The 72,089-nt window shown below is 38.1% G+C and overlaps 1 protein-coding gene across 1 annotated transcript; it reads left to right on the top strand.

The window, feature by feature from the left end:
* The first annotated feature begins 37,594 nt into the window (after positions 1–37,594).
* On the top strand, positions 37,595–65,523 carry CYTIP (cytohesin 1 interacting protein). The gene is made up of 8 exons (XM_065880854.1): positions 37,595–37,806; positions 44,934–44,983; positions 45,198–45,252; positions 50,327–50,429; positions 50,643–50,736; positions 53,509–53,578; positions 61,561–61,627; positions 64,067–65,523. The coding sequence occupies exons 1-8, from the start codon at positions 37,633–37,635 to the stop codon at positions 64,525–64,527; spliced, it is 1,074 nt and encodes a 357-aa protein (XP_065736926.1). The 5' UTR covers positions 37,595–37,632; the 3' UTR covers positions 64,528–65,523.
* The last annotated feature ends 6,566 nt before the right edge of the window (positions 65,524–72,089 follow it).

Genomic DNA, 72,089 nt, shown 5'->3' with positions numbered 1-72,089 from the left:
GTTTCCTTATTTATTTTCATTTGGATGATCTGTCCATTGGTGAAAGTGGGGTGTTAAAGTCCCCTACTATGAATGTGTTACTGTCGATTTCCCCTTTTACGGCTGTTAGTATTTGCCTTATGTATTGAGGTGCTCCTATGTTGGGTGCATAAATATTTACAATTGTTTTAACTTCTTCTTGGATCGATCCCTTGTTCATTATGTAGTGTCCTTCTTTGTCTCTTCTAATAGTCTTTATTTTAAAGTCTATTTTGTCTGATATGAGAATTGCTACTCCAGCTTCCTTTTGGTTTCCATTTGCATGAAATATCTTTTTCCATCCCCTTACTTTCATTCTGTATGTGTTTCTAGGTCTGAAGTGGGTCTCTTGTAGACAGCAAATATATGGGTCTTGTTTTTGTATCCATTCAGCCAATCTGTGTCTTTTGGTGGGAGCATTTAGTCCATTTACATTTAAGGTAATTATCGATATGTATGTTCCTATTCCCATTTTCTGAATTGTTTTGGGTTCGATATTGTAGGTCTTTTCCTTCTCTTGTGTTTCTTGCCTAGAGAAGTTCCTTTAGCAGTTGTTGTAAAGCTGGTTTGGTGGTGCTGAACTCTCTCAGCTTTTGCTTGTCTGTAAAGGTTTTAATTTCTCCATCAAATCTGAATGAGATCCTTGCTGTGTAGAGTAATCTTTGTTGCAGGTTTTTCTCCTTCATCACTTTAAGTATGTCCTGCCAGTCCTTTCTGGCTTGCAGAGTTTCTGCTGAAAGATCAGCTGTTAACCTTATGGGGATTTCCTTGTGTGTTAGTTGTTGTTTTTCCCTTGCTGCTTTTAATATGTTTTCTTTGTATTTAATTTTTGACAGTTTGATTAATATGTGTCTTGGCGTATTTATCCTTGGATTTATCCTGTATGGGACTCTCTGTGCTTCCTGGACTTGATTAACTATTTCCTTTCCCATATTAGGGAAGTTTTCAACTATAATCTCTTCAAATATTTTCTCAGTCCCTTTCTTTTTCTCTTCTTCTTCTGGAAACCCTATAATTCGAATGTTGGTGCATTTAATGTTGTCCCAGAGGTCTCTGAGACTGTCTCTGAGACTGTTCTCGGTTCTTTTCATTCTTTTTTCTTTATTCTGCTCTGCAGTAGTTATTTCCACTATTTTATCTTCCAGGTCACTTATCCGTTCTTCTGCCTCAGTTATTCTGCTATTGAGCCCATCTAGAGTATTTTTAATTTCATTTATTGTGTTGTTCATCATTGTTTGTTTCATCTTTAGTTCTTCTAGGACCTTGTTAAATGTTTCTTGCATTTTGTCTATTCTATTCCCAAGATTTTGGATCATCGTTACTATCATTATTCTGAATTCTTTTTCAGGTAGACTCCCTATTTCCTCTTCATTTGTTAGGTCCAGTGGGTTCTTACCTTGCTCCTTCATCTGCTGTGTGTTTTTCTGTCTTCTCATTTTGCTTATCTTACTGTGTTTGGGGTCTCCTTTTTGCAGGCTGCAGGTTCATAGTTCCCATTGTGTTTGGTGTCTGTCCCCAGTGGCTAAGGTTGGTTCAGTGGGTTGTGTAGGCTTCCTGGTGGAGGGGACTAGTGCCTGTGTTCTGGTGGATGAGGCTGGATCTTGTCTTTCTGGTGGGCAAGTCCATGTCTGGTGGTGTGTTTTGGGGTGTCTGTGGACTTACTATGATTTTAGGCAGCCTGTCTGCTAATGGGTGGTGTCGTGTTCCTGTCTTGCTAGTTGTTTGGCCTAGGGTGTCCAGCACTGTAGCTTGCTGGTCGTTGAATGAAGCTGGGTGCTGGTGTGGAGATGGAGATCTCTGGGAGATTTTCACCGTTTGATATTATGTGGAGCTGAGAGGTCTCTTGTAGACCAGTGTCCTGAAGTTGGCTCTCCCACCTCAGAGGCACAGCACTGACTCCTGGCTGCAGCACCAAGAGCCTTTCATCCACACAGCTCAGAATAAAAGGGAGAAAAAGTAGAAAGAAAGAATTAGTAGAAGTATAAAGAAAGAAAGAAAGAAAGAAAGAAAGAAAGAAAGAAAGAAAGAAAGAAAGAAAGGAGGGAGGGAGGAAGGAGGGAAGGAAGAAAAAAGAAAGAAGATAAAGTAAAATAAAATAAAGATAAAATATAATAAAGTTATTAAAATAAAAAAGTAATTATTTAGAAAAAAATTTAAAAAAAAAACTAAAAACGGACGGATAGAACCCTAGGACAAATGGTGGTAGCCAAGCTATACAGACAAAATCTCACACAGAAGCATACACATACACACTCACAAAAAGAGGAAAAGGGGAAAGAAATCATAAATCTTGCTCTCAAAGTCCACCTCCTCAATTTGGGATGACTCGTTGTCTATTCATGTATTCCACAGATGCAGGGTACATTAAGTTGGTTGTGGAGCTTTAATCCGCTGCTTCTGAGGCTGCTGGGAGAGATTTCCCTTTCTCTTCTTTGTTCGCACGGTTCCCAGGGGCTCAGCTTTGGATTTGGCCCCGCCTCTGCGTGTAGGTCACCGGAGGGCGTGTGTTCTTCGCTCAGACAGGACGGGGTTAAAGGAGCCGCTGATTCGGGGGCTGTGGCTCACTCAGGCCGCGGGGAGGGAGGGGCACGGAGTGCGGGGCAGGCCTGCGTCGGCAGAGGCCTGTGACGTTGCAGCAGCCTGAGGCCCGCCGTGCGTTCTCCCGGGGAAGTTGTTCCTGGATCCCGGGACCCTGGCAGTGTCGGGCTGCACAGGCTCCCCGGAAGGGGTATGTGGATAGTGATCTGTGCTCGCACACAGGCTTCTTGGGGGCGGTAGTAGCTGCCTTAGCATCTCATTCCCGTTTCTGGGGTCCACGCTTTTAGCCGCGGCTCGCGCCCGTCTCTGGAGCTCCTTTAAGCAGCGCTCTTAATCCCCTCTCCTCGCGCACCAGGAAACAAAGAGGGAAGAAAAAGTCTCTTGCCCCTTCGGCAAGTCCAGACTTTTCCCCGGACTCCCTTCCGGCTAGCCGTGGCGAACTAACCCCCTGCAGGCTGTGTTCACACCGCCAACCCCAGTCCTCTCCCTGCGCTCCAACCGAATCCCAAGCCTTAACTCCCAGCCCCGCCCGCCCCGGCGGGTGAGCAGACAAGCCTCTCGGGCTGCTGAGTGCCGGTCGGCCCTGATCCTCTGTGCGGGAATCTCCCTGCTTTGCTCTCTGCACCCCCGTTGCTGTGCTGTCCTCCGTGGCTCCGAAGCTTTCCGCCTCCGCCACCCGCAGTCTCCGCCCGCGAAGGGGCTTCCTACCTTTCCTCCTTCACAGCTCCCTCCCACTGGTGCAGGTCACGTCCCTATCCTTTTGTCTCTGTTTATTCTTTTTTCTTTTGGTCTACCCACGTACGTGGGGGGTTTCTTGCCTTTTGGGAGGCCTGAGGTCTTCTGCCAGCGTTCAGTAGGTGTTCTGTAGGAGTTGTTCCACGTGTAGATGTATTTCTGGTGTATCTGTGGGGAGGAAGGTGATCTCCGCGTCTTACTCTTCTGCCATCTTCCCGGAACGCTCCCTCTGTCTTTGTAAGGTATTTGATACTAAGCAGTTTGTCCATGTCCTGGAAAAAATAGATGGGAACCCCCTTCAGGAAAGATGAGGAGGTTAGCATGAGTTAGGGTGAGATCAAATTTCCTTTTCAGAATGTCAGTGTCTTGTTGCATTGCAGGGGGCTGTAAATTCATCTGCAGCCGACTAGAGGACACCTCATATGCTCTGGTGTTGAGACCAGGAGGGATCTCTGACTGAGATTTGCCAACTCAACTTCTATGGTAAGTTTGACTTTGAAATATGCAGTTGATTCTCATTATGTTCTTGTCTTTGATATGGGGAAGGGGAGGAAGCAAACGAGTTTTAATGAAGTGTTTTTTAATAAGATAAATAAAATATTGACGGAATTATTATTGGGAATTCCTTATTCAAGTGTTTAATGAGTAAGCTGGTTGGCTCTTTCTGGTTTATTTCCTAAATATTTTGGACTTCTTGTTTTTACTAGATCTCTCGTTTTTGTTGATATTCTCGTTACTATGTCTCTGCTACTTTTTCTGATAGCATATGGTCAGCAGATTTGATGACAGGGATGTCTTCTATCAAGGCAAAGGTTGAATTTGTAATATCCAGACAACTTTTGGTAATAGTTAGAAAGGTCCAATAAAAACAGGAGTGTGACGTTACTGCAAGAAGGGAAAAATAGAAGAGGCTCATTTAGAAAGTTGAAGGTTCTTATTAAGAGAAAAGAAAAGAGGGAATTGGTAAGAAGCCAGGTTTAAATTGGCTGAGTGCTAGAGCTCAAACACAATATTCTAATGATGAAGACAGGGTAAGGCAGCTAATGGAAATTTACGGTGTGTGTGTGTGTGTGTGTGTGTGTGTGTGTAAGAGACAGAGAGAGAAGACTTGCTTATTTTCTTATCTATATCCACACTAGCCTTTCTGAGGAGAGGGACTCTGTTCTTAGCTCTGTACAATCTGCAAAGAATGACAATTAAAAAACATTTATTGATCACAAAAGGTATTTCTTTTTGTAGCTGCTACAAAAAAAAGGTCCACAAACTAGTTGCTTTTATGTGCTTTCTGTGAGACAGGGCTGAAGAAGGTAATCAGAGCTCACGCAGAGGAAGCTGGAACTTAATCAAATAAGTTGCAGCCAAAAGGCAAGCTGTGAGCAGCAGATCACACAGTATTCCCTCAAATCCCCGTCAGGGTGGTCACGCTTTTAGGTTAGACCACCACAGGTCAGGACATTGTCTCCAAGAAAGCTTTGTTAAAGGACACTTTTGGTGTCAAAGAAGAAAGACACAGGGCAGTGGATCTCAAACTTTTAAAAATGAAAAGTGTTCAAGGACTAGTTCCGGGTTGTCACTTCTAGTGATTCAGATTCAGGAAGTCATCAGTTGGAGTGGGACAGATATCCCTGAGAATCTTTACTTTGTAAAAGATGTAGGTGTTGGAGGACGTCACTTTTGAGAAAAAAGTGTCAGGCTTCTCTAGCTTGTTGATCTCATCGCAGGACTGTTGGTTCAGAACGCACCAGCTGCCCGGCTCTGAGCGGGACTGAGCAGCTTGGATGAAGGAGTAATTCATGCCTGTGCCCCGCAGACCAGGGTTTGAATCCCCTGTGGCTTTGCGCAAAGTGTTTTCCTTCTCTGAAATTCAGGTTCCTCCTTTTAGAAAGACGAGAACCCTATTGTCTACCTCATGGATTTAAAGAAATAATGCAAAAAAGCACTTAGCAGAGGGACTGGCACATAACAAGGCAATCAGTAAACGTTACTTCTTGTGGTGGGGAGAGAAGGAGATGTCAATAAGTCCTCTGAGGCCAGGAAAATGATGTGCAGCAGACAGAGCAAGGCAGGACCAACCAGGAGGCTAGTTCTAAAGATAGATGAGATCCTAGACCGGAAGATGAATAAACATGAGCTTGGGAGACAAAATTTCTCACCATTACAAATGTTTCCCAAGAATGGTAATGAACAACCCAGATGGCACAGTTAATTGGAATTATAATTGATCCCCCAAAAGTATTTAAGTCAATAGTTTAATTGATTGTCCTCGGGAGAACCATTGTAAGAACGTCTAAAAGGGAACAGAATGAAATGCATCAAATTCAGTGATTTGTTCATCTCTGCCGCCCACCCTACATAGAAGAATTAATGAATGAAGAGAAAAATGGTCAAAGGGAGGAAGGGAACGGGGACCGCAAATCAAATAGACTGTCATTAAATGAAATCCTTTTCTGGTGATTCATTGGTATGTCAGGTGGTACTGAACCGGCTGGCTTGCTTGCATGTGGCTGCTGCCAGGTACTCTCCCAAGATGACGCATGAAGAATAGAGGAAATGGGACTGATACCTTTCTTAAAAGACAAAGGTGAAATTTATCAGCACTTGAATGTATGCTATGGCTGAACCAGCCAACAAGTTAGTAGATGAGGGATATGGACAGGTGGGGGTGAGGTAGGATCAGACTGTCTGTAGGCAAATATTTTAGCTCTTTGGGCCTTACTTTCCTCTCTAAATGCCCTTCTAGGCCTGACACACTGTGATAAGGCATAGATGGTGGGTCAGATCCCAACACTTTAAACATTTTATTTTACGTTTTTCACACCTGGAAAGTAGTCCCTAACTAAGGTACCTAAGTTATCACCAAATGCTAGCTATTTTGAGGAATTTTGTTTACCCTGAACTATGAATTTTTTAGTGTTTTTTCCCCCATAAATCCAAATTTCACCTTATATGTTTTTACCAATGCTGTTAGTTCTCTGGATAAATAACTATGATAATACAGAGTAATGATAAATAGTGAAGAAAAAAATAACAGAAGCCACTATATTTTGAACACGTATCATCTGCTGGTTATTGTGCTCATCACATTTCATCTTTCGTCCTTATACTAACCTTGTTAAGTTGGCGTTATTGTGGCCATCTTCCATGAGAATTCTGAGAGGTCATAGAGACAGCAAATAGCAGAGTCCGGATTTGAATCTAGGTCTTTCTAATTCCAAAACCCATGTTTCTACTCCTTTAATATACCATAAATCTGCTGTACTGAGTGCATTCATAATAATCCTGTATAGTTTCTCCTTGATTCAGAGTTTCCTAATTTTTATTCAGAAAGATGCAGACATAGAGAATGGACTTGAGGACACGGGGAGAGGGAAGGTTAAGCTGGGACGAAGTGAGAGAGTGGCATGGACATACATACACTACCAAATGTAAAATAGACAACTAGTGGGAAGCAGCGGCATAGCACAGGGAGATCAGTTCAGTGCTTCGTAACCACATAGAGGGGTGGGATAGGGAGGGTGGGAGGGAGACGCAAGAGGGAAGAGATATGGAGATTTATGTATATGTATAGCTGATTCACTTTGTTATAAAGCAGAAACTAACAAAACAAATATTTGGAGGCTTGGAAAAATTATATATGTATTTGAAATTAAAAAAAAAAGAAATACAATGCAAAGTGTGTTAGTGTCCTACTCCTTCACTTTTCACTTATGATCACTTTAGTGGAGCATTTCTGTTCTTAACGGCAATATTATATTATTTTGTTTACTTTGAATAAAGAGTTTACTGATGAATCTGAACTTGCCTGAGGAGTCTGAACTTGAAGGAGATAGTGGCTCCAGTCATTAGTTATCCAACGTCTTTATCCCAATATTGGGGCCTTACAGGCCATGTCTAGGGTAAGAGGAAGACTTGCCCTCAATAGCCTGTTACATTTGTGCAATCTTGGGGGCAAAAATTAATTGATATAAAATATAAGACTTCTTATCTGTGAAAGACATTGTCAGTAGAATGAAGAGGCAAGACACAGACTGGGAGAAAATACTTATAAAAGACATATCTGGTAAAAGACTGTTATCCAAAATATACAAAGAACACTTAAAACTCAACAATAAGAAAATGATCAGTCTGATTAGTAAATGTGCAAAAGATCCGAAACAGACACCTCATCAAAGAAGGTATACAGATGGCAAATAAACATTTGTAAAGATGCCCAACATCATCTCATTAGGGAATTACAAATTGAAACAACAGTGAGATACCACTACATGCCTATTTGAATGGTGAAAATACAAAACACTGACAACAGTAAGTGCTGGCCAGGATGTGGAGCAACAGGAACTCTTATTCATTGCTAATGGGAATACAAAATGATACAGTCACTCTGGAAGACAGTTTGACAGTTTCTTACAAAACTGAATATATTCTTACCATAGGATCCAATTGCACTCCTTGGTATTTACCCAAATGAGTTGAAAAATTGTATCCACATTATAACCTACACATGAATGTTTAAGCAGCTTTATTCATAATCACCAAAACTTGAAAGCAACCAAGATGTCCTTCAGTAGGTAAATAGATAAACTGTGGTATGTCCAGACAATGGAATATTATTCAGTACTAAAAAAATGAGCTAGCTATCAAGCTATGAAAAGACACAGAAGAATCGTTAACTATATATTACTAAGTGAAAGAAAGCAATCTGAAAAGGCTACAAAATGTATGATTCCAAATTTCAACTATATGATATCCTGGAAAAGGCAAAACTTTGGAGACATTAAAAAGATCAGTGGTTGCCAAGGACTGGAGGGACAGACATGAACCAGTGGAGAACAGAGGATTTTAGAGCAGTGAAATTTGTCTGTGTGATATTACAATGGTAAATACATGTCATTGTATACTTACCAAAACCCATAGAATGTACAACACCCAAAGTGAACCCTAATGTGAACTCTGGACTTTGGGTGATAATGAGGTGTTAGTGGAGGTTCATCAGTGGTAATAAATACGCTGGTATGGAGTGTTGATGGGGGAGGAGGCTGTGTGTGTATGAGGACAAGGGGTACATGAGAACTCTCTGCACTTTCTGTTCCATTTTGCTGTGAGCCTAACACTACTATAAAAGATAGTCTACTTAAGCATTAATTTATATTGAAATATTATTATAAAAAGTCATAGGTAGCCGAAGTAGAGAAGTCTGCTTTCTAAATGGATAACAGATTTCCCACTTTTGTGTGGGACTGAGTGATGTTTTGTTATATGACTCCTTCCCTTGGACAGTGAATGTCTAGCAAATGATAGATGCATTAACTCTTCTGCCTCCTCTGTATTTTATGGTCATCGATACTGATCCTGAAATGACTAGGCAGCAGCACAGGTGGGTGAGTAGAGACGCCTCTTCCTGGAAGCCTTCTCTTTGATAGCGCAGCTACTTTCAAGGCCACAGAAAACTGTACGACACTTACTGTTCTGAATGATGTAACTCTACAGTGACTCATTATTACCTAAAAAAACCAGCAGTCCCTCAAATTTGGGATTCTGTTTTCCTAGAACATTCATTTCTGTGTTCACAATTTCAGTTGATCTTTGAACCAGGTTAAAAGAAGCAGAGAAAGACAAAGTTGAAGCTGGCAAACTTGACATAGTATAGCAGCTCTGAGAAATGTAGCCCCTTGGGCAAACCTCGCATTTGCCTATTATGTTACTTTTTCACATTTAGCTATAGACACCCATTCTGTGCCTCAGTATCTCAGACTACCTTCTATCAAAATAAGAGGTCATGCCCAACTAATAAAGAGTTAATATTTGGAAATCTTCTAGCTAGGTGTTAAGAGCGTGTATTTCTTGGTGGTGGTATGAAAGGTGATTTAAAATTATATTTATGCATTTTCTGAAAAGTGTTCTTATAATAGACATGCATTTTTTATTATCAGAAAAAATCTATTTTCATTTGAAAATAAAGGTTATCTAAAAGAAAAACAGATAAAGGAGGTACGACAATTTTGAAAGATGAGGGTTACAAGAAGGACTTGCACTGCTAACACAGAACACTGACAACAATAATAGCCAATACTTCTGTGGACTTTCTACGTGCCAAGCACTGTTCTAAGTTCTTTATTAATCAATTTACTCTTCATGACAGTCTCATGATGGAAGTAATATTGGTATGCCTATTTTACGGATAAGGAAACTGAGTCACAGAGAGGCCATAACTAGTCTATTGTTAGATAGCTAGTAAGGGGTAGAGCTGAAATCTGAGAACAAGCACCAGTACCAGCTAAAGATCTGAGCTACTAATGTAATAAAGATAAATAAGATAGAATAAAAGAAAAGCTTAACAGGATGAATGAAGCACCATATATCAGTGAGACAGGGGATGGGTAATTTAAAATGCTATTTTGGGGAAATGATTATTTAGATTAAATAAATTCAGTTTAGCAAATCCCCCTAAAAATAATAACCCATTTTATTCTAAATAGTTTAAAAAGTTAAGTCTAAATAGCTAAACCAAAATAACTTAGAAGAAATATACTTTAATATTTACCTGATCTTTAGATGGAAAAGGATTTTCTAAACTTAAAAGCAATTAAGGAAATCACAGAGGAAAAGATTGATGGATAAAATAAAAAAGTTTCTGTATGTTATAAACCAAATGAAAAGATAAACAACAACTAACGCATTAAAGAAATTGTGGTTTTTCATACACATCTATAAGAAAATCACAAAAGAGGAAACAGAAATTGTTAACAAAATATGAAAAATACCTTCTTTTGTACTATAAGAAAGGCAAATTTTTCAGAAATTCAAATTAAAACAAAAATTAGGTAGCAGTTTTCACAGAGCACATTTTACCAAAGATTTTTAACCGATAATAATCAGGTTGTCAGGAGTTCTACAGGATGGATGGACGATTTCATGTTGAAGCTTTCTGACAATAATTTAGCAACTTCTGGCAAGAGCCTTAAAGGCAGCCATATTTTTCAAACTAATATTTTTTCATATAAGGATTTGTCCTAAGAAAATGGTTATGTGGACAAAGATTTATGTTCAAATTTTTATAACATCATTAATTTCTAATAGTGCAATATTAGAAACAATGTTTAATAAAATTGAATTTGTTGGTAATAAGTGGAAACTGTGGTGCAGCTATAGGATGGACCATCACACCACAAATAAAATCATGTTGTGAGCAGTTCTTAGTGAGAAAAGAAAACAGTTATTAGATAATGCTTTGTGTAATAAAAGAGGATATGTAATTATTTATGCATAATTGTCTCATCTAGTTAAAATTAATAACAATAAAAAAAAGGAATAGAAAAGTCATGATAAATGTCCATGATGATAATTGGTGACAGAAAGGATTTTTTTTTAAATTTATTTTATTTTACTTTTTGGCTGTGTTGGGTCTTCGTTGCTGCGCGTGTGCTTTCTCTAGTGGTGGCGAACGGGGGCTACTCTTCCTTGCGGTGCGCAGGCTTCTCATTGCGGTGGCTTCTCTTGTTGCGGAGCACGGGCTCTAGGTGCACGGGCTTCAGTAGTTGTGGCTTGCGGACTGTAGAGCACAGGCTTACTAGTTGTGGCACAAGGGCTTAGTTGCTCTGTGGCATGTGGGATCTTCCCAGACCAGGGCTCGAACCCGTGTCCCCTGCATTGGCAGGCGGATTCTTAACCGCTGAGCCACCAGGGAAGCCCCAGAAAGGATTTTTATATTTTACAAGCTGCCTAAAACAAACAGACATAATAATGGGGAAAATTATTTTAAGAAAGGAAAAAGAAATACAGGGTGCAATACAGAGACAAAGGAAAAAAGGGCAGATCGTTGAAAATGGTGAAAGGCACATGGATATTATCTCAGATCTGATATCCTGGCAGAGCTGGAATGGAGCAGAGAGCAAATAAATATATTGGAACAATTAATGCTTTTGGCCAGCTCCTTCAGAGTGCCAGAGTCAATATAACAACTGCAAGGACAGACATCTGCTTCTCGCTCAACCATTGGAAAGCCAATCCATCCTCCGGGATATGTCGATGAAAGTGTTTTCTTAAAACAAACTAGTTTTCTGCCCAAGCTCATGTTTTTACAGATGTCATGTAGGTTTTCAAATTTACCTCTAAAATGTCTGGTTAAGATGTTTTCAAAGAAATGAGTCTTGGAATTCAGTCTCTAGCATTTTCTCTATATTTTGTTTAAGTCCAAGAACATGCTTTCCAATTCATGCTATATTATAAATTTTGAGGGGTTCAGGAAGCAGCAGCAAATGTAGATATAATTTGTCTATTAACTGTTGCTTTTATTTCTCTATAGTCTAAAAATACAGAAGTTTCCAGCTTTTCCTTTGCTCACATCAATTGGCCTCCTCTGTCTTGGAGGCGTTTGAAAGTCTAAGTATTTTCTTAAATGCTTTTCTCTTCTGAAGTTGGATGTGTTTATATCTTGGCTGTAGGCTCTGCACCATGGCCAAGGGAATCTACTTCCCTGCATTCTCAGTTCTCAACTGGACCTCTTGGTTCTAATCAAACCCTTCCAGAGTCAGGCTCTTATGTGCTTGCTGTCAGCATATTGGATCCCCGATCCACACACTCAAGTTTGTAAGTTCAGCTTCTGTCTCCTCAGATTACTCTGGGATCTCATCCTGTCCTCTCTTGCACTAAGTAGCCTGCCCACCACCACCTAACCCCATATTCCAACAGTGAGTGACCATTTAGGTAGGCATGATAGAAAGGAATGTGTTTTTTTTTTTAATTCCTTTTTAAAGGTATCAATGTTTCTTTGGTTAAAGCATGAACATAATTATTTATGTCTAAAGAACTTGACTAGAAACAAAGTGTATTTAGAGTTGTGTTTTCCATTGAGTCATCGTTGAACTATATTATGTAGAGAGGAGAATTTTCTTTCCCCTCAGACTCAGTAAGATTCCACGGGGCTCTCCATCAACCCAGGATGTGACATTCTGGTTGGTGGATCTCCAAAGAGTGATGTCACCGAGTCCCAGGGCATTAATCATCAGAGCATATGTAATGTTTTGCTGCTTTGCTCTGCTGAGCCAAGGAGATGATGCCTGTGAATTCATACTCCTCCACCCTCACTTTCTTTCATCTCCTATCTCCTCTTTCTCTCTGTAGGCAGTTTTGCCTGCCTCCAAATACTGTACCCCAACTGCCAAATTTTTAAACGCAAGTGGTGGTGTGCCTATTTACAGGAACATCTCATCGCTTGAGCCAGTTCATCTTTCAGTGGGTACACACCTACTGGTAGTTCAGCTATGATTTTGGCTGCTGCTTTGTAAATATAAAAGTTGCAAACAATTGTAAAATGCTAATTTAAAGTCGGAATGTCTATAGGTAAGCTCAGATGCCTCTCGAGTCACTAAGTCTCTAGAAGCGTGGAGCTGCATTAGCCTGCGGTTTTACTCCATATCACGTAAGTCCCTCTGTTCCCTCTTGGAATTCTTGTTGCTATTAACCTCTGATGTAAACCCTTCCACCATTGCTTCTACCTCTAGCATTCAATCATTCTTTTAGCAAATATAGAGAGAGCACCTACCATTGCCTAATTACCTCATCTTCAGATAACATCTCATTGGGTATTAGGGTTTCAATATGTGAATTTGGAGGGGACACAAACATACAGTCCATAACACAAGGCAAGCAAAGGGTCTTCTTGAGGCCAAGTGGGCCCCATTGGTGGAGAAACAATGTCAGACTCCAGAATCAGCAATCAGTGGGGAGGCCTGAATACTCCATCCTGGGGCAGAGGTGTCATTAGGCATTACTTTTCTGTTTTGTTTTGTTTTATTTTTTGTTTTCGTTTGTACTGTTTACTGAGTGTTGGTTGTTATGGGCTTAGAGTTGTTAATTCTTGGCCAGAAAAAATGATCTGAAGTATTGTAGTTGAAACCACCCTGGTTGGGGACAGGGAGACAGGTGCTTTGATTATCAGATCAACACCATTTACATCAGCAGTTCCTATGTAACTCTGCAAATATACTGATGCTTTGGCGCTGCTATAAAAGTTTTATTAGTAAAAAAAACCACGTTTTTATGAAAATAATTTTCTACTTATTGTAAGGATACATAAAATAAGAAAGAACACAAAAACAAATTTTAATTTTTACTCTCTGTGCTATGTGGATAGATAAAAAAGATTATAGAGATTCCTTACTTCAAGGGGATGAAGTTAGAGCAAGTGTCAAATTGGTTCTAACCAGGTCGCTGAAGAGGCACTTTCAGTGATGGAGGAAGAGGTATGGCCTGGGAAGCTAAGAATAGAAGGTGTATTTAGCTATAGGCCATGGATTAATGGGGCTCTATTTCTTGTTTTGAAGTACTGTCAACCTCAATAGACTTCTTTTTTTTCCTCCAGCTTTACTGAAGTATAATTGACAAAGCTGTAAGATATTGAAATTGTAAAATGTGATGATTTGTTATATGTATACATCATGAAAGGATTCCCCACATTGAGTTAATTAACACATCCATCACCCCACAAGTTTACCCTTTTTGTGTGTGTGTGAGAACATTTAAGTTCTACACTCTTGCAAATTTCAATTGTACAATACAGTGTTATCAACTATAGTCTCAATGTTATACATTAGATACTCAGACCTTATTCATCTTATACTGAGTTGAAGAACCACTAGTGCTAAAGGCTTGTGATAAAAGGGTACTTAGAAGATATCAAAGAGAATCACTTCTGCTTCTTTTTGCAGAATGTTGCCATAGACAGAGACATGAAATGGAAGGGGAAATTGCCTAGAAAAGGGCTGTGGCTGACTGTTGTATCACATAAATCTTGTTTACATTTTTTTTTGTTCTTGGCTTGGACCAGCTTTCAGAAGTCCCAGCTAAGTGTCGTCACAAAATCTTTATAGGTAAATTTTCCCCCTTCAAGAACTTCACATAGAGCTAATTAGGGATGCTTCATGCCCCTATACAATTCTACCCAATGTATCAGCAAGAGTTTTGAGTATTCAAAACTACACTCCGGTCTACACTCCATATTCATTACAATTCACATACACACATTTGTTCATATGCACTACACAGTGATGGAATCAGCCAGATTTTGTTTGTTATTTAGCCAATCTCGTGGTTTATTTAATCTCATCCCTGTTTATATCAAAAGGGATTTAAATGGTTAAATTTTAGTAAAATGCAACCAGTTGGCTCTTGACATTTAGCATGGTTTCTCTTTTCTTTGGAAAGTTTTACTTTTTTGGGGAGAGGGTTACTTCATTGTGAGTATAGAGGATTTTCTTGCAGTTGAGAAGCTGGAATCATCTTTAAGTTAACGAAAGGAAAATTGAGATAAAAAAATTTTTCTGAAATGCCAGAAATTTGAATGAGGTAAAGCACCTAGTTCATAAGAAAAAACATTAAGTCCAGCCATCTTTAAGGAGCTGAAATAATATTTTATCTGTTTCTAAGATACTTAGATAAGTTAAACCAAACAGGAAGCAACAGAAGTCCTTGAGTCAGAGAGGAACTGCTCATTACTCATGTGACTTAGCAAGCAGAGAGATGATGCCACTACCCTGAAATCTACAAAACTTAAGACAACTCATTGTCGATTATGAAATACTATGGTTATGCTCTCACACCATGTAATCTCATGGAAAACTTCACCTTCTCCATTTCCTTTAGACAACTCCAGCCCTTCAGAACTAGATCATATTTTCACAAACTTTTTAGAACATGGGACATTTTGGGGAGGAAGAAGATGACTTACAACACTCCGTCTTTTGGGTGACCTACTCCATACTATGTATTGGTAATTTGAATGGGAAAACTATATATGAGAACAAATGGAAAGATTGGTGTTCCTTTGACATAGTTGAGATAATAACTGGTTTCTCAAAAATCCAGGGAGAAGCTAAACGTTAGATGCAAAATTGTTGTAAACACCTCATCTCCTTGGCCTCCTATGGAAGGCAGTCATCTGTAATATACAGACAGCTTGTCACACCCAATGAAAACCATGAAGGGGAAGCAGAATGGGGAAGTGGGATGGAAAGTTTTAATTTAGTGGTCTTTTAACATGTTGGAAAATGTAAGTCAATGTGGCATTTGCAGAAGTTCTAACATTGTCATCTTTTATTCTCTTTTGTAATTGCACCTAAGAATGCTGGTCCCTTTTTATCCTTTACGGAGGAGAGAGAATGTCTTTCTTCCTAAAGCAACTGTCTGATTTTGCCACTTGGGACCCTGTGTCCACATGCCGTGCCAGTGCTCAGCCACTCAGGATATCTTATTTTTATTAATATTTATTGAGTGATTGCTACTGTGTCAGGTACTTCTGCAGCACTTTAACTTTCACAAAAACCATATGAGGTTGGTACTGTTTTCATATAGATGTGAAAACTGGGACACAGAGAGAAAATGCAGTGATTCCCAGCAGCTTGGTTGCCTCCTGTCCTCATGGGGTCCCTAGTACAGTCCTCATGGGGTACCAGCAGCACTTGTTTAGCTCTTTTCCTCTTTATTTCATCTTTATTTTACAAATTAAACTGTTTTTGAAGCTACAAAAGTAAGTGCGTGTATAAGGTAAGGACTAAAACATACAAAGAGATAGGGAAACAAAAGGAAGACTTCCACCCTTACACCTAAGGACTACTCCGTAGAGGTAAATATTATTAATTTTTTATGTATTTCAAAATTGTCTATGCATAAATCAAGATATACACACATATGCATACATATTCATTTTAGTTTTTGGATCTCTTAAGGTACTTGTGTCATACCTTGACATATTATAGTTATCTGTGAACATATTTACTTCCCTGAATTGACTGTAAGCTCTCTGAGGTCATGCTGTGTGTGCTGTCCTGGTTATCTATTGTTAAGTAACAAATAATCCGAAGATTTAGTGGCTTAAACTAAAGACAACATTTATTTTGCTCACAGATCTGCCGTTTGGGCAGGGCTCACTGGGAAAATCTCACCTTTGCTGCTCTCAGCATCAGCTGGGGGGCTGAGGCTGGAGGCCTGAATTACCTGAAGTCTCAGTTGTTCACATGTGTGGTGTTTGATGCTGGCTGTCAGTGAGACCTCAGATGAGGTGGCGGCTGGGACACCTACATATGGCTTTTCCATGTAGCTGCTTGGCTTCCCCGAGTGTGGTGGTTGGGTTCCAAGCATCCCAAGAGAACTATGAAGAAGCTGTATTTTCTTTTATAACTTAGCCTTGGATGCCACATAACATCACTGTTGCAGTAGCCTTGGACTTACCCAGATTCAAGGGGAAAGAATGTATACCCTGCCTCTCAAAAATCACATTGTAAGTAGATTGTGTGGGATAAGCTATATGGATGAGGCCATCTTTGGAAAATACAACTTGTTACAAGTATCTTTTTATTTTAGATCCATCACTATTGTACAGACATTTATTTCCTATATTTGTATACAGTAGATGCTCAATTAACATCTAGGAGATAGAATTGTTGACTCCAGATTGGGAGGAGGCAGCTCTTTGCACTGCTCTGGGCTAACAAGGGAGGGGAGATGGTGGCTCATGCTTGTGACTATGCTGTCCATTATCTCAAAAGGGTATAAAATCTCACAAGGGACAATTGCTAGGGGTTAGTAGAAAAGGTGCTTATGAAATGATTCCCTTGAGGTAACTAGTAGATGCCTTTGAGCTGTCTTCTTTGTCCAGGAGGTTTCTGAGAAGTGCCCTTTTGATTGTGAAGGGGAAAGAGGGGCCAGTGCTAGGCTCAGTTTCATGTGAGCAGGTGCACTGAAAGTGTGCATCCTCTAGGAACCACGGTCAGCGCATAAAGCCCTGCCCCTTTCTAGTGAAGCTCACCTGCACTGCTCAAAAGTTTTGCATGTTTGGCAGTGGTTAAATTAGTATGAAGGTGAAACTCTGGGTAGGAAAGATGAGAGCCAAGTGTGAAGGCTGTGTCTTATTTAGTCTTAGCCTTGGCGGGGATAAATATTATAGGTGCCCATCAGAGCACTGGCAGTATCTATGTTGGCCTTCTGGTACTGAAACTAGTCTGTAACACCAGCTGAGGTCTGGTTTTGAAGAACACGTTTCTTGACCAAGCCAAGCAAAGTAAGCTGTGCAAAAGAGAGAGGTGGAGATAGGATGGATGCCCTTGTTCACAGAATTTGTTTCAGAACCCATTCCTGTTACGTGTCATTTTGTCTTCTTTGTTTCTCCGTCATCTCCTCTGAACTACCCTTCATCGCCTCACACTTGGTTTCCTCACTCAGCTCTCAGCCTCCCCTGCTCACTGGAAATTGACATATTAGTTCTCTCTACCTATCACTGACCAAGTTCTTCCCCTACTGATAAAATTCTTTGGTAGAGTATAACCTCTTAGTAACCATTGGGGGTTGCCTGATATAGGAAGAGAAAGCAACTGAAACATGAATTTCATGACAGCCTCTTGATACTCAAGTCAGATTCTCTGATTGGACATCGGTCTAAAGGGATGGTCAGACACAATTATTTCGTCGAGTTCAAGGTGTACATTTAGTGTGGCTTTCAGAATTACTGTTTTTGGAAAGCTACAGAATCTTGACACTTGTTGACTTGCCATTGAAAATGGCTTCTGTAGTGCGGGATAAAGAGAGAATTAGATTTCCCAGGGTGATTTTAATTTTCGGACCTCAGAGTTTGAGCGCAGTTTGCTGGATCTTGACCGGAGTGGTGGCAGTGAAATTCGGATCGAAAGATGGAGCAAAATCATTAGGCTCCGTGTCATCACGGTCCATCATCCTTCCTGTTCTCCAGGGTGGTTCAGTCATCATCTCCCTCTATTGCTCCTCATATCCAGGAGGCACAAAATCCTATTGCTTGTTCCTCTCCAGTGCTTCTGGCTTCTACTCTTTCCCGTTTCCCCCCACTGGCACTGATCTAGTTCAAGCCTTTATTGCCTGTTTCTAAGATTATGGCATTACCTGAACTGGTCTTTAGCTTTCTCCCTTCAATTCTCTTATAATCCAATGCCAAGTCAATTTTCCTAAAATTCCTATTTAGTTCACTTACGCCTCTCCTCAAAAAATGAGTGATTCCCTTCGGCGTTCCCTGGCGGTCCAGTGGTTAAGACTCGGCGCTTTCATTGCTGTGGCCCAGGGTTCAATCCCTGGTCGGAGAACTGAGATCCCACAAGCCATGTGGAGAGGCCAAAAAAAAAAAGTGATTCCCCTTTGATTTTTTAAAAAAATTTTTATTTGAGTATAGTTGGTTTATAATGTTGTGTTAGTTTCAGGTGTACAGCAAAGTGAATCATTTATGCATATACATATATCTACTCTTTTTTAGATTATTTTCCCATATAGGCCATTACAGAGTATTGAGTAGAGTTCCCTGTGCTCTACAGTAGGTCCTTATTAGTTATCTATTTTATATATAGCAGTGTGTATATGTCAATCCCAATTTCCCAATTTGTCCTTCCCCCCGCCCCATCCCCTGGTAACCATAAGTTTGTTTTCTACATCTATAACTCTATTTCTTCCCCTTTGATTGTTGAATCAAGTTCAAATTATTTGATATAATAGACAAGGGGCCTTACCCATCCAGCCCTAATAAAGTGCATGGTAGTTATCCCTTACTAAGCATCCCACAGTCCTGAAACACCAGTCTCATTAACAATCTCTGATCAGTTCTCTCTCTGTGTTCTCTCTTAATGGCTCTCCTTAATAAGCTCATTTCACATGGGAAATATTGATTCTTTCCTGGCCACCACATCTTACTATTGGAATTACACTGATTCTTTAAATTTCTCTTTGTCCTTCAATGGCAACTCCTACGCCACCTCAGGAAGAAATTACTCTTTCTCTTCTGTCTTCTTGAAGTGCTTTGTATCGTTTTCTGTCTTGTAAGCTATGGAAGTGGGCGTGTTGATTTCTTACCAGACTGTAGGCTCATGCAGGACTGAGATGAGGTTTTAGTAACTTCAGCATCGCTTTCCCTTAGCTTAGAGCCAGGTAGGTAGTAGACCTTTGCTAAAATTTGTTGTTTTGAATCGAATTTTCACAGATTCTCTCTGGGTAAAAGTTACATCTAATTCAGACCATTAACTCCAGTTTTTCTGTATGTAAAGAGTGTAAAGCAAGGGGGTATGTAAAGAAATTGTATGATTGGTTTTGGTGCCTAATTACCATGATTATATTTGCTAAGCCAAAAATTTTAAGTGTGATTTATTAAAGGATATCACAGAGATCTAATTGCCCAAGGACAATAGGATTGTTTCCTCAAAAATTGGATGTACAGTGGTCATTCTTATGTGTTAAAGCTTATCAACTCTAACAACTCTCGTAGACAGTAACTCCAATTATAAGTAACCCAATATGCTGACACGGGAAGTCTTTAAATACTTTGCTATATATGCCTTATGCCTTTGTTTTCTTCATCTGTTTTTAGAGGTGAGCTCTGTCATGTGGTAGGTTTATGAGAAGAGAGAACCTCCAACGTGTCTTTCCATCTTCAGCTATACTAACAAGAGCCAACTGATGTGTAGGCTAGTATGAGAATTAGGGTCACAGAAAATTGCATATTAAAGTCTTAAAACTGCCATTTTTAAAGAAATGCTCTTTCTTGTGATTTTTTGTTTCAAATCTTTTTTCTATTATATTAAATGTTATAATGTTCAGAATCGATTCTCTTTGCACCTCAGCAATATTTAGTTATCCTGTTTTCAGTTTTGAAGTGTGTCATTTTTCCATCATACCTTCAGGTAATACATACCTATATATTTTGGTAATGTTATTCATAATGGATCTGATTTTCAGTCCCCTACATATTCAACTATCTCTTTTGGGCACAGAGCTTCCTTTGAGGCCAGTCAGAGCTTTGTTCATAGATGAAATGTGTGGAGGATGGGGGACGTTTCCCAACTTCCTTTCTCTCTGACTCTTTCATCATGTGTAACAAAGTTTTCCATTCTTCTGTAGATAAGAATCTTTTTGTGAATTTTCTATATTTAACACCAAGTGCTGTTAAGGAGCATCAGCCGTTCTCACCACACCCACTCAGATGAAAAGTGAGTTAAAGACAATGAGGTTAGTCTGGCAGGAAATGTGACCCCATAAACTGATAATTTTTGATAGTATCTTTCAGTCCTTGTAGCTGCAAACAGCGTGTTCTCTTCTGCAAATGCTAGGAGACAGACTCAGGCAATTTCCTTTTTACCTCGTGTTTTTGTTTGCTTTTTGTTGTCGTTTTATGGTTTTTTGTTTTTGTTTTAGAGCATAGGATATATTTTCTTTTCTCCACATTCTTGGTCATTTGCTTGATTTCTTAGGGCTAGATGGGTGCTTGATGATACTCACTCCTTACACGCTCAGTTCTGTTTTTTTTACAGCTGTGCCACACAGCATGCAGGATCTTAGTTTCCCGACCAGGGACTGAACCTGGGCCACGGCAGTGAAAGCACCGAATCATAACCGCTGGACCACGAGGGAAGTCCCACATGCTCAGTTGTTCTTATATGTAGTCACTGGGTTTCATCCAACCTTCTTCCCCAGATGTCTTGCTTAACTTTGTAGCACTTAGGAAAAAGATACTTCACAAATTCCCTTGACAATACATGCTAATGTCAAATGGTTTTCTTTTCTGGAAAGTACCACCTCAAGTAATCATCTGAAGAGTAATAACCAGGTTGTTCTTATCGGGATATCTGAGGACATCAGTCATGTCCTCTTTTAGATAATCGGAAGACTGATACCAAGTTATCTATCTATCGTTGCTTTATCCAAACCCTGTCATTAGGGTCTTAGCTTCTTCCTGATTTCTTCTCTGAATCACCTCCCAGATATCCACAACCTATGAAAGACTAAAATTGGGGCTTTCTTCATTCTAAAGTTATTTTCCATATTGAAGTTTCTTCTACATGAAATAAACTCAGTGAAAGAAGTTTGCTTTTTCACCAACTAGTTCAGCTCCAACTCTTCTGGTTAAGAACCTCAAGGACCAGGAAGATATACTCCTGTGAAAACTTTTAGTAAAAGGTCATTCTGAGTCCTTCAACTTAGTGTCTTTATATACATGGCATTGAACACTTGAGGACAGACAATATATCTTTTCTAAATATTCAGTTATAAGTTTTTGGTAAACTGATCTAAAGGACCATCCCACCACCTCCTGCCCAGAGTAGTTCTGTTTTGGAATTAATTTATTTCTTCTAACTTATTTAGAATAAGTTTCTATGTGTTCTTGGGCAAACTGAATACCCTGTTTCTACCTAAGTTTCTTTGTCTATAAATGAAGCAGAGGAACGGGATTATGCCAAGGATGTTTCATACTCCAGTCATACTTGTTGATTTTGAGATTGTAGGTGAACTTCATTGTAGATAGAAAGGTGATGTGAAGGGACAGTTGGACAAAAAGACATGAATTTTGAAGTTACAAAAGAGTTTGGGAGTCAAATAGGATCATCTTTCTCCTGCTGAGAGAGTCTTCACCGTAACTCAGGAAGAGTCTTCAACCTTCTACTTCCCCTGCTGATTTTCTTTCTTCTTCTCCTTTTTTTTCCTCCTCCTTCCCCTATGCTCTTCTTTCTTCTTCTTTCTTCCCATTTTATTCTTCCAGAGGAAAACAGGCATACTTTTTCTAGGCAGCACACTCAGGATGCTTTTGCAATGACTACCCCAAATTCTTATTCTTACGTAGACTGATATTGAACAAAAAGTCTGTGACAATGTCCACGTGTGTTTTAAGAACTTTATTATGTGTATATTAAATTAACTTTGCATCTCCTTAGCTTTCCACCTGAGACAGAAAGGGCTCAGTGGATAGAATATTTATTAGAGAGTGAGATTCCTTATATCCATGATATTTTCCCTTCCCATGAAAAAAGGTCATGCTAATTCAGGGTGCATATTTTAGTACAACGGAGTTTTTTGCTTTAACATATTAATTTTATTTTCTAATGAAATTCCAGTTACCATGATTGAATCTGTATTCTACCTCCTTTCCTTTCTACCTTAAATAATCAAGGACAAAAAAAAGTCTTAGATTTATTTAATTTAGAAGAATAAGTAATAAGAAAAGCAGTTTCATTTAGAGTTGTTTTATCTCAGACTTTTTTCCAGGTTTTTTTTTTTTTTTTTTGCTTTCCTATAATTATGTTTTAGTATTGAGAGTTATTTTTTGTCAGAGTATATTTCTAGCAATTTAGTATAATGTTGTAAATCAGTAAGAGTCTTTAAAAAATTTGTCCTGCCAAGACTGTGAAATACATTCCTACATATTCATTTTTGAATTGATGGATGGATGACAGGCAGTAGGCAGCAGGATTGAGTACTAAACGATTCTTGTGTCAGGCTTCAGAAATCTTAGCAATCTGATCTGGAGCACATGAAAAAGAGTAGGAAAAGAGCAAAAACAGAAATATGTATGAGAATTTGGTCTAAAGTCAGAAAATAGCAGCAAAGAATTATTTTTACTAGGAGGAATAGAAACATAGTAAGTTTAGAGAGCTGGAACTTTTGATACCATTACAACAAAATGAACTGATTATTTTGTATTTTATTGAAAGATTACTTGTGCCATGTTGAAATTTTACAGATTAGTTGAAAGACCATAAAAAATGATTGAAAATTTGGATTTATGAAGAAAGGTGAGAAAACGGCAAAGTGGGTTCTCATGATGATCTTCCAGTAAAAGGTAGTATGGTTTGGCAGGAAGAGCATTGCTCTGTGAGGTAGGAGACCCTTGCCTTGTTCTACAGCTGCTGCCAATGACCCAAGTCGGTTTACCTCTTTGTATCGAATTGTCCATATTAGTCAGTGAGAGCATTGGTTAATTTTTAAGGTCTCTCCAGCTCAAACTTTATAATGGCTTCTCATCTACCAGAAATGTGGAACAAGAAGAAGTGTACAGAGTGTATGGTGTTAACCTTGGTAGGAAAAAAAAATACTGCATTTTTAAAGCTAGGGATAAAACATTCATAGAATTGGGGGAAATTTTATTTAATCTATGATGTTGGCATTTGGGTTCAATGTTTATCTTCTTTCCTTCCCTTTGTAAAGCCCATTGTGTCTTGCTTATTCTTAGCAGTTCAAATACCAGCTGTAAAAAAGAAAAAAAAATGTAAATAGAAAAATTAATGCCAAGTACAATTTCTTCTGGGGAGTCTACTTGTTTCCTTCCAGCCTGCCCTACTTTTTTTCAAACGGGGTTTGCATGCCAGTTTTGTGTGTGTCTTTGCAAACTGTGTTAGAGTTTTGGCAAAAAAAAAAAAAAAAAGTGGGGCTAAAAAAGGAAATAAAAAGAAAGGCAATCACAAAATTAAATAAAACTAACAGACTTTCAGTACTTAAAAGCAAAATAGCGGAACTGTATTCCTCTCCACACCTAAAACCTTCACAAGCCCGTGGAATCGAGTAAATAACTAACTACTCCTCCCTTGGAGAATGACAAAGAGGGGTTCAGGGTTTGTTGAGCAAGGACTAGACAATCTTCAAAGTCCCATGCAGTCTAAAGTTTCCATGACATGATTCCTGCCTCTAGGGAAATCGCATTCCAAAAGTGGAGGAAAGGGGAAGTCACACTAGGGCAAGGCGGTTCAATTGAAAATGACAAAGGCTGTTTTACTTCCTGGTGTGTCCCTACCCAACCCCCCTACCCAGCATTGCGGATAAGTATGCTCTTTTTCCTGGGGAGTTCACTAATTTAGGGGGTTTTTGTTTTCCAGTTGCTTGAAAGAGTGAGCCATGTTTCAAAAGCCAAACCATTAAGCAAAGGATAGCAAACAGCAAGCAACGGGTCCAGTGGCGAGTGACAAATCAATATTGCTATGCACTTGTGAACTCTTTACTATTTTAGGGAATTTCTACCCTTTGAAAAATGAAGTCATCGGTTAGCAGTAATTGGAAAACAAATCGTAGTCAACACCATTGCTCATGTTATCCCTGCATTTTATTTTATCTTTTTAAAGGTTCCTGGCTAATTCTTTTTTAATTAAAAAAAATTTATTTATTTTATTTTTATTTTGGGCTGCATTGGGTCTTCATTGCTGCTCGCAGGCTTTCTCTAGTTGCGACGAGCGGGGGCTACTCTTCGTCGCAGTGCACGGGCTTCTCATTGTGGTGGCTTCTCTTGTTGTGGAGCACGGGCTCTAGGCGCCTGGGCTTCAGTAGTTGTGGCGCGTGGGCTCAGTAGTTGTGTCTTGTGAGCTCTAGAACGCAGGCTCAGTAGTTGTGGCACACGGGCTTAGTTGCTCCACGGCACGTGGGATCTTCCTGGACCAGGACTCGAACCCGTGTCCCCTTCATTGGCAGGCGGATTCTTAACCACTGAAGCATGAAGGAAGTCCCTATCCCTGCATTTTAGAAAGAATATTTCAAAAACATCTGTTTTGAAAAATCTACTTTAAAATCTAGTTAGTAAATTGACTCTCAAAGCCAGGGAAAGATGGGAGTCAGTAGCCTGGCAAAAAAACACCTTACAACCCTTGGTTCTGGGAGTGAAATCTTGGGTCTGTTTTCTGGAGTCAAGAGGGAAGGAAACATTCCCTATTTGGTTCTGTATCGGTATGTAATATGTAGAGAATTTTTGCCAGGTGCGTAAGACAAAATATGTGACACAAACACACTTGGCCCTTATGATAGGTATTATTTAGGGAGAGGAAATGCAGCAGCATGGGAAAGACTAGGAAATGTTAACAATATTCTCACCAGGGAGGGGAAGTACATCTTATACACCTATGGTGGAGTTGAATATCACATCATGGATAGGAGTGACAGATCGATACAATCTGGCTTTTCCTTCCTTCAGTTTTTAGCTTGTAGCTGGAAGCCAGGGTTATATTTTCCTCTCTTTGTTCCTCCCTCCAAGCAGTTGCTATGCTTTCCTTCCGTTGCTCAGCCATGTTCAGTGTGTTTCTTTGAGGTCCTACTGAGAATTTTAAACAGTCCTGGCCAGTAATTACTGTCTCTCTCCAGATGCATCTCTTACACAGACTTCATTTTTATTCCTCTCCAGTCTTATGGAGAAGGGTGGTGCTGAAATTCTCTGTGTTACAGAGCTTATCTGCTGAATTCATACCACTAGTGAGAAAGACATAAAGTGCTTCCTTTTCTCTTCCTGCAAAATGGCATTATTTTTCCTTGCTTCTCTCTTTCCTGTAAAATGGTGATGATACATTTTTCCTGACACCGCTAATGCAAAATACAGATATTTTGTAGATTACTTACACCCTGGTTTGCCCCCTCTCTGACTCTAACGTTTTATAATTTCCACTTTGCACTTGTTCTGCTTGGTCTAAAAAACAAAAATTGGTTGGGACAATGGCTATTTCACCTTTTAGTGCATTCTAAACATGTCTGGTGTGTTCCTCTACCACGCTTCTGAGTGTCCCGTGTGAGCGTGCGAAATAGCTTGAAATAAAATTCTTAATTTCAGTAATTTTTATTCGGTCTGACTCCCTCCGCGCCATCTCAGAAACCGCCATGTGACACCTAATCAACGAAATTACCTGTTTCAAAAATCTTACTTACTTGACATATGTTAATCCAATTTTTACTAAACCAAGATGTTCAAATCTACGAGGGTCACAAATAGATATGAATTGGGGTTCCTGTCCTAATAGGAGAATGGCCATGCAAATAAATAACTGGGTTATATGGTGATGTATCAAGGGTTATGTGAATGGGACAGATACTAAATTTTATGGGAGTTCAGTAGTGGTAATGAGATATTTTGGCTGCTGTCAAAAGGGAATACTTCACAGGGGAGGTGGAATTTGAACTCAGCTCTTAATAGCAGAGGAGATTTCAATGAATAGAAGGGAGTTTTAGGAAGAGGGAATAGTTTTAAAAAAGATGCAGAGGCATGACAATGCTAGGTATGTTCTCAGGAGGAAGGCTATTATATCTTGGCACCTCTAAGTCAATTTATTTAGATTAAAACAAGACTGGAACATTAGGTAAGAATTAGACGGTGGGTAACATTTAATGCAAGGCTAAGAAGTCTAAACTTAATTCAGTAGGCATGGGGTAGGACATGATTAGATAGTAATAGTTAGGTTTGGGAGACTCTGTATTGGGAGACCCGTTGCCTGCTATTGTATGTGTTGAGGACTGAACCCAGGGCCTCAGCTTGGAAGCAGCAGGTGGTCATGGAAAGGAGGAGACAGATGTTAGACATTCTAGAGGCAGAAGTGACAAAACATGAGGTCCAATCAATAGAAAAAGAGAAGTCTGAGATAAATGAGATGCTAGGCTGTGTTCTGCTCTACAGGACTGACTGGGTGAATCTAGTTTAATGTGTGTACATCTTGGGGTATGGAGGGGAATATGTATTGGGAGAAAAGAGCCCTGACTGCACTTCTTCATGTTGTTGCACCTCTACTTTACCCTTTACATTTCTGAGATTAAGATGCTTCTTACCATCTATGGGCACATTTAATGTGAAAGTTTTCCTTGAAAGGTTGTTAGTAAATCAATGGTGAATACTGCAATTGATGGCAACTTATCATAATAGAAATAAAGTTTAAAATATATATTATTACTGTATTGCATTTTCATTTTAAACTGCCAAATTATTTCATTCTCATTATAATTAAGCCAAACTACCCAGTAAATATAATTTACATTAGGTATTAAGCACACAGTAAATATTATTCATCAAATACCTACATTGCCCAAAGAAAAGAATCACTAGGAGAATAAATCAGCTGCCAGAGCTTTGGGGAGATTATGGATGTATTCATCAAATGCGTACCAAGCAGCTCTTATGAGAAAGTCACTCTTCTAAGGGCAGGAGGGATACAAAGATGAATGAGAAAGAATCTCTGTCTTGGGGTAGGACTGGGGGCTTACAAGTTATTACAGAAGAAAGACAGGTGCACATAATTTTCACAGGGCAAAGTGCGATTTATCATAAGAGAGGTCCTTTAGATGTACTTTGGATGCTCTGGGGAGGTGATGCTCATATCTGCTTGGGGATATCAGGCAAGGCTTCATGAAGGATGTAGCATTTAAACTTGGCCTGGGAGAATGGGTAGGATTTCTACAGATAGAGGTGAAGTAAGTGAATCCCGGTGAACCGTGTGTTATGAACAAAGGTTAAGTTGGAAAGAACCATGCGTATTCAGGGAGCACAGCAGTCCAGGGTAGTTGCAGGGAAAAGTGTGAATAATAGTAATAACAATGATTACAGGAAACATTTATTGAGCAGTTACTATGTGCTAGGTCCTGTTACACTTTATTTGGCGATATGTAGAATGATTGATCCCATTTTATAGGTGAGGACAGTGAGACCAGGTCAGTTAATTAACTTGCCCAGGGGTCTGAGAGCTCAAGCTGAACCAGTTGGCCTTATTCCTTTCATAAGCAGTGTGCTTGTAAGGGCACACACAGGAATATACAGCTGTGAAAGAATGCTGGACATGGGTTAAGGAAGGTGCTGCATACTATGTGATGGAGTCTGAAGTTGACTCTGTAGCTAATGTTATGGCATTCTCTGGATTTGGAACACTCTGCCACCCCCCTTTTGGTATGTGTAATAGAATCAGTGTGTGTAATGGTCTTTAGAAATACGGTACCAGAGGAGGGTAGGTTGTGTGTCAAATTCTAGCAGCCTCCAGGGAACATTTTAAACCCTTAAATTGTTATAGGACTTTACATTCTCAAAGATCTTTTTCACTTCCTATGTCATTTATTTTGATCCACAGATTGATGTGGCATTTCTCCCTGCATTGGGTATATGGGAAAACATACCCTACATTGGTACTAACTTTGGCTAAGCAAGCCCCAGGGCTGATAGATGGTGGAGCTAGAGAAGGAAGCAAGATCTTCTGGAGCTTAAATCATTGCTACTGCTTTTTCCTCAGACCTCTTTTCCTTTTACTGGTTTTACATCAACGGTCCCCTCTTTACATTCAGAGGTGTAAATGGGTCTACATGCTGTAATTGGTGGGTTTGCTCAACACTGGAAATAAGTACTCCTAAGTAGAAGATAGTATCCTTGCCCAACGAGAAAAATGGACCAGTTTCTGGCTGACACAGTCAGGACCACACAGTCAGGTGCTTGGTCAGGAGACTTCTGTACTTTTCCACTGATGAGGAGGGAGTTGTCCTAGCTGCTGCCTCTTAAAACAGTGTCAGGATTTCATGGAAAATTTCACAGACTTCTCTTTTGGGAACTAGGCCAGCTGTCCCACTATCTTAGGTTAAATCATTCATTTCACAACCTTTCTGACCCCCACTCTGCAGCTTATTAGTGAAATAGCATGTCCACAGTGCTTGGCTAAAGAGAAGGTGTCACTATTTCTGAATTCAGCACAATTCTTTGTCATATATTTGTATATTAAATTTCAATACTGGTTATTTCAAAGAACTTCCACTGTGTTTTGGGTTAATATCCTGGCCAATGAGGTGCTGAACAATCACCTATCTGTTCTTGAGATTGACAGCACATTGCACTTCTAATATTGTCATAATATCTCTAAATGTAAGCAAGAATAGAGAGTGTATGTGCTTCCTAGCGTATGAATTTCCTAGTTACCATGACAAATTATCACAAATTTAGTGCCTTAAAACAACAGAATTTTTTTCCCTCACAGTTGCAGAGGCTAGAAGTCTGAAATCAAGCTGTCATAGGGCCATGTTCCATCTAAGACTCTGGGTAGAATACTTCCTTGCCTCTTCCGGTTTCTGGTGCTGGACGTTGATGCTGGGTGTTCCTTAGTTTACAACTGTAAAGCCTACGATCCAAACTCTGCCTCTGACATCACGTTGTGTTCTTCCTGTGTGTCTCTTTTTAACATGGCATTTTTCTCTTCTTATAAGGACACCAGTCATATCAGATTAGGGCCACCCTAAGACCTCATCTTAACCTGATGACATCTGCAAAGACCCTGTTTCTAAAATGTGTCACACTCACAGATACCAAGGGTTAGGACTTCAACATCACTTGGGGAGATAGAATTTAACCTATAAGATAGTAAGCAATAGGGCTTCCCTGGTGGCGCAGTGGTTGAGAGTCCGCCTGCCAATGCAGGGGACACGGGTTCGTGCCCTGGTCTGGGAAGATCTCACATGCCGCAGAGCGGCTGGGCCCGTGAGCCATGGCTGCTGAGCCTGTGCGTCCGGAGCCTGTTCTCAGCAAGGGGAGAGACCACAACAGTGTGAGGCCCGTGTACCGCAAAAAAAAAAAAAAAAAAGCAACAATTGGCACTTTTCCTTTTTATTATGGTTAATTCTATACAGATAATAACATTTTATCTAGATTGTAAAATTCTTAGGGGTATGAGTTGAACTATAGTAGAGGAGTACTGTTTTGTTCTTTGGTAAGTTCATAGTGGTTGTTCGAATCGCTGTTTTAATTGCTGTCACACTGAGACATTTTTTTCTCTATCTTTCCTACCAGATTCTGATCTCCATGAGGGCAGGAGTCATACCTGGCTCATACGCAGTGTTAGCACAATTTGGGGAAGGCAGTTTTGCATAGTGGTTAACCTTGTCGTTGTAAATGGATGATGTGGATTCTAATCCCAGCTATGCTAGGTATCAGCTGTGTAATGTTGGGCAGGTGTTTTATCCTCAGTATCCTCATCTGGAAAAGCATGAGAAATATAATACTGTTCTCATTGCTTTATGGGATTAAACTCTTTAGCACATTGCCTAGCTGTTACAATGACTATAGTCTCAATACATTTTTGTAGAATTGAGTTGAAGGAGACCAAGTAGTCCAGCCATAGTCCTGCCATTAAATTACTGTGTCTCTTTGGCAAGACTTACATTTTCTAGGCATTATTTTTTTTAATCTGAAAATTAAGGGAGTTAGATGACATGGCTCTGAGGTTCCTTCCAGTCTAACATTCTGTAAGTTCAGCTGGTATCTTCTGATGACTTCAAGAATATATATATATAGTTTCAGTTCTATATATAGTTGATTCTATTCTAACAAGCACTGTGATTACCAAAGGAAGATGTATTGTTAGTGGTTTATCTCCTGTCCTTACTACCTTGTGCTTATTTGTTTGGCTTTATTATTTTAACTCAGTAAAGTTAAAAAATATTTACTGATGCCCACTGTTAGTCTCTGTGTTAGATTATACATAGAAATGACTACTATACTATTCTTCCCTGTGTTACATTTGAATATCAAAGAAGTTGAGATTGCATATCGTTTTCTGAAATTGTAATTAGACAGGGATAGAAAGAAAATAGGGGATTCTGATGTTCTAAGACGTTACCTTATTGCTCTTCTGTACTTCCTTCTGGTGCACACACATTTCCCACTACCTGCCCCTGCCACCTTTCTAGACTCTGAAAACAAAGACGGGGAAGGTGAGGATCAGTCCATTAAGCTGCTTCCTGCTGGCCCTTCTCTGCTGATTCTCTTGCTATTGTCAAAGGCAAGTCTCCACCAGGTGGCCAATCCAGGCAGCTCTGGGGGGTGAGCAGATTGGAGGGGTGTGTCTACTTAGAGAACTCCAAGGTGAAAGCTCTCTTTGGAGCTGTTCCGTTTGGATGCAGCCTGTTTAACACCTTTATCCATTCAGTTAAGAATATTTGGGGCCTCTCTAGTAGATAGCATTTGAGCTGAGATTTGAAGAGAGAGACAGAAAGAGAGAGAGAAAACAAGACAAATGAAGACTGGTGGGGAGAGCAGTGATCCGGGAAGAAGGAAGAGTCAGTACGAAAGCCCTGAGGAGAAACTGCTTCTGTTGGAGGGTTAGAAGGAAGGCCAGTGTGACCAGGATGTGGTCTGATATGACACCATAGGATCTACTAGAACAAACATGACCTTAAATGACCGGCTAAAAAGTTTGGATTTTATTCAAAGGCCAGGGGGAATTTACCTACATCTCAAGTAAGTATTTTGTTGTTCCAAGTATTACACAAAATTCCAGTCCCAAACAGGTTTCTTGCTTTCTAAGAAGCTACTTTCTAAAGCACTAAAGCCCTTCTCAGTTCTGTGGGGTGGCTGTGCCCACCCGCATTGAGCAAGTTATGTAAAAGCTGAACCCTGAGTGTGACACAGGGTGTTAGTTAAAGGAAGAGGAAGGAACACTGTCACCTGTTTACCTTGAATTTTGATGAAAGATTTCGATTTTGAAATGGAACAGTGTGTATGCGGTGGGGGAAGGTGGAGGTAATAATGACTAATGAGAACTCTTAGGCAGTTGATAACTGCCATTTGAAAACCGCAGATTTCAACAGGACAAACTAATGCCCTTTGCTTCCATAAGAATTAGCGGCGTGATTGCACTACTCTCCTTTACTGTACTATTTCGTGGAGACTTCAGCAGTCCTTTTTGAGGAGGAATTTTGCTTGGTTGGAAGAACATGATAAAGAAATATGAAAGAATTACCTAAAAAATCCCATTAAGCAAAATAAAATTTTAGCCTATAAACAAATGGCAAACATTCAGTAGATAGACCAGTAATTCTTATCAGTAAGCATAAACGGTATGAGGACCTAGAAAATCATAAGGTATTCTCAGCAAAATGTGATTGGCTTTTAAAAATTCTCTGTGAGTTATTAATATTTTAAAAGTTGACCAACTAATATAAGAATGCATACTTATTAAAAAAAGGTTCAAACCATATATATAATAGAACAAAATTTGGAAGTCTTCCTTCACAAACCTTCCCACTTTCTCCCTCAACTCGTTCTCCAGAGGTAACCACTGTTAACAGATTAGTATATACAGATCTTCCTCGACTTACAATGGGTTTACATCCAGATAGACTGAAAATATTGTAAGTTGAAAATGCATTTGATACATCTAGCCTACCGGGCATCATAGCTGAGCCCAGCCTACCTTAAATGAGCTCAGAACAGTTACATTAGGCTACATAGTTGGACAAAATCACTTAACACTAAGTCTGTTTTATAATAAAATGCTGAATATCTCATGTAATATATTGAATACTGTACTGAAAAACAGAATGGTTGTAAAGTCTATCGTTTGTTTACCCTCGTGATCAGGTGGTTGACTGGGAGCGACGGCTTGCTGCCCTGCCCAGCATCATGCGTATCTTGCCCCATGTTGCTAGCCTGATAAAAGATCAAGATTCATAATTCAAAGTATGGTTTCTACTGAATGCCACTTTCACACCAAGGTAAATTTGAAAAATCCTAAGTCAGACCATCTTATGTGGGGAACCATCCGTATTATGTAGTCTTTTTTATGTCTGTATGTGTCACTGTGCATATAGATACATGCTCTTTCTTTAAGAAAAAAGAATAAATGGAAACATATCGGGCACATTGTTCTATCTTTTCCCCTACTTTATCTGTCTTAAAAATATTTATGCACGTAATTGTTTATTTTATACTTTCCAGTGGGTGCCGAGCATTCCATTGAATTAAATTATCGTAAGTTATGTAGCTACTTCTCAACTGATATACATTTAAAACTTCAATTTTTCAAAATTTCAAACAATGTCACAAGAAACATACTTGTTTTCTGCACATGTAAGGGTACTTCTGTCGGATAAATTCTTAAAAGTAGAATTCCTGGAGTGCATTTTAAAATTTCAATACTGTCAAATTACCCCACTAATAAAGTTTTATTGATTTATATTCCTACAAAGTGCTAAAAGCCCATTTACTTGTAACTTCACCAATACTGGATATTGCCAATTTTTATTTTTGGTTCATTTTTTGGTAGGCAACAGTTAGTATCTAACTGTTGTTTCAAGTTTTACTTTCCTGATTACTAGTAAGTTTGAACATCCTTTAATAAGTATATTGATGATTTGAGCTTTCTCTGTAAATTATCTGTTCAGAGCCTTTAATCATCTAAAACTACTTTTCTTCAAAGAATAAAGTATTCCTTATGTATTATGGCCTTTAATCAATTATGTATCACAAATAATTTCTTGTTGTCATTTAGCTTTAACCTATGTGTATTATAGCTTCCATTGAACAGAAGTTGTTTTTCTTTGAATGGAAGTTATTTATGTTACTAATGCTCTCTGGACTTCTCTGTATTGTTAGGAAAACCATTCCCAATCTAATCTTACTAAAATACTTAATTTTTTTGCTATTATTTTAAATATTTAAAAGTATTTTTATACTTAACTCCTTAAGCCACCTGGAATTTATTACTATAATGTAATAAAAGACTATAACTTAATTGTTTCCACACGGGTACCAACCCATTTATTGAAGGGGTTATTCTTTTCCTAATGAATTAAAATAAGTTAATGATATAGTAAATTTCTGAATATTCATGGATATGTTTTGGGATTCTCTGTTCATTGACAATATTTGATTTGTCATTATTCTTTTCATTGACCTATTCTATTTGACCATACAGTCCTAACTCTTGTAATATTTTCTGATACCCAAGTAGGGTGATTTTCTCAATGCTCATCCTTACCTCTATCCCCTACCATTATTATTTTCAAATTTTTCTTAGCTAGTCTTGTGCACTTTCTCTTTTGGATGAGTGTAAGAATGTATGTCAACTTTTATAAACAAGCAAACAAACAAAACCTGTGTGATTTTGAATTCAGTACATTGAATATTTTAGAAAATTTGGGGATAATAGACATCTTTACAAGAAGGACTCTTCTCATATGGGAACATGGTATTTTTTTCCCTTACTCTGGAACGTTCTTCATAAAATCTTAAAAATGCTTGCTAAGTTCATTCCTGTTTTATGAATTTTGGGCTGTTTTGATAGTATTTCTTTCCTCTGATATTACCAGTTCATATCATCCACTGCTGCTGTATGAGAAATTTCTTTCTTTTTATGTGTTACCCTTAGAATCTTACATCTAGGAAAACTATCTTATTAAGTCTGTTCTTCAGTGGATTGTCTTGGATATTCTAGTTATGCAACCACAGCACCAACAAACCTTATAGTTTAGTCTCTTTCTTTACAAATTCTATACCTCCTATCTGTGATATGAACTACAACAGTGATCAGTGGTGAGGGCTATTGTCATCTCTGCTTTCCTTCTCACTGTAATGGAAACACATTTCAACATTGAAGATGATATTTTGTGGGTGTTTCTGGTAGATACCTTTCATTTTGCTAAGAAAGTTTTCCTTCTATTCCTCATTTATTTAGGATTTTTCAAAGCAAAGATGAATCACTATACTGTTGGTGTCTATTGCATTGAATTTCTTCTTTCATCCACAGATTTAGTGACGTCTGTTAGTATTTTATATCCTAAAGTTGAAGTATCCTTGTATTCCTGGGGTACATCCTACTTCGTTGAGAGGTATTATTTTTAATACACTATTGGACTTAATTTCATATTTTAATTGTATCAGAATTAATAAGTGAGATTAGCTTAATTAGCTTAATTTCCTCCCTCCTTTCCTTCCTTCCTTCCTTCCTTCCTTCCTTCCTTCCTTCCTTCCTTCCTTCCTTTCTTCCTTCCTTCACTCCTTCCTTCCTTCCTTTTTTCCCTCTATATATAGTTTAGGATCAGATTAATTAGCTTTAGAGAATGCATCTTGTTTTATGCTCTGGGACTATTAATATAAGATTTGTATTTATCTTGAAAATTTGGTATAGCACTGATAAAGTAACCTGGGTCTAATCTCATGATTTTTTGACTACTTTGACTACTGTAAAAGGTTCTGTCCACATCTTTCAGATCACTCTTATAGAAGACTATAGCACTTTGGAATATGGGTTAATAGCACAAAAATTTTCTGCCAGTTTAGTTTTTCTTCTTTGATGTTTTAGAACAATATTGTTGAATTCATTTTGTTAAATATCTACTGCTCTACCCTTTTCTTTTTCTTAACAAACATTTACTGAACACCTATAGATATAGGACATTAGTGTAAATTTAAAGATAAGAGATGGGCCTTGTGCTCAAGGTAATTAGAGGAAATTAGACAGTGTAGAAACAGACTTGTGTACAATTAACTGTAGTCTAACAATGAAATATTAAGTCTTAAAAGAATGATCTGAAAAAAGTGATATGAGAGCGAAGGCAGATACCATGTCCTGCCCTCCGTCTGCAGCACACAGTGGGGTATTGCTCCAGGACCTTGCTTCAGATGTGTAAGATCCCCCATCCATTAAACCATTGATGTCTCTAAAAAGAGTGATATGACATTTCAGAGATGAAGTTAGGTAAGAACTTGAAATTCTTTAATTTAATTTTAATTTTATTTTATGGACAATGAGGGACTCGTGAAATCTTTTGAGCAGGTAGATAGCTTGATCTGCTTTCATTTTATTATAAAATAAAGGGGATGATGAAGGGGAAGACAGCTTCAGGCTATTATATTTGTCTTAAGGTAAATTCTATAGAAAAGAGAAGTTGAAATAGTAGAACACCTTTGTAAATCAAGGTTTGAGGGTTGAAGTCACATTTGTATGGAAAGATTAGTTTTTCCCCACATTTTGTCACAAAGGATACTTTTGATCAGGGTTGTTATTAAAAATATTTAATAACTAGTATGACACAGGTCCTGACAATCAGAACAGGGAACTGACCAATCAAAATAGACCAAGTCATAAATATGTAATTAACAAGTGTGACCATACCAGTATGTACTGGCTGAATGTCAAACTTGCCTTTGACTCCAATTTTACAGCCATGGATCTCATGATTTGAAATATTCTACTTGTTAAACACATTTCATAAATTAAGTAAAAAGATAATTTATTTTCCAATTTCTTAATTTAATAATAGATTTCTATAATTTATATTAGCTTAAGATTAGTATCACACAACTAAATTGATACAATTTTAGCATCCATCTGTGAAACTTGGTTGTTGGTTGGCCTAGTGGCCTTATATCAGGCAAATATGTAATTTCCATTTGGTATTTTGAAATATTAAAATATTTCCCTAATTTTATAAAATTCCAAGAGGACAGGTAGACTGCTGTCCTCAAGTAACAGTGTTGATTTAAGTCATGTACCTTATAGCAGCCTGGAGATGTTTTTAAAATCAATCTCTCTCTCTCTGTCTCTCTCTCTTTCTCTCCCTGTCTCTCTGTCTCTCTGTCTCTCTCTCTCACACACACACACACACACACACACACACACATTACATAAATGTCTTTATAATTGACCATATTTTTAGTTGCCAAAGTCTCTACCACTCCCTTTTGTTTTACACATATATGTTATATTATTTTACCTACCTGAACCCAGATGGCATATGTGTTTGTAATCCCTGATTTAGATCTTTTTATGTCTTTGGAGACATCATTTTGTTCATGTCATTATCCAATTCCAATGGTAATGAGTCATGCTGTGATAGGGTTTTAAAATTTTTTCAGGTGGCTCCATCTCTTGAAGCACTGTTAACTCAGAAGATTTTACAATTTACATTTGGCAGGTTCTGCTTGAGCTGAATTCACATTGACTTCCATTTTAGTTCAAAGACTTTCTGTCTCTAAAATTCTACTATTGACCTTCCAAATGATTTTGAAAATGACAATTGACTTTTTATACTATGCAAAACTTCTCATTTTTATTTTTGTTTTGAATCTTCCTTCTACTTATATACACTGCTCCTTCTCTAAAATCAAGTCTCTTAAAACTGCATGTCCCCAGTCCCCCCACCCCCCAGCCAATAAAAGCATCTGTGATCTTGAGTAATTCATGATGGTACCCTTGGCCCATATGCATAAGCAGGGACCAACTGGCAACATTCTTGTGCCACCTTGGTCTGCCTATTACTTTCATGGCCTCCTCATTCCTCCCCTGGGACCACTTGCTGATGCTGTGACAAATTCCAGTCTAAGATATGGGCAACTTTGTGCTGTAAATGGGCTGGTCTTCCCCTCCCATTGTTCTTTGTAAAGATAATGGATAATTTTAGTGAGGACAAAGTAGTGGAAGGGCAATCAGAAGAATGCTGAATGGTCACAGACCACGTGGCAGATATAATGTCTTTTTGATGACCATTAATGAGCTAAGATGTACTTTGGGGAAAGTACATTCCAAGGACTTCGTGAGAGGATGTTATGACTGTATCCTGTAAGTCTTGCTTATATTCACAAGAACTCAATGTCCGCACCTCCTGACTTTTACATTGCACTGACCATATTAAGTAGCCTAGTGGATGGCAAACAAATGGCAGAATTTGGGGAAGTTTTTCTTTTTCCTTTGAAAAAAAAAAAGGCAGATGGTGTTTTGAACACAACTTGCCATAGAACATGAAAGCATAAGAGTTCTGGCTGTTTGAAGGAGAAAAAAAAATAAGTCGACTTATTTTAATGGTATAAACTAGCTTTAGGTTTTCTCAGGGGCTTAAAGAAAAGAGCACTGAGAAATGGGAGTGAACTGCAAGATAAGTTTTGTGTAACAAGTACCTCAAACCACAGGAGTCACATGGGCTCTCTCTGCTTTGCTACTTTTGATTACTTGTCAGAGGGTTACGCTTTTAGCTTCCCCCAGCCTGCAAGGCCACTCAACCATGTGCTAGCTGGAGTAATCTTTATTCACCATGTCTTTACAAAGGCCCATGCAACAGAGCAGCAATGGCAATTTCGTGGAGTACTGCGCTGGTCCAGCGTATAGCTCTTACCCCACACTCACAGGCAGCTTTCCCATGGATGATAATAGAAGGCTTCAAATGCTGGCAGATACTGTGGCTACTTTGCCTCGGGGAAGAAAGCAGGTATGGTTGCTATTTTGTACCTTTTAGAGTGTTCATGTTCTCTTGAGAGCAGAGTGATATGTTTGTCTGACTGCATATTAAAAATGTTATTTTACCTGCTTTGGAATTAGTGGCTCAGAGTATGGGTGAGGAAGGAGGTGAGGATCCCAGAGAGCTCCTGCACTAATCCTTAAATCTTGAAGATTTAAGACTATAAGACAACATTTTTAGGGCAAAAGTTAAAAGAAGATTGTTTTTCTCACTGGAAGAGGTGTTCAGGTAAAATAAAAATCATTGAGCGCATCAACTTGAAGGTGTATGTAGACACAACCAGCTTGAGAGTTATTGTTCCTTTTTCCCTTTTCCAGTGTCTCCCATTGATTCCTTCCCTCCCAGCCTCTCTCCCAGTCGTTGATAGTCATTTCAGTTCATAATCCAATGAGAATACTTTTTTTAGGGCAAATTTTATTGACTAAATTATCTTCAGTTCTGGGGCACTGGCACATACCTCACACTATTGGGAATTAAGACTCTTAATGGGATAAATGAGTGCAAGATCCACCACTTACTAGCTGTGGAATCTTGAGTAGAGTCACTTTCTTCTCTAAGATTCAGTTTTGTTTTCATTCTAAAATGAGGATAATAATAGAACCATCCAGTGAGGCTCTTCTGTGGCTTAAGTGAGGAAACGTACAGTGCTTAACAGAGTGACTGACATGTAGTATGTGCTCAATAATTATGCTACTATTTTAATTTTTATTGAAAAGTATTTCCCTAGAGAGGAAAACTCATTTGGAAAAAATCCATGTACAACTGGATTTATTGTGCGGTTTTTTTTCATTTTTCAATTTCCAGCTAGTAAAAAAAAATTTAAACCAAAACACCTCTTCAGATTTTGGTTAAATAACTTGCTATAATGCCCCACGTACATATCTGAATACAGAAAATATTAAGAATTGCCTTAAAGCATGAATTTTTGCCCTTAAATCTTGTATGCACATCATACGTTACTCTTAAGCCTTCTAATTTCAGGATTAGAGAGTTACAGCATAGTGGGAGAGTCGTGATCTTTTTCCAGTGATGTACATAGCTGATTCCTTGGTATTTTTCACAATGAAGATAAGGGAATAATTTGTCATGGTTTGGATGATTGACCCTTTTCAATCCAAAAGTGCCTTTATGACATTGTTTAACATAATAATGAATATTCTTATCAATTTACTGTCTGAAACTAAAGCAACTGTGGGAAGTACCAAAATCTCTATTCACTTTTCATGTGTACAGCAGTGTAGGGTGTACAAAGATGAGAAGGGCACTTTTTCCTGGTCTTACAGGGTTTACAATTGAGTAGGCAGAACCAATAGGCATTATACAACGTAAAATAATATACCTGCTCCAATCCAAGTACATGTCTTTGAATACAACCTTGAAGGATAGATATTCCAGATATTGAAGGGTATTCCAGAGAAAAGGAATAATTTAAATGCCGCAGCACAGATCTTGGGGCTCTTAGGGCAGTTTAAGTAACAACACATTATTGTGTTAGGTGGACCTGATGAGAGTCTGTGTGGGAGGGGAGGGGAGACCTCAGAGCTGGGCTGCTTTACACAACACTTGGACACTTTCCCTGAGGAAGTAGTCATTTGACCAGCACAGGGAAACAACTGAGCATGATTGAGTAGAAGGTTTTAGGAACCTTAGTCGGCCAACATGCTTGTCGGTAAGTGGGTAGAGACTAGCAGTGAGGGAGCAACTTTTGTAGTTGGAGAAAGAAGATTCGAAGGAATGGAGAAGAGGCTCAGAGGCTTGGCTGTGAAGGCAGTGAAGAAGGAGGAGACACATCTGGTTTTAAGCCTGAGTGAAGGTAGCATGAACTAAAAAGAGGAATCAGTAGAAGGCTATTGGCAGAAGATAATGAGAGGGATGTAGGCATATGTACCTGAGTGTGTGTGTGTGTGTGTGTGTGTGTGTGTGTGTATAATCTGTATAATATCTACACATACACACACATTTCCACACCAGTTATTTTATTCATATGTTCTCATCTTTTTTAGTTCTTCTCTTTTCCCTTTTCTCATATTCTTTCCCATGGTAAGACTTTTCCTATTCAAACAGCTTTTTCTTACTGTTGTGAGATTTACTTAAGAAAAATAAAAAGGCAAAACAAAACATCTTGTATACGATACTTCTGATTCTATACAATTATCATCAGTGAGTCTTGATGCAAGTTTATCCCAACAGTTCAGAATTTTCCAAATGGATGTTCATTTCCCTTAACTGGTTTTTTAGAGAATAATCACCTATTTGGCACTGACCGAACTGCAGGCAACAAGATCCCTTTGAGGCAATCCCACAAGCAGGTGTTTCTCTGCCCACTGTTATTTTCAACCCTTTCAGGGCTGATGTCAACAATTCATACTTCTTGTTATCATTGGCTTTGCTTTCTGCAAAGCTCTATCTGGTTAGCCAGGGTGTTTATACTCAACATTATTTAAAAACAGATTTCTGTGTGTTTATATGATCTCAATACCTTTATTTGTAGGAGGTGACACACTCCCAGTATGGCTCCTACTTCTGAACATGGTTTTAGAAAAAAAAACAATCTCTACAATAGAAAACGCTGTAGGAAGGAGACAGGATGAAGTAACGTCATCTTGATGAATGTGGCAATGCTAAAGGAGTACCACTGGACCTTACACCCACTCTCCCAAGGGTAGTAGGTTGTCGTTGGAAAGTAGTTTTCACTGAATGCTATAGTGAAAACCTGACAAACAGAGGAGAAGGCTGAATGTGCATTAGTGGGACCATAGACAGACTCTCTTTACCTGGTTTTCTTTTGGTTATCAAATTATTACTAAATAGACAACTTCTGGAAGGGTTATTTCACTTGTAAGTTCAGGTACAGAATAATGTGCTAAACCCGGTAATGCATGTATTTCTGGGATGGGTTCGGCCCTTCAGGAGCTTTTACGTTATTTCTGGCTACACACCCATCCATTACCAAAACTCCCAAGTGTTCCTGACTGCAAGATATTTTGATCATTTAATGTATACGTTTAGTAGAAAACTGTTAATTTCACTACAAAAGAATTTGAAAAGTATTCTCTAATCCATACTGTGGTATGCTTAGAGACAATATCCAAAAATTTTTTCTTGAAAAAGAGGTTCATGGGCCCACAATGAGACTTTCCTGAGAAGCCACAACATTCTTTTGGGGTTCCTAAAGGGCCCTTAAAGTTAAAAACTTGAGTTCAGCTCTATTATTTTGCTAATCTTAGAATATTTCTGTGGAGCCCTGCTATCCTAAAGCTCCTGACTTAAAAAGAAAAAAAAAACAAACCTGTGTTCATGGAAGAATTGGGAAGAATGAGGCTGGGGACTGGAAAGGGAGCAGAGCACATAATTTTGGGACTTTTGAAACAAACAACAAAACCAAAAATACCTCATCTGTGAATAGGTATCCTCCCCTCCCCGACCCACAACAGTTTCAGGAAACGAGTACACAGAGGGGACAGGAAGTAACAGGCTGTTACTTAGCAGCAGAAGTGGCTACAGTTTGGAACTCCAAGCTCCTCTGCAGGGCTGTCTGGCTGGCTCTGGGGCAGATTATTCCTAGTTTTTGCAAACTGACAGCTGAAGTATTTGGTCTTGGTTTCGCACTAAAGGGACATTGTGAATCATTGCATAGTAGCAAAAATTACATTTTTAACATTGATGTCTAATCTTTTAAGTCATCTGACTAAAAACAGAAGAGACGGATCCTCAGCCCTACCCCAGGCATCTTTATTTTAGAAGCTCGCAAGGGGTTAAAGAGCTGTCTACTCAGCAGATGTAATTGAATGTGTAGTTTGCAGCCCTGCCAAACTGCTAAACCTAGATTTCTCATATTAGATAATGTGTAATAAAAGACAGCTGTTGCCAGCATATGCTGTTCATTGCACACCAGTTCCTCATTCATGAGTTTTGCTGTCATCCCCACAGCCCTAAGAAAAAGCTCAGGCTGCGAGGGCAGTCAAGGGAGCAGAGACTCCACTGGTCAGATTCTAGAAGAGGGCTGCTCACTCCAGGGCTGCAGGGAAAACTTTTTCTAAAGTGTAAGACCTTTGCTAAGACCTCAGACGTACTTCTTGTCACTTAGGCAGGTAGTTGGTTGAACCCTGAGAACATTCCTTTCCACATCGCCTGAGTCTGACAGCCCAGATCAAAACCAAGTAAGCATTGTGGCAAGATGTGGAACGTGTCAGAGAATTTGATGGTGCTTAATTTATTTAAATTGTTTTTTTATTTAAACGTTAGGTGCCTATGACAGGCTCATTGCTGATCCAGAGTGGAAACTAATTCATAATTTGATTTAGTCTGAGTTTTTCCTTTGTGTCACTGATGACCTGGATCAGTCAGTCCACAAGAATTGAGTATCTGTTCTGCCTCTCACCTTGTGCTAGACAGATATTTCCATCTTAATCTAGTCGATTAGCTAGATAGAAAGGTTAGACCGAGAGAGGTGGGGAAATTTCCTTCTCTATAGAAGTCTGGGATTTGTCATGTGGACTTAAACAATTTTATATTTGAATCTATCTAGAATAATTTTTGATTTAGAAGGCAGGTTAAATGGTGGAAGAGATGAAATCTTGAAGTTCCCATCAATGCTATGATTATTTGCTTAGCAAAAGGGTATTTAAAATTGGTGAAGGAAGGCTCAAAATTGTAAGGACTCATTAATTTTTGCCACCATTCATTCATTTAGCAGTTGTGTATTAAGGCATTACTGACTTACTTTGTTTTCTATTAGTCCTTTTTTTATGGTTCTTGCTGTTTTGTGATTCCGGTGTTTGTTTTTTTATCATTGTTTGTTTTCTTTCATTTTAAATTTTACTTTATATTTTTAAATGTCTACCCTTGAGCTTTTCCTATGGATATTTAATTTAATGAAGGACAGAGTTGAAGGCTCTCTTACTTTGGATCTCCCACCACCTCTTACCTGCTCGTATTGTAGTCTAGTAGTTTACTTCTGTTTGTCTGTTTAGCTGTTTTTATGGTTCCACTCGACTCCAGGCCCTGTGATGGGCACTGGGGTAGAAAGTAAAACAAATACATTCCCCAAGAGGCCCAAAGGATACGGGGAATTATGAACAGAAGTGAGGTATTTAATCCAGTCTGCCCTTCACATAAATACACATCTATGCCTCTACATGAATGAATATGTGCATTATCTGATGAATATTGACAGCAAGAGTAATGATTTTAAATATAAACCCTAGTTATGATTTACAGATAGCACAATTAGGTATGACCTACCTAAGTACTTTACAATCTGAAATAAGGATCAAAGCCAAGCAAATGGAAATAATGAAAGTAGATTAAGAAAATGTGTGTACAGTATAACACAGAGGTTGAGAATGCTTGGGCATATCGAATTTACTGCTATCTTCCTCAAGAAGGCAGCCTACTGCATAACTGAATGGTCCCCACCCTTGTTAATGGTACTTATCAGGACGAAATCAGGCTGAAACAAACCATACAAACTGTTATAGGTCTTCCACAGTTAGTCCTTATAAATTGAAAATAGATATTTTTTAGCAAATATAGAGAACTTTTTTCTTTTTTTGGTTCTGAGCCTTCCTATTGCAGTCTTCACGATGATATAAATGATTTGAAGTCCAAAACTGACAAGAGAGGAAAATATAATTAATTTACATCAAATTGTTAGGAAGAGGTCTTCGTAGGTCTTCATTACGTTAACATTACTGACCAGTGGCCAAATTCTGAACACTGAGCCATTCCAGAAAATTTGTGAGAATGCTGACATTTTGTACTTGGTAATTCAAATTCCTTATAGTGATGTAAACTTCTCCACTAACAAATGCCTTAATGAAGATTTAATTTGTGCATTCATTTCTTCTACGTGTTTTTCTCCTGGCTTTCATCCTCTATTTTACTTTTATTTGTTTGGACTCCTGCATTGATCTCCTGATATTTTCTGTAGTCCTTGACATATGAGAAGCATAATAGGTTGCCAGTTAAATAAACACCATGGGTTAACTAGTAGAATGAGCTTATGTTTTGGAGCCCTGGACCAACACTTGAGAAAGAGCTAATTAACATTTGTTAATTCCTAAACAAATAAACAAAACAAGAAACACAAAAACTCAGTATAATTACCTTAAAAACAAGATGCCACTTTTTGTTAACTTTTACTTTGTTTATAACGGTAGACTGTATCCTGGAAGCTTATGTTTATATGATCTTTTCCCAAAACATGCAGAGGAGTAAAGGTGATGTTATTTATACCATTTACATCATTCTGAGGTTCCTTTCCTTTCTTGGCTGGAAATCTCACTGTACTCTTTTAAAACTATTGCAAAAATAAATCATAAAAAGAATTGAGGTTTTGAGTCTCTGATTTCACCTGAATTGTGCTTCTGGGTATTAGTTAGTTCTTTGGAGATGATTTTGTCCTGCTAAAAACAGTAACATATTGAACTATTACAATAAACACAGTCATTTCATCAGCATCTCCCCAAACTATCAACTATTTGGGTTTTTTTTTTTTTTTTTTTTTTTTTTTTTTTGGCGGGATGCGGGCCTCTCACTGCTGTGGCCTCTCCGGTTGCGGAGCACAGGCTCCGGACGCGCAGGCTCACGGGCCCAGCCGCTCTGCGGCATGTGGGATCTTCCCGGACCGGGGCATGAACCCATGTCCTCTGCATCGGCAGGCGGACTCTCAACCACTGCGCCACCAGGGAAGCCCAACTATTTGGGTTTTATATGCCATTCCATGGGTGTTATTTTTCTTTGGATTTCAGTGTGATTATAAATTGCTGCGGTTAACCTTTCAGAGGCTATTTTAAATACAGATTAGATGTGAAGTTCTTTTTGGAAGCTTTGGAGCTTTGCCACATTACATTAACTCTTTTGCCATGGGGTATTATTATGGAAGCCTCATTTAATCTTTCAAGCGGACTGCCTGAACGGTCCCTTTTCCAGCTCTCCTTTGCTATCGCCAGAGAATGGAAATTACAGCCTTTCCGTAACAATTTCCCAGGAGCTGGGCCAAAGAAGGTGATAAAGAGCAAAGTCCTTTGTGATATAGAACGTTTTGCAGATGTGTCTTAAGGACCTTTCAATAACTGTGTGCTTGTGTTTTTCAGCTTGCTCTGACGAGATCAAGTTCTTCAGGTGACTTTTTCTGGTCTCAAAGGTAAAGAAATTAATTTATTTTTTGGTTTCTCAGCAAGATATTTAGGAGCACAGCTTTCCAGGCTGATGATACCACACACACACATAGAGTCTTATATACTACAGTTTACATGAACATCAGCTATTTTTTACTGACAGTTATTTTTAATGATAGGTGTGTGCCAAATGTTATACTTTGATCTTCATGCCTAATTTTTTTGTTTTTTGTTTTACAGAAAGCTTGTTACCGTGGAAAAACAAGATAAAGGAAAATTTGGGTTTGAAATTCAGGTGGGCAGTTTTCAGATTTTCCAGACTCTTAGTGAAGAAAGTGGCACTGGTTATGTCATGATATTTGCAGAGAAAGAATGAAGTTGGGCTTAGGGAATGATGGAGGCTGTGACTTGCTTTCAATGTTTTTGGTAGTTTTTCAGTGTGTTGGGTACCATCTAGGAAAGAAAACATTCAGCGGATAAAAAAACCCACCCTGAGACATAGTCTGCTTCTTGTTTGTAGCGCTTTAGTCTTCTGGTAGGTTTGGGACTGATCAGAAATTCTTGATATCAGCCAGCTCATAAATAAGAGAGTGATGTACTCTTTATAATGTGCATTTTATATATTTGCATTAGTGATGTGTTTTTTTTTTTAACATCTTTATTGGAGTATAATTGCTTTACAATGTTGTGTTAGTTTCTGCTGTATAACAAAGTGAATCAGCTATATGTATACATATAACCCCATATCCCCTCCCTGTTGCGTCTCCCTCCCACCCTCCCTATCCCACCCCTCTAGGTGGTCACAAAGCACTGAGCTGATCTCCCTGTGCTATGCGGCTGCTTCCCACTAGCTATCTATTTTACATTTGGTAGTGTATACATGTCCATGCCACTCTCTCACTTCATCCCAACTTACCCCTCCCTCTCCCTGTGTCCTCAAGTCCATTCTCTATGTCTGCGTCTTTATTCCTGTCCTGCCCCTAGGTTCTTCAGAACCATTTTTTTTTAGATTCCATATATATGTGTTAGCATATGGTATTTGTTTTTCTCTTTCTGACTTACTTCACTCTGTAGGACAGACTCTAGGTCCATCCACCTCACTACAAATAACTCAATTCCGTTTCTTTTTATGGCTGAGTAATATTCCCTTGTGTATATGTGCCACGCCTTCTTTATCCATTCGTCTGTTGATGGACACTTAGGTTGCTTCCATGTCCTGGCTATTGTAAATAGAGCTGCAATGAACACTGTGGTACATGACTCTTTGGGAATTATGGTTTTCTCAGGGTATATGCACAGTAGTGGGATTGCAGGGTCATATGGTAATTCTATTTTTAGTTTTCTAAGGAGCCTCCATACTGTTCTCCAAAGTGGCTGTATCAATTTACATTCCCACCAACGGTGAAAGAGGGTTCCCTTTTCTCCACACCCTCTCCAGCATTTAAACAGTATTTTGCAGGGTTTTTTTTGTTTTCTTTTTTTTCCGGTACACAGGCCTCTCACTGTTGTGGCCTCTCCCGTTGCGGAGCACAGGCTCCGGACGCGCAGGCTCAGCGGCCATGGCTCTCGGGCCCAGCCACTCCGCGGCATGTGGGATCTTCCCGGACCAGGGCACGAACCCGTGTCCCCTGCATCGGCAGGCGGACTCTCAACCACTGCGCCACCAGGGAAGCCCCTCGTTATAGTTTTGATTTGCATTTCTGTAATGATTAGTGATGTTTAGCATCCTTTCATGTGTTTGTTGGGAATCTGTATACCTTCTTTGGAGAAATGTCTATTTAGGGCTTCTGCCCATTTTCAGATTGGGTTGTTTGTTTTTTTGATATTGAGCTACATGAGCTGATTGTATATTTTGGAGATAAATCCTTTGTCAGTTGCTTCATTTGCAAATATTTTCTCCCATTCTGAGGGTTGTCTTTTCATCTTGTTTATGGTTTCCTTTGCTGTGTAAAAGCTAAGTTTCATTAGGTCCCATTTGTTTATTTTTGTTTTTATTTCCATTTCTCTAGGAGGTGGGTCAAAAAGGATCATGCTGTGATGTATGTCATAGAGTGTTCTGCGTATGTTTTCCTCTAAGAGTTTTATAATGTCTGGCCTTACATTTAGGTCTTTAATCCATTTTGAGTTTATTTTTGCTTATGGTGTTAGGAAGTGTTCTAATTTCATTCTTTGACATGTAGCTGTCCAGTTTTCCTAGCACCACTTATTGAAGGGGCTGTCTTTTCTCCATTGTATATTCTTGCCTCCTTTATCAAAGATAAGGTGACCATATGTGTGTGGGTTTATCCTGTTCTGGGCTTTCTATCCTGTTCCATTGATCTATATTTCTGTTTTTGTGCCAGTACCATATTGTCTTGATTACTGTAGCTTTGTAGTATAGTCTGAAGTCAGGTAGCCTGATTCCTCCAGCTCCATTTTTCTTTCTCAAGATTGCTTTCACTATGGCAACATTTTTAAACTATTATTTGAAACACTTAAGAACATTTGGCTCTATATGCGTATTGTCTCATGCTTTAGGAAAATTTTGACTTCTTTATGGATTTCTATTTAATAGCCTAAGAATTTCATTTCTTATTTGCTGTCTGCTTTTCATGGCCATATTTGCTAAGGTGATGAGTTAGGTCAAATGAAGTCTAGTCTAATTAAGTGCAAGAGAAGTAGTTTAAGTACTACTGTGTTCTTTTTCCATTACACTTTTGCATTTCTTTTAGAGGCATTTTGCATAACCATATCCTTATACTGCACATCAGTTTTTATATCTTAACTTTGGTGCTGCCTTCAGAAAACTTTGGTGACTAAATATAAGCCCCACAGTTGTAAAGTCAGTGTGTTTTTAGATTGGGAACAGGAAGCTGCTATGTAAGATGTGTTTTATGAATAAAGAAACAAAATGGAACTCTAGCTGCAATGAATAGGGAGAACGCTCTAGGAGAAAAGAAGAGACCTTCTCCTTTCTTAACTCCTCTACTTTTGAATTTGGTGAAATCTCTAATTCTTCCATCAGGTTTTAGAAGCATAATACTCTCTCTTGTTCCTCATTCACATGAAACACTCCTTATTCTGGTGTAGAGACACTATGCTTTTTGTGACCACTTCTTTTCAAATGAGATTATCCCCAAGGATGTGCAGTGATTGCTACTGAAAACAGGAGCAAAGTCTACTCACTTACTCTCACTTAATGTAACCAGCGAGGATCTCTTCTCATTTTTCTACAGACATGTCACTGCTTCCCCCATGTTTCTCCCTTATACCATAAACACTCTACATGAAGCAAGAATCAAATCAAAACTATCATTAGTAGACAGCAGGCTATAGTGCCTTGAAACTTTGTGGATTCATGTGAGCTAATGGCTTCACCTCTGGACTGCAGCATGTCTGTGCTATCTTAGTGATGCAAGGATCCACTCCTCTGCAAATTCCCTTATGGTGTATGCTTTCCGTTACCAGCTCTACACCATAACCTATTCTCTAATACTCATAAGATTTGTAGTAGTCATCAAATAGGGGACATGCTCTGGGAACATTTTGAAGACCAGATAGAACCTCACGTACCCTTATTGTGCCCTCATCATTGACACGTATTTGGGCCCTGGTCTACCAGGTGCAGGGCATGCTGGGAGAGAACAAGTCCACCTCCTCTGGTTTCCATGGGTGCTAGTTTTTTGCTGCTACAGAGAGTAATGTAGTAATTTGGCAGGAAGATAGACCTTAGATTCATGTACACCTGAGTTCATATTCTTTCAGTGCTACCTTAGTGGGTTCTTAGGCACTTCAAGTGAACTGACACATAAAGTACTTAGCAATGTGCCTGGTTCCAGTAGAAGATCAGCAAACGACAACTGTTAGAATGAAGGCTATCAGGCGTGAGAAAGGCAATGTACTTTTGTGTCTCTAGGAAATGATTGAGCCAGAAGACTGGATAAGAGAGAGAAATATCCAACTAATAATTTCTTTCCAAAACTTGGGGACCTCTGCCTTTCCTTCTCTAAGCCACAAATTTTATACCTGTTGCAAACATATACACAGGTGCAGGCTACATCAATTAACATGTTTCCCCTTCACTGTACTCACCTTGCTCCCTGGATGTGGAGGGTAGATTCTCACTGCTAATGAGAATCATTACAACAGTGGTTTCCCAAAGGAGGGTCTGTTACAGCTTTGGTTCATGTCCTCCATGAACCAGACCACCCTTCCATCTCTGGAAGGGCCCGGGCTGTGTGTGGCAAGAAGACTCCCTGGCAGAAAAGCTGTTAAAGGGATCTCTGGCATAGATGGAAAGTAGATTACACGATCTCTGAAAGTCCCCTCTATCTTTAAGATATGGGGATTCTAAATGCCTTGCAGAGTACATAGAAATCTCTTAGGTTAACAAAGTCAAGTTTCTAGAAGTTTGACTGACTTCTGGTTCTGCTGGTTCTGGAGCCTGTAGGTCTGTAAAATCAAAAGGAATGAACAGCGGACATTCATTTTTCCACAGGGAAGCAGTGCTGGAATGTGGTTTAATTTTAGGAAACAGATGTTTAGAAGACTTACTCAACCCAGAATGCTGATTTTGATTCTAAATGCAGCGAGACCTCATAACTTAAATATGTGAAAAAGAAAAATATAGGTCCTTGGGCCACTCTGTTCACCAAACACTTGTGCTGTGTTCTTGGTACAAATCGAAAACAAAAACAAAAACAAAACCAAGCTGCTTTTGCCAAATTGAGGCCAGAGGCGAAGCATAACTTTTTCTAATTTAATCGAGTGGCTAATGAATGAGTATTTAGGGCAGATGTACCACCGAGCGCTCAGGAATGAAGGTAATTGAGTCAATCATAGTGCTTTTGAATGAATGCAGGGCAGGTTGTCATTATTTGTAGAACTCTGATTTAAAATAATTATTGTTGGCATATCTCCCTTGCTGGATATGTACTGTTTCATACGCTCCTGTAATAAGTACTTTAGCTCGGGAGAACCACATAGAGATTTTTCTCTCTGCTCTTGGCCATTATTGTTTTAGCCCATTGGGAAAAGAGAAACCAAATTTTTCTTGTTAAATATGCAATAATGATAGCATCAGGTGGTCTCTTAGGCTTGAAAGTCTTAAAGTCTTAAGCCAGTCTTATCCTACTTTCTTCCCTAAGCCAGATGTATTTTTTATGAATGGAGTCAGCTACAGATTGTGTGGGAGAAGTGTAAGATTGGTACTTAGATTTAGTTTATATTCAGAAAAGCTTCCCAAATTGTTCTTTGCACTTATCTATTATGCTGCTTAAGGTAACTGATACCACTTAATATTTTTTTAACAAATAGATTTTGAGCTTTTTGGTAATGGTAATCTATTTTATATTTGGTATTGGTAATTATGTATCCCTTTAATTTTACAGACTTACAGGCTCCAAAACCAGAACACCTGCTCCTCAGAGATGTGTACCCTGATCTGCAAAATCCAGGAGGACAGCCCAGCACACCACGCTGGCCTGCAAGCTGGTAAGTTAGAACTATGCTCATGTTAGGAATTATTTAAATAGCAAGAAAAATAACTTTTTTGATAGTGAAGGTCAGGACATGATTGTTGCTTTGAATTTCCTTAACTCCTTTATGTTGCCAAGGTTTGGGTCTTGCTTGTTTTATTTCATTCGTGGGTCAGGAAAGATTATTTAACCAACCGTTTTAACACTCATTTTTCTTGGCATCTCCCAGGTGATGTCCTTGCAAATATCAATGGTGTGAGCACAGAAGGTTTTACCCACAAACAAGTTGTTGACCTGATCAGATCGTCAGGAAACCTGCTAATGTAACTATCTGGCTGCTTCCCGTGGGGCTCCAAAAATGTTACGGTGTCTCATAATGCCTGTTGAGTGAATGAATAGGCTTTTTGTTCAGGATCACAAGAAGGGAGGCAGTGCACCATAGCTTGGGGATTGGGTACAGACGTTTTTATCAGTTCCTTTTGTTTCTCAAGGTTTCCTCAAACTTGAACATGTTGTCAACATCTGAAGTCAGAGGACATCAATAGTCCAAACATCTGAGAGTGGGCGGGATAGCATTTTTTAAATTTTATTTTTAATTCAAATTCAATTAAACTGGCACACATTCTCTTTGGACAGAGAGGAATGGGTCCAATTTCCATGGCTGATATAATCCTGTGGTTAGAACAAATGAAAGGTCAGAAGGACTGAGTTTTTTCCTCTTCTACCACCAGCCAATTGTTTTTCTCTCCTAGTGTTCTGTTTGAAAGAACAGTCTGCTCGGCCCTCATGCCGTGCAACACACACACTCACATCTGCTACTATTCCCAACTTACTAATGGGACATTTGTTTCCCCAGTTAGAGATTCAACTGACATTTCCACCCTTAGTAACTAATAAGACCTTAGTAATTAGTTAAAAGATGGAATTCACCCATTCACTAAAACGATATTTATTGAGCAAATACTATGTTTCCAGCTCTGTGATAGGCTCAGGAGAGATAAAGACTCTTCTATTGCTTTATTGTGGAAGGAAATAGGTCAGAAGAGCCTGCAACAATAAGTAATTTTGATATTTCAATTATTGATAACTGCTATAAAGAAGGTAAAACAAGAAATGGGATAGAACATTGAGTGAGAGGGCTGCTATTTTAGCTTAAGTGTTTAAAGTGGTCCTTTCTGAGAAGGTGAGCTTTGAGCTGAGAGCGAAATGAAGAGAAGGGATGGTTAGATGAACTCCTGATGAGAACATTTCAGATAAAGGGAGAGGTCTCTGAGTTCTCAAAGTGGGCTTGGCATATTCAAGGGATAGAGAGGAAGCCAGTGCAATTGGTGGTTGGTGAATTAGGAAGAATATAGTAAGAAATGAAGACAGAGAGTTCTCCAGGGAGCAGAGTATGGGCCTCACCAACCAGGCTTAATAGTTTTAGAATTTATTCTGATCATCTCATTTATTCTTCACAGAAGTTAGTTATATTCCTATTTATAAACGAAGTAACTCAGGCTGAAATGAGGTTTAGTTAAGACCAACCATATAGTAAATGCCAGGGCTGGGATTTGACCATCTGCTCTGGATGCCAGGCTCTATTCTCCAGCTACACCACAGCTGCTCCTTGTAAGCTGCCAATAAAAAATCTGCTGGACACTCTTTAGTGATTCTAGTCTAAAACTTCAAAGAATATTTCTTTGGGATTTGTGTGAGAGTAGTTTTGAAAGATGACTGGTGGTGGTAGAGGACTGAGTCCAACTCTATGAATCCTATGAGTTCAGGGTAAAGGTTGGGGCCACTTGAGCTCCAGAGAAACTTGAGTCTATAAGGTAGGAATCATATAGAGTCCAGGAGAACATGCTGGTGATTAGAAACAGAAACCTATATTCCAGATGGATAAAGTGGGCAGACCTCAGGTGGATAATTAAAGAGTATTGGGTGGAGACAATTGGAAATCCAGAGATAAGGAAGATGAGAGACTGTTTGTACAAATACTGAAGAGAGCGGCCAATCTATGGCTGCAGTTCTGCCCACAGACATCTATTGCTTGGGCAGGTCAGGTCAACATTAAAGTGCCAAATAGATTCATAGGGATTGTCACTATCGCCCAGAGTCGAGACCCGCTAATGAGAAAGCAGACAACGTGTTCTCTTGCTATCATCTCATTATCTTGGGTATAATGCTGTTGGAAATAGAGGGAAACTGGTCTCTGCATTTAATACTCTTATTTTACCATGTCTTGAAAATTTTCTTGCATCTTTATAGAGTTATAGCTTATTTATCAAAATGAATTTGAGCCAATATTTAAAAAATGCTTAGTTGTATAACTCACATATCATATTTATCTTATGCAGATTGATGGCATCTAACTTGAGCCCACAAAACAAATCAAATCACTCAGGATAGAGCAAGTCTTTTTATTTTTAGAAGGGCATTTGGTATAGGGAGAAAGAACACCATTAGATGGATAATTCTAAGATTAAAGTTTGTACGCTTAAAAGGTTTTGAGATGAGAGTCATATGAAAGTTATTATCTCATAGTAGTTCTGGTTCTATTCGTTCTAGTTCCAAAATTAAGGCAATTTACAGAGGTAAAATTTCCTAGAATCTTAGGGAAGAAAGGATTTCCCCTTGTTTCAAGAAATAGCTTCTTGACTCCATTGTTTGAAAGTCCCTAGTGCCTGTTTTCATTGCTGTATCCCTCACTTTTAGCACGATGTCTAGAGTCTGGCACATAGTAGATGCCCAATAAATATTCACCAAATGAAGGAGGTGATTCACCCAGACCACACAAGAATAGGTTCTAGCAGAGAACAACCGTCATTGCCATATAGGGGCTTCTATAAAATGAGCTACAGTTTACAAATAAACCAGAGTCTTCTCTTTCAGTCACCCTCTCAAAGAGAGTATTTATTTTCCATATTCTTTCTTAGAATGTTGTCAGAAGGTTTGGCTTACATCCAGATACTTGAAGTGCCATGAGGATGGTAACATTTACGTTACTTTTTAAGGATAGCCTGTGCTCAAAGTGTAGTACTCCATAAGGATGGTACTTGTTTGAAAGAATCACTCATACTATTCCCCTCCCCCTCCTTTTTTTCTTAAAACAGGATAGAGACTCTTAATGGAACAATGATTCTCAAAAGAACAGAGCTTGAGGCAAAGCTGCAAGTTTTAAAGGTAATTTAATTTAATACAGTGAGACACATTTTTCATCCTTGAATGTGAGTGGTAGAATAAAGATCTATTTGAAGAATTGAGATAGCCCTTGAAGATGAAATGTCGTGATGAGACTAAACTGCTGAATTATCAAGAGCCATACAATTACCTTTGCAGGAATATTAAATTCCACAAACCAGGGCAAATCACTTTCTTCCTTCCTTCTTCTGCATGTCTATGAGGCTCAGAAAGGCAACAGGAAGGCACATCACCTGAAGAACTTTTCATTAATGCACCTGTGATCTCTTTCAATTTACATTTTGTTTGGAAAAAACCAAAGAAGTAGAAGCTGTCTTTTTGTCATTTTCCCAAGTGCTATATATGTGTGCAGGAGGGCCTGGGATTTTTGTTTCTCTGTTGTCCTCCTCTGCGTCCTTTCGTTTTGCCTCATTCTTACTACAAAAGTCATCTCCCTCTACTCCTGTGGCTGTCCTTGTATCTACTTTCACTGGCAAATACAATGTCAACTTTGAAGAGGAAATTAAAGTTTACAGGAGATAGTGTACAATGCAGGATGTTCAGTGAAAATTCTCTAGGCTATTTGAGGGTCTTAAAAATCTCAGTTTCCTAGACTGGTGAGGTTCTGGCAGACCATGAAGTGTAGGCCCTCACTCATGTGCATCTCAGGATGCGCTCAGGTATTGAGCTCAGGAGGGCAGAGTTAGTATATTCCTACTTTATCTTTTATTCCTCCCTTCTACCACATTTAATTCATCAACAAGACCTGTTTTCTTCTTTGTCAACATTGGGTTTATATTCTTGTCATTTTGCTTACCCCTGTGATCTTTTGAATCAATTTATAAAATTCATCGGAAAAAAGTCCTCTTCAGACTGTGATAGTAATTGAATCGTATTTATAGAATAAATGATATCAATCGACGTTATTATGGTTTTTGCTTTCCTTACTTCAAACACAGGATCTCTCTTTCCATTCAGGTCTTTTATGTACTTCAAAAACATTTTGTAATTTCTTCATACATTTTTATATATCTTTGGTTATATGTATTCCTATATACCTTCTAATTTTTTTGCTATAATTAATGTGGTCTTTTACATTTTCAACTGCTTATTGCTATTGATTTTTGTGTAAAGTTTTAAATCCAGGAGTCTTGCTGAACTCCCTTTATTCTAGTAATATGTTTGTAGATTCCCTTGGATTTTTTTATATAAACATAGTATCATCTGCAAATAATGAAAGTTTTGCCCCTTTACTCCCAATTATTCAACTAGTTTATTTTTTCTTCTCTTACAATATTGGCTAGGACCCTCAGGATGTTATAAATAGTGAGTCATCTTCTTCATGTTAAAAGGGGTGTCTCTAACATTTTATCATTAAATTTTTGTAAGGAGTAAATAATTCTTCATATTATATTTAGGTTTTTTAAACTGTCGAAAGTTAATTTGTTTCTGCAAAAGAGAGAGTCTTAGTGAACATCATTTTCAAAAAAGTAAAACTGGCTTTTTCAGGCTTTTGTAAAAAAAAAAAAGGAAAGAAATGTAGAATGTAAACTAGTGATGTTATTTAAAACATAAGTGAAAAATAGGTTTATGTTTCATGGAATAAAGAACTCTCTTGCACAACACATATTTGCATGCTTCTAAGCATTTTCTGTTCTTTGAACATTTTCTCTTGAACTTTTAATATACATACTTTATTATTTTTTCTAACCTAGAAAATTTTCAACATCTCCATCCTCTCCCAGAACATCATGAGGACCTTAACATGTTTAAATGTCCATTTAAGCCTCCATCTTCCTTATTATTGCTTACTTGAGAAAATTCTATCCATTTTTAAAATGAAAAAGACAGGCTTTTTTTCTTAACAGCTGGTAAGCAAGTATACCAACCTGTGAACTGTCAGGCTTGCCCTTGTTTCTTGTATTCTGTTCTTTACCTCCGGGTTCACTTTCCTTCTTGCTGTAGTATTATACTCCTTTAGTGAGGGTAGGTGGGTCTTTATTGAAAAATATCTGTTTCATTGCTACTATAGAGAGTTTTACAGGTAATTGAATTATTCTAAGTTGGTGTTTTGTCTCCTTAGCACTTTGAACGCTTTGTTCCTTTGATATTTTGTTTATGAGGGAGCTCCTAATTGTTTATCCTTTGTAAGGTACTCTGCATTTTCTATATTTTCTTCTAAAAGTTTTAAAGCTTTTTAATATCCAAGTCTTTAATTTATTCAGAATTAATTTTTGTATGTAGTATGAGATAGGATTCCAATTTTGTTTTATTTTTTTCTATTTGAGTACTCAGTTCTCCCAGTACCATTTATCTTATACAGTCCTTCTTTTTCCCCAACGGACCTGCAGTAAAACCTCTATTTTAAAGCTAGTTCCAGATATGAATGGACCTTACAGGCTTCCAATTCTGATCCATTGATCAATTTGTTTATTTCGAATCAGCTATTGTACCTTTGTAATTAATATTGATGTCTGATTGGGCAAGCTTTCCAGGTTATTCTTGGCCCTTTGATTGTCTGTATACATTTTAGAATCAGATTGTTAAGTTCTATGAATGTATGTTGGAGCTTTGATAGATAATACAGCTTTATATAGATAGATCAATTTGAGGAGACTTGACATCCATATGGTATTGAGTTATCTTACTGACAGACTATCTCAGTAAATAATTTTTAATTATTTTCTTTCCATAAATTCCTATAATTTTATGCAGATAGAGCCTATGCAGCTTTTATTAGATTTATTCCTTTGTAAAATGATTTTTGTTCTTATTATAGTTTCTTTATTAAAAATAATGTTTTGATTGAGATTAATGTGTAGATGTGTGAAATCAATTTTTCTGTGCTGTTATATTCAAACACCCTGCTAAACTATATAATTTCTAATAAATTACAGATTATTTTGAGTTTCTCATGAAGATAATAACTATCTGCTGAGAATGATATTTAGCTCTTTTTCTTATTTTGCTACACTGGTTAAGGCCTATAATACAATGATGGATAGAAGCTAAAATAGTAGGCATCCCTGCTTTGCTTTTGACCTTAAAGGGAATTCTTTTGATTCTTTCCTGTCTCTAGGGTTATACTTTTCAGGTTAAGGAGGTTCCCTTCTACACCAAGTTTTCTGATAGTTTTTACAGTGCTCGTGTATTAAGTTGTATCAAATACTTTTTTTCTATAAGTGTTGAGGTGGTCTCATTTATTTATTTTTAAAAATCTGTCAATTTGGTGAATAACATTTAAAAATTTTCTAATGTAAAACCACCCTTGCATTTCTATAATAAATCCAACCTGGTCATAATTTATCATCTTTTTCATATACTTGTAGATTTGATTTGATAACATTTTCTTTAGCACTGTTGAGGGTAACTTCATCTTACAGGTAGAATGGCTTGTAATTTTCTTTTCTCAGACTATCTTTTTTAGTTTTGGTATCAAATTTACTGGACTCTTAGCATGAGGTGAGGAGTCTCTTCCCCTTTTCGTCCTCTGGTAGAATTCTTGTAACGCTATCTGAATCATCTGGGCTTATGTTTCTTTTTGATGTGAATACTTCTAAACTGTTTCAGTTTCTTTATTAGCCATAAGACTGCTCAGGCTTTCTATTTTTGTTTGTTTGTTTGAGCCAGGTTTATTGAATGATGCTTTTGTTAATAAAGTTTAAAAATTTTCAAATTTATTGCATGAAGTTGATAATAAACATTCTGTTCTCATCTTTTTCTTTTCTATCGCAGCTGTGCTTGTGTCCCCATTTTCATTTGTACTACTTTTTATGCCTTCTTTCTATTTTTATTTTCTTGGTAATTCTCTCTAGAGGATTTCCCAGTTTTAGGCTCTTTTCAAAACCCAGTATTTCAATTTTGGGCAATTTTTCATCTTTTGCTGGTTGCTTTTAAGATGTTCTTTTGTCTTTCCTGACTTACAGTTTCACCACAAGGTGATTAGGTCTGGATTCATTTCTAAATTTATACTGCTTGGAACTTGCAGTGTCCTTCCAGTCTAAAGACTTCTGACTTTCTTCAGTTTTGGATAATTATCAGCTTGGCCTTTTTGAATACACCTTCCTCATCATTCCCTGATTATCTTCTGAAATTTCTGTTAGACATATTTCAGAGTCTTTGGATTTACTTTCCATGCTTCCTAACCACTTCAGATTTTGTATCACTTTATCTTTTTTGTTATGTTATCTTTTATTGAAGTATAGTCAATTTACAATATTGTGTTCATTTCAGGTGTACAGCGAAGTGACTGAGTTATACATACATGTGTGTCTACATCTACTATATCTGTATTCTTTTTTGCAGTTCTTTTCACTGTTATGTTATTTTTGAATTCTTTAGTAATATCTTCAGTAATGTTGTCTGTGTTCTGTGTAGAATGTGTTTTTTCTCTTGAGTTTTGAAAGTTAATTCTTTATTTTCAAATAGTTCTTTTTCGTGTCTATCTGTTCTTCCTTTGTTTCAAATTTCTTATTCTTAGGAACATCACATTTCTCTCTCAGAGGATTGTAAATATTCTTATTTTAAAGTCTTTGAACACTTTTCTATTTTTATTTTGTTGTAGAGAGTCCATGTACTGATTATCAGTTTTGTTGTCTTTCTTATCATTAAACTTCTGTGGAGCTCCAGAGTCTGGATTGCCCATTTCCCTGGGCCTCTCCCTTCCACTCAGTGTGAGAGTTGGGCAGTGGCCTCTGCTCTGCACTTCAAGGCTTCCGGTCTAAAGCCAGGTCTGGCAGCTTGGATGCCTTCCCTGGAGGGCCAGTGTGCTGCTCAGTTCAGGTCATGAGGCTACATTTCTGTGCTCCTGCTTCTCTGGGTACATGCTCTCCATGAGCTTTAGTCGCCCTCAACAGCTTTGCTCAGCTCCTTTTCACAATGGTGAAGCTTCAGCCAAGGTTCTTCTCTCAAGCGGGAAACTTGTCTTTGTCTCTGCCTCACATAATTGCATTTAAACTATCGCCATAGGGTCCAATTTCCTTGTGACCTCTTTCTTTTTCTCCAGGTCCAGAAGACTTTTGGGTTCATTTCTGCTCACTTTCTTTCATTTCTGTTCCTTTTCTAATCTTGAAATTATGAGATTTCCAGCTCATCTCTTGAGCCAGAAATGTCTGGGTCTGACCTATTAACCAGAGTCAGGTTGGCTTCCCCTTCACACAATGACATTTAGTTTGTGCATCCTACGTGTGCATTGTGTCCCTCAAAGACTCTTTGTGGGGCCATAACCTCTTCTTTAGAAACAATGGTGCCTTCTGAGCTGTGTTTTCAGGGATTCCCTTTCTCATGGCCTGTGATTCAAATGTTTAACATGAAAACAGTACATCTAGTGGGCTGAGGGACCTACTTTTTAATCCAGCTCTGATATTTACTGCGTTTGTAGCCCTTGGGAAATATTTTGCTACATTAAACCTTTATTTTCTAATCTGGAACTTTTTAGGACAGTTAGAAAAATTAAACAGCATATTATCCATGAAAGCACTATAAAAGTAGTAAAGTGCCATGAAAATGTTTAGCTATATGTCTCATGTAGAATGAAAACGTTGGAGATATGTTCAACCAAAATATCCAGTCTGTGATAGCTGAGTGTTGTTCCAGGAAGCCATCCTTTCATTTATTCATTTAGCCAATATTTACTGAGCATCTGCTATGTACCAGGCGCTGAGCTAGGCACAGCGAGGTGACGTGATCCAGTAGGGTTACGTCTCACATGTACTTTAATTTTCTTCTAACAGTGAGAGGTTAGATTTGTCCAAATACACTACTGTGATATTAATAATAGGCTGACTCTGAGGAAAATAAGGAAGCTTCAATATAGACTAAAAACTCTTAGTCACTTTGACACATCTGCTCTTTGCATTGGTATTTTCTTGGTTTAAGTGACGACATACTTAGATGACTGGGACAAATCAACAGATTTGACATTTAAAAACCTTGACTTTCACAGAAACTGTTTGGCAAGCTCTAACTTTGTATTTCTGCATAGTAAGTGCAGAAATACAACTTCCTCTTCTCCCTATAATTAGTTTTGAGCATCAGTCTATCCTTATGCTCCCCAACTAGACTCTATTCTCTTGCAAGAGATAAACCTCTTTAAGAAAGAAAAAAGGGCTTGGTATATATGCCAGATCCCTGCTAGTTCTGTACTTCCTGGTTTCCTAACTCTGACCTTCACATGACCACAGGTTTACAAGAGCTGTAATTCAGGTAGCCCAGCAGTCTCATAGCCAGGTAGACTATATTATAGTACAGAAAGAACAAGAAATTAACTGAGCTGGGTATTTTATGGCTTTGACTCATTGATTGCATATTATATTGACAATCATAATGATTGCTGCTAAATGTTACTCTTATCAAGGCTTGGAAAATCCTGCCCAGTGATTGTTCAATCTCCGAACTGAGGAACCAGCCACGTTCCCCCTTAAACACTTAATGACATTCTTGTAATATTTTCTTTTCCTTCAGTCTTCCCCTTCCAAATGTGCTTTTTTTCCCCTCTTCATTTTTAGCCTTCATCTGCCCCTTCCAGATTGATTTGTACAAAGGACCACTTGTTTCCAACTAGGCTGGCTGTCCTTCAGGATAAGTGTCCCCAGGCAAATCTGAGCTGTGCTTACCTGCTGGACTTGCTGTAGGGACCTGAAATGGCAAAGGAAGGGGTGGAGTAAAGAGAAAAGAGGGGGCAGGGAGAAGGAGCCTTTTTGCCTTGTCAGATGCCTTCTGCTTGGTTGACTTTTGATTCCAGCCTGTGGGCTAGGCCAGGCCTCACGTGCAGTCGTGACCATTACAGCAGCCGTTTCATCCTTCCGTGGGCCACTGCTCTCATGTGCGGTGTAGCCAAGAAGAAAGCAGTTAAGAAGTCAGGGTGCTTACAGTGTTCTAAGTTTAGCCCTCCAAGGAAGCCTTTTAGAACTGGTCAGCTTCCCCTTTTGGATATAGAAAATAAGTAGATGTCCAGCAGAAAAGACTATTTTAGTGCCCCAGGCTTATAGAATGATGGTGTTTTTTTTTTTAATTGAAGTATAGTTGATTTATAATATTGTATTCGTTTCAGGTGTACAGCAAAGTGATTCAGTTATACATCTATTTTTTTTCAGATTTTTTTCCATTACTTGTTATTACAAGACACTGAATGTAGTTCCCTATGCTGTACAATAAATCCTTGTTGTTTACTATCTTATGTATAGTGCATGTATCTCTTAATCCCATACTCATAATTTATCTCTCCTCCCGTTCCCGCTTTGATAACCATAAGTTTGTTTTCTATGTCTGTGAGTCTGTTTCTGTTTTGTAAATAAGTTTATTTGTATCATATTTCAGATTCCACATATAAGTGACATCATATGGTATTTATCTTTCCTGTCTGACGTACTTCATTTAGTATGATAATCTCTAGGTCTATCCATGTTGCCGCAAATGACATTATTTCGTTCTTTTTTTATGGCTGAGTAATATTTCGTTGTATACGTATACCACGTCTTCTGTATCCATTCAAAATGATCATGGTATTTTTTGAACATTTACTAAGCTGTACCCACTGTTCCAACCATTTTACATTTACTAATGCATTTAATCCTCATGACAATTCCCAGGTTTAGGTGCTGTCGTTGTTCCCATATTGCTAATGGAAGAAGCCTAGAGTGTAAAAGCCTTGCCGAAACAGCTAGTAAATGGACACAAACCTAAGCAATCTGTTTCTCTAATATTTTTAAATAAAAACACATAAATATCATTGTTTCTATTATCTGTTGTTTCTATTGAAATGACATCATTGTTTCAATTTGTTGGTGATACTAGATTATTTCTTGAGAAATTAGTGTTCCCAATATTCTGCTTTTATACAGAAAAAGAATCTTTCAAATGAATGGGAGGGATTGTTAGTGATAGAAAGAAATGAAAAAAAAATTAATGACAAATCTCAACACCTGGAAGTAAATTGCTATCTTCACTGGGGTGTCCAAATAATTAGCACTTTTCTTCTTTCTCAGCAAACCTTGAAGAGAAAATGGGTGGAGTTCAGATCTCTGCAGTTACAGGAACAGCGCCTGCTTCATGGTAAATGTGATTTCCTGTTCAGAAACCACACTTACATTTCATTCTTTCAGTATTTCTGCCTCTAAATTGTTTTAAGATTATCATCATTACAAGAAAAAAAATCGCCTAGCATGGATTGAGAATAGTAGCCTGTGTTTCTTTGGCATGGCTTTTGGAGTGACCACTGTATTTGGACGAGGGGTAAGTCATCATCACATCCCCTCCTCCATACACAGAACACATGCACATGAAAATATGGACGCAGGTGCATGTGTGCACTGGCTCTCAAGAGGCACCTGGGGATTTTAGAAGAGTAATATGAATGATTGCCTGACTTTCCTACTACTTCAGCAGATGAATTAAATTCCTGAGAACATCTGCGGTTCAGGGGCAGGGTAGTTCTCAGAAACTCTTGAAGCTGGGAATGGTAACATGCTTCTTGGGTGGAGCTCCTATTATTTACTCAAATTGTGTAAGTTACAGTAATGCAGAGAAATCCTTCCTCATGGCCCTCAAATCCAAAACAGAAATATGAAGGATCGTTATAACAGTAAATGCATGGCTCTTGCTGTTGTGTACATTCTGAAAAGAAGGGTTGAGTTTAAAATTTGTTGACATGGCGTTTGCCATGTGACTGGTATAACCTGAGGAATGAACTTGGAGATACAAATAATTCACTGAAACCGCTAACTGTGTGGGTGTGAAATATAGGTTGTATCTTCTTCAGATAACACAGAGCTAACGTCTCTATAACCTTAGAATATCTGTTTGTTAAAAGTGATAATCTGTTTACAGAAGAAGGATACATTTAATTCTTAATTAGGCACTAATTTATGGCTTAGGGGCTTGTGTCAAAGTTCTGTTTTTTCCAAAAAATGAAACATGTATGAGTTACTTCTCTTTTCTGTGTTTCTAAATTAGTATTCTTAAAAACCTATAGCAGGTTTTGTTGGGGGGCGATCTGAAGTTTGCTAACCAGACAGAGGCACACATTTCTGGCCACATCCTGGATTTCTGTAGACTTGAGGGTGTTTGGGATATCTTTGCCTCTACTTCCGGAGCATCCTGGAGTGGAGATGGGGTTTGGTCTGGTAAGTGTAGGCAGTTCTATGGCTTTATGGAAGTGGCCTTGTATAGACACGATCCTTAGTTCAGAATCAAGGAGTTTGACTTTTCATAGGTCATTGTTGTACATATTTTTTGAGAGATTGAAGGAGTTCTTTAGCTTACTTTTTCTGGACTTACAGTAAATATCCAGGGCATGAGTTTCTACAAGCCAACGGCTCGCCAATCAAAAGAAATTCATCAACTTGTTGGGAGATGAAATAAAATTGGTTTTGTTAACAAAAAAGAAAGCATTATAACTAGTCACCACAGGGCTGGCCCTACTCAACCTTGCAGATCAAATGGAAAAATAAGCAGTCTCTTTTTATAGTGTCAACCAAGGACAAAGGAGAGCAGAATTAGAGATTATCAGCACAAAATAAAACAATTTCTGAGTGTGTAAGGTTCTGTTACTTTTCCTGAAGCAAAGTCATCTTCTAATGATGTTTTTCTCATGCTAGTATTACAAATAATCTCCTTTCTTTTAGCAGCATACTAACCAACTCAAATAGTACAGAAACAAGTGGGATATGAACACGCTGTTGGTGTGAGATTAAAATTTGAGTTTGGAGAGCCCAGATGTAGGTTATAAAAGGTTGATGAAGAAATTCAGCTAAGCAGATAACATTCAATTTCTTCAAATGAATTATTACTTATTTTAGGACAGGGATGTTTTCTGGGTACACTACCATTTCAAAGCATTTAAGTATTAAAGTGTTCTAAGAATCAACTGGGCATATCGAGGCTGGAAGATATCCTTTCTGTTTTAAACATCTTTGAATTCTCTAATAATCAGCCTACAGGGGCAGGTTTTATATCTGTGTTTCCCATACACTTCAAGTGATGTTATAATAATTTTACAATTATTAAAAAAAGATAGTAACTAAAAATCAGAGGAACTAAAGTAGAGAAGAGCCATAAGAGGCATTTCCCCAAGTATATTCTTTGGAGCCCATTTCTATGATAATTTTAATAAAAGGTGGCCTGGTCACTACAATATAAGAAATGATTCTTTTGGAAATTCGTAAGTCACACTGACATACTGTTAGATGAGTTGAACTGTTCTCATATGAAGACTCTTGTTTCAATTTATTTAATCTAGCATTACCATTTTTGTCACCATAGAACCCTTTTACCTGGAAACTAGTTCATGAACAAATAGTTTGAAAAATCATACTATAAGGTTTATTGAATGGTCTCATGAACAGTTACTTATTCATGCAAGTGAAAATTTAGTGAAAAGTATTATTTACCCTTATTCTTTCTTGTGCCCTTCAAAGAGAAATTTGGTGTATTTACTTATAAGGAGTGATGCTCAGATCCATTTCCCAGTAGGCTTTGTTTTCTGCTTTCTAGGTGATGCAGCTAACTGCCCAAGTTTGGAAAATATGGACATAGATGAATCAGCTTTGTTTGGACCCCTGCCAGGTTCAGCTCTCCTGGACCGGAGTCGCTTATCCAGTGAGAGCAGCTGTAAGAGCTGCCTGAGCTCCATGACGATAGACAGTGAGGATGGGTACCAGACATGTGTGTCTGAAGACTCGAGCAGGGAAGCCTTCAGCCGGCAGACAAGCACAGATGATGAGTGTTTTGTCCTCAAGGATGGGGATGATTTTCTGAAGAGGTATTCTTCAAGGAGGAACCAGAGCATCAGTTCTGCTAGTAGTGGGTCCATGTCTCCCTTGTGGGAAGGCAACTTCTCAAGCATGTTTGGGACTCTGCCCAGGAAAAGCAGAAGGGGAAGTGTCCGGAAACAGCTCTTAAAATTCATCCCTGGCCTTCATCGCGCTGTGGAAGAGGAAGAGAGTCGCTTTTAATGGGTTGTAGTGCCCTTTCGTATTAGCTTATTTCATAAATGTCTTCAGATTCATTTAGACCAACTCCACCCAGCTTAGTGGGAAAGTGCAGATGGACTGCAAAACTGACATCCCATTTCATGGCAAGAGTGAACTTTATTTAAATTTTTGTATCATTATGTTTGCTCCTTCCATCATTTTTTTAAACAGAACAACTCAAGTTCCAAGGAGGCAGTAGGAAAATTAAGTAATAAATTAGAAAATATAACATATTAACACACGTGCCTGCTCATTTTAATGCTGCCTGTGAAGGCAAGAGTAAAATTTATTTTCTAGATTATTCATGTAAAACGTTGAGAACTTTTTGGAGTCAAGTATGAATAAGAAAGTGACAGAATATAATTATTTGCAATACCTTCTGTAGGTAAATTGGTAGGTTACAAAACTTTATATTTGCTTAAGCTCGGTAGCCTTTGGGGAGGCTTATTAATAGGCAATTTTGAATGTTTCTGTTCAAATCTATGAAAGATTATAAACAAAGATGATCATCAGCCCTTTTTTACATCCACAATGACAATAAATCAGGAAGTATAAGATTTAATATGGGGATTTAAACTTTATGAGATCCATGGAAAGATGTTATCTAAGATGGGTGCTAAGGAAGACGATAGTAAGTCCTTTTTTATTGGTAGCCTAAACAAAATGGATGAGGATGTCATTCTTACCTAATTCAACTTTTGTTCTGCCTAAACATTGATGACAAGTCTAGCTCTCTCAAGATCCTACAGCCTTGTGATTTTTTGAACAAATGTCTAAAATTTGAAAAATTAGTCAGGAAAAGTATTTTCCTCCTGTAGATTTTTTTCCACATTACTCCTCACTTTATATTATATATTCCAAATAGTTATTGCCTCAGCGCTCTTTTGTCTATTAGTTATGTTAGTATCACATCACTTCTAGCCTTTCAGTCATATTTTTATTCAATACCCATTAAAGTCCATGATTTCTCTGTTCTGGTGATAAAGCTGCTCATTACCTATATTCTAGGGTAGATAATCTGGACAATGCAATAAATAGTCCTTACTGATTTTAAACTGTGTGTGTGTGTGTGTGTGTGAGAGAGAGAGAGAGATAGTTGACTTTCAGCGCAACTGATACACTTAAACACTTAAATAAACTGAGTAAAGAGTGAGTCATTTTGAGAAAAAAAAAAAAGAGGTGAAGGTAAGGAAGCTTGTAGGGTAAGAAATAAATAATAAAATAGAAAAAGATTTCTAATTGAGATCTGCTTCCTATTAAGTCTCTGAATTCAGAAGTATCCAGTGGGCTCTGCTTGAGGATCATTCATGTGAAAAGCAGAGCTTTCACAGGAACAATAGCGATCTTGTCTGTCATTTACTGAATGCATAATAGGTCGTAGATGCTTTCCATGTCATCCTCGAAATAACCCTGTAGGGAGATGTTAGGCATGCAGATAAGGAAGCAGGTATTGGGAGAAGTTCCCATGGTCAGTGGCAGTGCTGATATTGGAAGCCAGTTCTTTCCAGCTCTAGCCTACCCGCTTAGTCTCTCTAGATACTGCTTACCCTTTTGCTGGGTCTGTGTAATTATCACCACAGGACTACCTCCTGCCCCAATCCCAGGAAAATTTAAAATGCGCAATTGTAGATATTGCATGAATAAGGATATTGTAGATAGGAAAAAAAAAAACATTCCTATTTGGTAAATAGGAAAACAAACATATATTTAGGGTGACTCTTCCTTCTCGCTTCCACGAGCAAGTTTTCAGATATAAGCACGTTAATAACTGCATGGTTAGCAATACATTTATTTTCAACAAGGGCTTGCAAATCAATTGTGATTTAATTGATACTGCTTATTTCTCATTGTAGGCTAGAATTATCATGTTAAAGATCTGTTTACATGAATGCAGCATTATCTGTTAGTCCTATTTCGCCAAGTCAAGGGGAAAGAAGTATCACATTTATTTGAGGAAAGATGACTTTAAAGTCTTCTACAACGTGAACAACGTTTCAAGAGCTACCACAGTTCATCTGGAAAAGCAGACAATACGTCATTTGCTTTTCTGTGGTTTTAAGTGTTAAATATAGTTTAATACTTTCTTACAGTAAACATCAAACCCAAAATGGTACAGGGAAGAAGCACATGGCATGTTTTGCTGTAGTCTGTGATGAGCAGAATTAGAGTCAAGAATTAGATATGTTCAGGAAAAACAGTTAAGCACTTTTAAACCAAAGTACAGGAAGTAAGCGTATGTCATGTTTTGTGTGTTCGCAAGTTGTATGAAGACTCTTGTTTAGTGGAAATGTGGGTACTTTTCTCAAAGCACAGCTTTTCAGACTGAATCTGACCTCAGTGGGGCTTTAGAAGATTTCATTTCTCTAATTTTCTGGTGCACGATGACCACAGGACTCACTTAGCTGTAATTTACTGGGAAAAGAAAAATGAAGAGTTTTTTTTTAACCCCAAAGTTGTCAAATATGTAACGTTGGTGAACTTATTAACTGATAATTTGTTATGAAAATGTATTTTTCTAGTATGGCATTGATTGATAAGCCAAATTTGAATCAAGCCTATTGGAAATTACTCTGTCATGTGACTAAAAGGAACACCACCGTGTCAAACAGGTTGGAACCATATTTTTTGAAAGGAACTTTTATTTATTACTTTCTCCTTTTCAATTCTTTTATATCTTAGTTGCATGATACAAACAGTATTAAAATTCCCAGTTTGAACTGAATATCAAACTTGGACACAGTTTGTGTGACTAATCATAAAGTATAAATACCTATGGATGTATGCAATCTATAAGCACAGTAAATAATACTTAACAACTATACTATCCTCCAGATCACAAAATTATTGGTGCTTTATATCCATTTCCTTACAGAACTATGGGCAATAAAATAAAAATTTGATACCTTTTCGAAATAAAGAATGCTATTCTTCAGTGTCAGAACTTTCTGCTCTCTCTCACTTTACTTACTTACTTTAAATGAAATGGTTGTTTTAAAAGAAGATTAAAAAAAATCTGGGTGACCTCTTAACACCTACCTCTTTGCGGTTCTTAAGAGGCATTACCTACTTAATTGAAGCTTTGCACTTGTATTAGCTTTCTGTTGTTGTTTGACAAATTACTGCAAACATAGAGGCTTAAAACATATTTATTATCTCAAAGTGTGGGTCAGGAGTATGGGCAAAGCTTACCTGGGTCTCCTCAGTGTCTCACAAAGCAGCAATCACGGTGTCACCCAGGACTGAGTTCTCATCTGCGGGCTTTATTGGGGAAGGATTTCCTACCACAATCCCTCGGGTTGTTGTCAAAAGCATTCCTTGTGGCCGTAGGTTTCATTGCAGCTTGCTTATTAAAACCCAGCAACAGAGAGAAAGAGATAGTGCAAGCAAGACAGAGTCCTAAGTAATGCAACGTAACCAGACTGACATCTCGGCACCTTTGCCATATAATAGAACATAATCACAGGAGTGACATCCTATCCATTGTGGCATATTGTTTGTCAGACACAATTCACAGGAACCACCCACGCTCACAAAGCAGGGCTTACACAGAGGCATGAACATCAGGAGGTGGGGATCAGGGGCTACCTTAGAATCTATTCACAACACTATTCAAGGAGTTCACAGATGGATAACTTCAGATATTGAGTCTTCTCTAAACTTCATTGAGCAAAAAGAAATTGTGAATGTCACCATTTTTAATTTTTATAGAGAGAAATGTTCAGATTAACGACTTTTGAAATTAAAGAAACTGGCCAAGATTGTATAACTAGCCGATAAGCTGAGTAGGAAACTGTATCCAGGTCTATTATTGACCACCCAACTTTGTCCCCCAAGTGCATGAAATGATAGAAGATTTTAAAAGAATATTAAAGAGTGAACCAGTAACTTGCTTCCAAATTCTGCTCAGGGAATCTGAATGTATTTAAGTGAATTCAGTGATTGACATGCTGGACTTTATCACTTCTATGTGGGTGCATCTTTGTGAGCAGACGACAGGAATTCCACAGAAAAACAAAACAAAACTTTCATAATCAGAACTACAAAGCACAAAAGGAAATGATCAACCATGAGCAAATGTCAGGTGATTCCACAAATAGCAGAATTATTAGAACTTGAGAAAATAAAGCAGTTTGAAAGAATATAAAAAATGTATATCTTAGGAATAAAGGATAAGTCTCACAACTTGATAAAGAATATCTACAAAAAAGCTACAGCTAATATCATAATGTGAGAAACTGGATGCCTTTTCTCTAAGATCAGTTACAAACTAAGGATGTCCTCTCACCGCTTCTATTTACCACTGTACTGAAAGTCCTACTTAGTTCACTAAGACAAGGAAAGGAAATAAAAAGTATACAAATTAGGAAGGAAGACATGAAACTGACTTTGTTTTCAGATGGTATGGTTGTCAATGTGGAAAATCCCGTCAAATCAACAACAACAAACATTCTGGAACTAATAAGTGAGTATAGCAAGGTCACAGGACACAAATAACTATACAAAAGTCAACTGATTTCCTATATACCAGAAATGAACAACTGCGATTTGAAATTCAACAATCAATACCGTTTACAATAGTACCAAAAAAAAAAAAAAAAAGAGAACCACTTAGGTATAAACCTGACAAAATATGTACATAATTTATATGTGGAAAACTCTAAAACTCTGATGAAAGAAATCCAAGAAAATCTAAATAGATATTCTGTATTCATGGATTGGAGGACTCAGTAGTGTTAAGATATTAATTCTTCCTAACTTAATATCTATAGATTCATTGAAATTCCAATCAATATTTTGCAATCATTGAGAAACTAATTCTAAAATTTACATGGAAAAGTAGAAGACCTAGAATAGCCAATGTAATACTGAAGAATAAGAAGTATAAGAAGGAAGAGGAGGAGAAGAAGAAAGTTGGAGGAATCACAATACCCAATTTCTAGATTTCCTATAAATCTACAATAATTAAGACAGCATGGTTTTGGCAAAAGAATAGACATATAGATAGATCAATGAAACAGATTTGAGCTCCCAGAAATAGACCTGCGCAAATATAGTCACTGATCTTTGACAAAGAAGTAAATGCAGTTAAATGGAGAAAGGACAGTATTTTCAAAAATGGTTCTTGAACAATTGGACATCCATATGCAAGACTTTACACATTTCATGAAATTAACTCAAAATGAATCATAGACCTAGATGTAGAACATAAAAGTATAAAAGTTCTGGACAATAACAAAGGAAAACATCTAGGTGTCCTTGGGTTTCATGATAAATTTTTTAGATACACCAAAAGGATGATTTGTGAAAGAAAAAGTTGATACATTGAACTTTATTAAAATTAAAAACTTCTGCTTTGGGAAATTTACTGTTAAGAGAATCAAAAGAAAAACCATGGACTGGGAGAAAATATTTGCAAAACACATATTTGAAAAAGAACTTGCATCCAAAATATAAAAAGAACTTTTAAAATTCAAAAATAAGAATACAAACAACCCAATTAAAGCATGTTCAAAAGATGTGAACACATCTCCGAAGATAATATGTAGGTGGCAAATAAGTGCATTAAAAGAGTTCAATATCATTTGTCACTTGGGGTTTACAAATTAAATCCCAAGTAGTAACAAGATACTACTAGATGGCTATTAGGATGACTGAGATCCAGATAACTAACAATACAAATTGCTGGCAAGGACGTGGAATAACAGGAATGCTCCTTCATTGGTGATGGGAATGCAAACTAGTACAGCCCTTTGGAAGACAGTTTGACAGTTTTTTACAAAGCTAAACATAGCCTTACCGTATGATCTAGCAATTGCACCTCTAGGTGCAGGCATACCTTGTTTAATTGTGCTTTATTTTATTATGCTTCACAGATAATTGCATTTTTTTTTAACAAATTGAAGCATCTTTTTTTTTTACAAATTGAAGGCAACCCCACATTAAGCAAGCAATATCAGCACCATTTTTCCAACTGCATTTGCTCATTTCGGGTCTCTGTGTCACATTTTGATAATTCTTGCAATATTTCAAACTTTTTCATTATCATCATATTTGTTATGGTGATCTGTGATCAGTGATCTCTGATGTTCCTATTGTAGTTGTTCTGAGGTACCACAAGCTGTGCCCATATAAGATGGCAAACTTAATTGATAAATGTTATGTGTGTTCCGACTGCTCCGCCAACCAAATGTTCCCCCATCTCTCCCCCTCTCTGAGACAAAATATTGAAATTAGGCCAGTTAATAACTCTACAATGGCCTCTGAGTGTTCAGGCAAAAAGAAGTCACACATCTTTCACTTTAAATCAAAAGCTAGAAATGATACAGCTTAGTGAGTAGGGCATGCTAAACGTTGAGATAGGTCAAAAGTCAGGTCTCTTGTGCCAAATAGTTAGCCAAATTGTGAATGCAAACGAAAAAATCTTGAAGGAAGTTAAAAGTGCTACTGCAGGGAACACACAGATAAGAAAGTGAAACGGCCTTATTGCTGATATGGAGAAAGTTTGAGGGGTCTGGATAGAAGATCAAACAGCCACAGCATTCCCTTAAGGCAAAGCCTAATCCGGAGAAAAGCCCTAACTCTCTTCAATTCTATAGAGACTGACTGAGGTGAGAAAGTTATAGAAGAAAAGTTTGAAGCTAACAGAGGTTGGTTCATGAGGTTTAAGGAAAGAAGCCATCACTGTAACATCAAAGTGCAAGGTGAAGTAGCAAGTGCTGATGTAGAAGCTGCAGCGAGTTACCCAGAAGATCTAGCTAAGATGATTAATGAAGGTGATTACACTAACCAACAGATTTTCCATGTAGACGAACAGTCTTTTATTGGAAGAAGATGCCATCTAGGACTTTCATAGCTAGAGATGAGACGTCAATGCCTGGCTTCAAATCTTCAAAGGACAGAGCTGACTCTCTTGTTAGGGGTTAATGCAGCTACTGACTTGAAGTTGAAGTCAAAGCTCATTCACCATTCTGAAAATCCTAGAGCCCTTCAGAATTATGTTAAACTACTCTGCCTGTTCTCTATCAATGGAACAACAAAGCTTGCACGACAGCACATCTGTTTACAACACGGTTTACTTAATATTTTAAACTCACTGTTAAGACCTACTGCCCAGAAAAAAAGATTCCTTTCAAAATATTACTACTTATTGACAATGTACCTCTTCACCTAAGAGCACTGGTGGAGATGTACAATGAGATTCATGCTATTTTCATGCCTGCTAACACAGCGTCATGGATCAAGGAGTAATTTTGACTTCTAAGCCTTATCATTTAAGAAATTCATTTTGTAAGGCTGTAGCTGCCATAAATAGTGATTCCTCTAATGGACCTGGGCAAAGTAAACTCAGGAAAAGAGCCATCATTCTAGATGCCATTAAGAACATTTGTGATTCATGGGAAGAGGCCAAAATATGAACATTAACAGGAGTTTGGAAGAAGTTAATTCCAACCCCTGTGGGTGACTTTGAGGGGCTCAAAGCTTCTGTGGAGGAGATAACTGCAGATGTGGTGGAAGTAGCAAGAAAACCAGAAGTAGAAGTGGAG

The sequence above is a fragment of the Phocoena phocoena genome, chromosome 7 (genome assembly GCF_963924675.1).
Source record: "Phocoena phocoena chromosome 7, mPhoPho1.1, whole genome shotgun sequence".
NCBI lineage: Eukaryota > Metazoa > Chordata > Mammalia > Artiodactyla > Phocoenidae > Phocoena > Phocoena phocoena.
Note: the sequence above shows the minus strand (reverse complement) of the source record. Positions and strands in the feature narration are given on the sequence as shown.

What these genes read in the sequence shown, in the direction of transcription:
- CYTIP (XM_065880854.1), top strand. Translation starts at nt 37,633, where the DNA reads ATGTCTTTACAAAGGCCCATGCAACAGAGCAGCAATGGCAATTTCGTG. An exon ending in TGCCTCGGGGAAGAAAGCAG is followed by an intron (nt 37,807 to 44,933) that starts GTATGGTTGCTA and finishes TGTGTTTTTCAG; the next exon opens with CTTGCTCTGACGAGATCAAG. An exon ending in GGAACAGCGCCTGCTTCATG is followed by an intron (nt 61,628 to 64,066) that starts GTAAATGTGATT and finishes TCTGCTTTCTAG; the next exon opens with GTGATGCAGCTAACTGCCCA.